The 71,047-nt window shown below is 47.1% G+C and overlaps 2 protein-coding genes across 4 annotated transcripts; one reads left to right on the top strand and one right to left on the bottom strand.

Annotated features, from left to right (window-relative positions):
• Positions 1–3,211: 3,211 nt before the first annotated feature.
• On the top strand, positions 3,212–24,290 carry TUBB (tubulin beta class I). The gene is given in 6 exon segments (XM_048489852.1): positions 3,212–3,413; positions 19,362–19,470; positions 21,377–21,487; positions 23,040–23,308; positions 23,310–23,378; positions 23,380–24,290. Coding segments are annotated over 6 exon segments (1,365 nt in total). The 5' UTR covers positions 3,212–3,356; the 3' UTR covers positions 24,130–24,290.
• An 11,494-nt stretch (positions 24,291–35,784) lies between these two features.
• On the bottom strand, positions 35,785–59,964 carry FLOT1 (flotillin 1). Of its 3 annotated transcripts, none has more exons than XM_048489854.1 (13): positions 59,815–59,964; positions 57,879–57,938; positions 54,671–54,746; positions 48,720–48,810; positions 47,347–47,490; positions 46,367–46,486; positions 43,725–43,820; positions 43,454–43,606; positions 42,139–42,320; positions 40,738–40,783; positions 40,505–40,642; positions 39,244–39,408; positions 35,785–37,628 (listed from the first exon to the last, which is right to left on the bottom strand). In XM_048489854.1, exons 2-13 carry the CDS (start codon positions 57,919–57,921, stop codon positions 37,593–37,595), a joined length of 1,290 nt encoding a protein of 429 aa, XP_048345811.1. In that variant the 5' UTR covers positions 57,922–57,938; positions 59,815–59,964; the 3' UTR covers positions 35,785–37,592. The 3 variants fall into 3 exon arrangements, with proteins under 3 accessions (XP_048345811.1, XP_048345813.1, XP_048345812.1); XM_048489856.1 differs by having other exon boundaries at positions 35,785–37,625; XM_048489855.1 differs by lacking the exon at positions 59,815–59,964 and adding an exon at positions 59,367–59,385.
• Between the last annotated feature and the right edge of the window lie 11,083 nt (positions 59,965–71,047).

The raw sequence follows: 71,047 nt of genomic DNA, 5'->3' as shown, positions 1-71,047 counted from the left end.
GCACAGACACCAGGCCCGCCAGCCAAGTCTCCCCTGCTCACCGTGGTGCATGCACGTCGTGCTCAGTGGCCAAGGCCAGCCTAGATATGTGTGTGGGGTGTGTGTGTGTGATTTTCTGCCCCCCACATAACGAACTCTGTGTGTGGTGCCCACAGAGAGGGCTCCGAGTGCCACCTCTGGCACCCGTGCCATAGGTTTGCCATCACTGCCCTAGTCCATCATGCAAGGAATGCTTACCTCAGGGCTCTTAGCTGTGCAGTGGAGCTGGAGTGTGGTCTCCTCACAGTTCTCTGTTTATATGCGAGGAGCCATTCTCTGCCTGCCCGGCAGCTGCTTGCTGAAGTCTCAGTGGGCCTCTGCTTTCCTAGCTCTCGTAACTCCTCCAATCGATATTGTAGCCCCTTCCAAAAAATAACTTCCACAAAAATTCCCTTCCACAAAAGAAAGAGACAAAGTAATTCCCTGAACCACACTACTGAAGAAGGGGAATAAGTCCTAGAACTGATCTCTCTCCACCCACACACACACACACACACGTGTTTTCAAACGGAATAAAAGAGAACAATTTCGCAGTACTTTTCTGTTTATATCGATCTTATCAATATAATAAATGTAAAAAACTGAAGTAATAACAATTCTGAAAAGAGAGAAGGGGAGAGCTGCTGGTGTGTGGAGGGAAGATGTCCAGGCAGAGGTGGGATCCAGCAGGTTCTCACAGGTTCCCGAGAGTTGGTTACTAATTATTTGTGTGTGCCAAGAGGGGGTTACTAATTGGTGATTTTGCCACATGATTTTTGCATTAGTTACGCCCCTCCTCCGCTCCTCAGCAGTAGCGCGCAGAACTTGAAGCAGTCTAGCAGGAGGTGCACCGGCGTGCGTGGCAGCCTGTGCCTGCATGCATTTGTTTCCCACCCAAGGACCGGCGCAGCAGCTGCGTCCTTGCCACAGCCCCGCCCACCAATGCCCCACCCCCAGAATGCCCGCCCCGCCCCCGTCGTGCCCCGCCCAACCCCATTGGCGCTACGCCACTGTTTGAATCCCACCACCATGGGAACCTGTTACTAAAATTTTTGGATCCCACCACTGTGTCCAGGGCACAGTTGTTCTCAGTGGCAAATCTCCCCTGCTCTTGCTGCAAAGAAAATTAAAATTATGCTTAAAGTGGTACCCTTTGGCTCAGGGAGAATGAAAATTGAAAGTGGGGCTCGGGAAAATACATTCACACAGAAATCTTGCTGCAACAGACATTTGCCCTTGCTACATAGCAGACACCTGGTGCATAATAATGCATCCCAGGGTCCAAGTCATGTTGGGCTTTGAAAGTCAAAACCAACACCTGGAATCGGACTTGGGAGCAGAACTGAACCCAATATAATTGCTGTAATATTGGAGTCACATTATGCCAGTACCTGTCCCCAAGAAGCTGCAGTCTTGGAACACTCTGTACACTCTAGAACAGGGGTCTGCAAACTATGGCTCTCCGCATGCTCATGGACTACAATTCCCATCCGCCCCTGCCAGCATGGCCAAATGGCAGGGCTGAGGGAATGTAGTGCAGAACATCTGGAGAGCCACAGTTTGCATACCCCTGCTCTAGAAGGGGCCCTTCTGCATTGTAGGAGTCGACCTTAGATCGACTTGAGTCCGACCCGAGTCCTCTGCACAGACGTGTCTGACTCGACTCACCCCGCTCTCGCCGTTGAATTTCTGAGCTCAACTGGGGGGTCGAGTATTGCGACTAGGCCCGGACTCGGGAGTTGCGCTCGAGCCGAAGCCCGGTAGTCACGGAATCTCCGTCGACTTCGGCTTCGGCCATCTAGCCAATCCACAGCTCAGTAATTAAGCCCCATGCACACAGAAGGGGAGACTAAGCGGTGACAAAAGCTTTGGGCATGCGTAGAACGGGGGACTCAGCAACCAATCGAAATGTAGCGCAGGGGAGGTGGTCCCGCCCTCTGAGCTTGGCTCCGGAGACACGAGTCAACTGCTGTCGCGAGGAGGAGCAGGAGGGACTCGAGGCTGAGGAATGCGATTGGCGCCGACTACTGAGAGTTGAACCTGGAGTCGCCTGGAGTTATTGTCCAGAAGGGGCCAAGGACAGCTCCAGACACGGGGCCTGTTCAAGCCCTGACGTAATGGTGCGCCTTTAGTGGCCTGGCTATCCCTGTTTGGCCTGACCTCAGACAAACTGAAAACGAAGCAGGATCGTCCACAGTAGCGTCTGAATGGCAGATAAGGTTGTCAGTGAGCCATTGTAATTTCTGGAGGTGGCACCTAAGATCTCCAGAAATTACAACGGCTCCCTGACAAGCAGCTCACCGCTCGCCTAGAGAAAATCGCTGCTTTGGAGTCCACCAGGCTGAGGTCCCTTGCATCTCCACAAACCCCGCCCTTCCCAGACTTCACCCCCAAATCTCCAGGACTTTTCTGATTGGAGTCTGCGACTCTAAGGGGAACAGCTACGGAAGACTGGGGTTTGCTATGTGGAGGGATGCTATGTGGAGGAAGGCAACCCACCTCTATTTATTTATCGCCTTGGATACCTCTTGGTTAGGGTTGCCACGTGTTGGTTGGGACTCTTGGCCCACTCCTCTTCTTAAGCTAGCAAAACAGAAGACGCATCATCTGCCCTCTGTCCCAAGTCGGGGTGCAGATTTCTAAAAAAGGAATGTCCCACACTAGAAAGTAAAGAAAGGAGGAGAAGTCGATCTATGGCTCCCAATCTTGATCCTCCTTGATCTGAGATTGCAAATGCCTTAACAGACCAGGTAATTGGGAAGCAACAGCCACAGAAGGCCATTGCTTTCACATCCTGCATGTGAGCTCCCAAAGGCACTTGATGCGAGTAGCAGAGAGCTGGACTAGATGGACTCTGGTCTGATCCAGCTGGCTTGTTATGTTATTAACCCAAAGAGTCTTGCAGTATGGAGGCGTCGAATTCTCTCTCCTATCGACATTACTGCACCCCACCCCACCCCATAGGGGTCTTCCTTGCTCTCCCCCTCCAATTCGTTACAACAGAAAGCGAATTGCAACTTTCAACCCCCACCCCCTGCCCATCCGCCACCCGCGCTCCATCCGCAGCCACACCCCGCGCGGGCCCCGCCTCCTTCCACCACGTGCCTGCGATTGCCGCCGTCCAATCAGCTCGGCGCTCGTGACCCCCGCCGGCCAATCGGCACGCAGGCCGCCCGCCGGTTTATAAAAGCTTTGTCTGGGGCTCGCCGGCCCCGCCAATCTCTTTGGAACCTTCGGCCGCCGCGTTCGAAGTCGAGAATCTCGAGCTCCTCCACGTTCCGCACTTGCAGGATTTGCGGCGCTGCTTTCGCGTAGCTTTTTTGCAACCGCCGGGCAAGATGAGGGAAATCGTGCATATCCAAGCTGGGCAGTGCGGTAATCAAATCGGGGCCAAGGTGAGGATGGCGCGTTCTGCCCACTCCCTCCTGTGAATGGCGCGGCGGGATGGCATCGCCCAAAACAGGAATCCTTAGGGAGGAGAGATGGGCCAAATCGTGCAATGCTTTTGCGATCGTGCCACGGTGGCAAAGCGGAAGTCACGGAGTTTTGCACAGGGCTGCAGTTAAAAATGGGAAAGATCGTGGCGCTCTTCCCCCTCTCCCCCTTTATGGCCTCATGCTGGGAGCTTTCGTGGTCAAGGGTGGGTGCCGTGGGTCGCCTCTAGACAATGCTGCTGTCGCCTCGTAATAAAGGCTCGGGCGGGAGCGCGCGTTTGCCTTTTTGCCTGCCCGTGGTTCAAATGTCTGGCTTGGAGACCCCCTGAAACATCCTCCCCTTTAAAAGGCGTCCTTTGAGACTTGGGGCTTTCCTTTCCTAGCCAGCTGCGATTCAAAATGAGCGACACCCACCCATGGCCAGCAAATGAGTCAGCCTGGAAAGCCATCTTTCCTCCTCCCCCCTCCTCCTCCTCCTCGTGGCGGGGCGAAGAAACGAGCCCGCCAGCAAATCCGGCTTCCTAACGGTGCGAGTCGGTTTTAGCGCCAAATCGGCAGCGGCGAGCGAAGGGGCGGGTTGAATTTTTTGGAAGGTAGCCGGAAGTACAGAACAAAGGCCGGCCGCCTTATCTTAAACCGGTTTCTGACAAGGGAGGGGGGATAGCGCAGGGGAGTAAGGCCCTACTGGAGAGCGAGATGGAAGTGGGAGGGGTCGCTGTCTCAGCTGCTCATTTCTGGGGGGCGGGAGTCAATAACCCGCATTGCACAGGCAGGAAAAAAGGGGGGGCGTGTGGGTCAGCTGCATTATCCAGCCCCAGATCTACGGGCGGGTCAGTACCCAGCGCCAAATCTACGACCCGTCCACCCGAATAAACCTCTGTCAAATTGCAGCGTTGTCTACGCAACCTTTCCCGTCCAGTGGCAAAATGCGCGCGATGCTGTTTGCCATCCACGCGGGAGTCCCCTCGCCTGCCTTCGGTTGCACGCGCCCCGCCCTGTTTCCCTTCCAACAGTAGCGATTTTGCAGGGGCTATTTTGTGGCACGCGACAGCGCCACCGCAAATACTCTCCCCCCCCCCCTCGAGGCGCTGTCGCGTGCAACAGAATAGTCCCTGCAAAAATCGCTACTGTTGGAAGGGAAAACCCGAGAATTTATTTTATATTTTGTATCTCCAGGGGACATTCCGTAACAAAATAAGGCCTGTTAAATTCTGCCTTCCCGTTGGGAAAGATTTCTCCCTCTCCCGTTAACTCGTGCCTTGTGGTGGTTCATGTAATTAATGTAGCATTGCTAAGCTGTCGTTGCCTATAGAAAAGGGACAGATCTTATTTGAAGAAGATTCGCCCGTGTGTGTTCGCTTTGTTTGTAAAAATAGGGGCGGAAATAGCCGCGCGTTGTTGCAACTGTGGCTTTAAATGTTGCCAATTAAAAAACGTGCGTTTTTCGGGAAACGATTTCCTCTCCTCCGGCAGAGATTTCCCGAGCCCTTTCTCTTCTGCTGAGCGGCTGCCTTTTCTGGCGCCAAAGATCCCTTCCCTACTCGCCCGCCCACCATCTTTTTCCCCCCTCTTCTTTGTCTGCTGGCAAGCGGCACATGGCTGCACGTTTCCCTCCGTCCCATCTTCCAGCTGCCTTTAAAGGTCTCGATCCGGCGGCTGCCCCACCCCCCCAATCCCAGCTCACGCTCTCCCTCCTTCCTCTAATCTTGGAAATTCTCTTACAAACAATCTTGGCTGGATTCCCTTCTAGTGGCTGCGCCACCATTAGTGGGCCTTTTGTGCCTGTAATGGCTGACTGGGTGGGACTCTTGGCGGAAGGGGTGGGGGGGAGAAAGGGGGGCTGCAGCTCTCGCCTGCTTGCCTTATGCGCCGGCGGAAAGAGGGCATGAGAAGCAGAGCCATCGGCTTTGTCTAGTCTGAAAATCAAGACTCCTCCTCAGCGCTTTTTTTGCCTCCTCAAAGAGCAAGGCTTGTTTGGAGGAAATGGGACGAACCCCGTTCTTTTGCAGCTGGTTTCTGATCCTGCTAAACCCTGCCGTTGCACGGGCACCTGGCTCACGCCTTACTTGGCTCCCATCCAGAGCTAACGGTTTTGTGTAGCGGCTGCAGCCAGCTGTTTGCTCTCTGGAAAAAGAAACCTTGTTAAAATGAATGGGTCTGCTGGCTCTTTTAAGGTGTGGCCGCGCAGCATGGCTGGGAGAGAGGCACCATGTTAACCAAGGCGCTTCTCAGCCCCTGGGATTCGCACCCAAGATGTTTTTGGCTCCGTGTAAGGATTGCTCTTCTATACTAGAAGCTCCACTTCTTCCACATCTGAACGTTGAATATAAAAAGCATGCCATATAGCAGGAAGTTTGAGGGGAAATCTTTAGAGTGTATAACTGGCACAAATCAGAAGCATAACAGGTCAAATGAGCAAGATGTCAGGCTATCGGGTTGGCAGACCTCCCCCAAACCTGCAAACTGATACAACAGAATCCAGAAGTTGGGAGAATTCCAAAGCTTGCGTGCATCCCAATATCACAGAGTCATTTTATCCATACTTGTCACCTTAAATCAGGGGTCCCCAAACTTTTTAAACAGGGGGCCAGTTCACTGTCCCTCAGACTGTTGGAGGGCCGGACTAAAAAAAACTATGAACAAATTCCTATGCACAAATGATTGTGAAATGTTTGATTTCACCTTTCAGCCTTTCTGTCATGGTCTATTTTTAGAATAGTGACCAAAGTACGTCAAGTACAGGGTGGGCTCCAAATATTGTTGGGGAGGCTGTGGAATACCTTCCCCTGTAAAAAAAAAAGCAGAACTTTCCCAATGAAGCATTCCATCTAACCCAGGATCAGGTATCTTCCTGGGTCCTTCCTCCCTAGCAGCCAGCGAGCGATTTGCCAGCCTGGCTGATGCCAATGGGAGTGAGGTGGAACAGAAAGCCTGAGAGCAACACATGGAGTAGCTGAGAGGGAAGGGCGGAGCAGGCATTGCCACATGTAAGGTTTCCAACTCTGAGTCAGAAAATTCATGGAGATTTGGGGATGCCATCATGGAACTGCAATCAACAGCCGTTGGGGCCGGTTCCTCCTCTCCCTCAAGCCCCTGCTGCACATGAATGGAGCCATCGCCGTCATGCCCGGCGGGCCGGATAAATGCCTTTAGGGGGCCACATTTGGCCCCCGGGCCGTAGTTTGGGGACCCCTGCCTTAAATGATTGGGGTGGTGGTGGTGGTGGGGGGGGGGTTGGAAGACCGGCCAACTTGAGAGAGCTTCAGACTCTAGATCTGTATATTAATACAGTAACAAACCTCAACCAAACCCCTGTGCTTTCCCTTCTAATAATGGAAGGACAGTGAGATTGGGCCAGAGTGAAATCTTAGCCTGGGCTTGGGGATCAGCTAAATAGTTTGACAGCACCGATGATACATCACAGCAGGACTTAAAACAATGCTGAGGTTTGATGTCTCACATCCTTTGTTTGCATTCAGATTTAGCTTCGGCATGACACAAGTCTATTAAGCAACTAGGAGAATATGAATATGGAGGACTTTGTATATTTTACAGGTCCAGTGGAGATAGTTGCATACAGTTTTCTGTTCCTTCTCCTTGTCTACCTAGCTTCTGTTTTTGGATATTGAATTGAATAGTCCCTTAAGCTTTGCTGTTTCGTTCTCTAAATTCAGAGTCTGGTTAAGGAACGAGGCACGAAGCTGATAAGACGGTAGAACCATCTGCTGGAAATTGTACTTTTTTCTAGGAGAAAGAAGGAAGATCTTTTAACTCTTGGGGAGAATCTGGGCTGCTCGAAAGAAGGCTCTGGATGTTTCTAGGTTACCCCACCCTCCTTCCCCTCCACATGACCTACATTGCAGTATATGCTTTAGTATGCAGGAGGGCGTAAGCTGCACATCTCTGCTGGCACCTGATGAATAAAGAGCATAGCTGAGCCAGAGGATTCTGCCTGCATGCTGTTGCATATTTCTGCAGTATGAGGGAGCCTCCCTTGCTTCAGAGCTCCCCTCGCTCGGGAATATGGCCAATCTCTGGAGTTTGGCCTGGTTTGCTGACTGCTGCTAGAGTCTGCAGTGGGAGGGAGCCAGCAGCAGGGAGGTCAGGCCAAGTTGTTCTCCCCCCCCCCTTTAAATTTATGGCTCTGCAGTGCCTTCGGGTGTGTTTGGCCAGCAAATAGCAGATCTGGACTGTCAGATTTTTCCCCCTCCCCTTGGCATACTTCACTAGGCGGTTTTTTCTCTCTCCAAAAAGCAGATCTCCAGAATGCAGTAAGCAGTTGCCAGAGACATTCTTGTGGTTCTGGAGAGGTTTCTTACGAATTTACGTTTAAATCAATGTTGGATCAGTCTAGCTGTTTTTGCAAAGGTATCGCTGCATCCCTTAGCAACCTCTGCCATCTCAGTTGGGTGGAATCGCAGACTACTGATCCTCTTGGTCGTTCAGGCAGATCAGTTTATGGCACAAGTCCTAGGTCTGCCACAACCCCCCAGACTTCACAATCCTTGAGCATAACATTGATAAATATGTTTCCTGGCATGGCACATTTTCCAGCGTGTGCTTATAAAGGCACCGTTTAAAATGACCTTGAACCTTTCAAATTTTGAGTTATGTGAAGTGTAGTTCTTGAAACCATTTCTACTTATTGTAAAGTGAGCTTTTTAAAGGAGCAGCAGTGGCGTAGGAGGTTAAGAGCTCGTGTATCTAATCTGGAGGAACTGGGTTTGATTCTCTGCTCTACCATCTGAGCTGTGGAGGCTTATCTGGGGAATTAGCCTGTACACTCCCACACACGCCAGCTGGGTGACCTTGGGCTAGTCACAGCTTTTCGGAGCTCTCTCAGCCCCACCTACCTCACAGGGTGTTTGTTGTGAGGGGGGAAGGGCAAGGAGATTGTAAGCCCCTTTGAGCCTCCTACAGGAGAGAAAGAGGGGATATAAATCCAAACTCTTCTTCTTAAAGAGACTGGGGCAAACCATAGCAATACAAAACATAGGTGTGGGTAGCTTTCTGTTTGAACAAAGTCAGTTTTCCTGATATGGTGTAATACTGACACTCCCCACCCCCACACAAAGACAAGGCCATATTATACTTCGGATCTGCAGTTATAACTGGTCCATTGATTCTGAGGATATAACAAGGGAACTATTCTAGACAGTGGCTAAAACTGGCTCCTTTGCTTATCTTCTCCCAAACAGTCCTATTTTTTTTCCCTTCCTGAAGGATTGTGGCCAGTTGCCTCAATAACAGTCTCATTTATTGAATTCACTGCAAATAGAGGGAATGATGACCACAAGCACAGATGGCTTTAAAAAGGGGTTTAGGCAGATTCATCTACCCATGGCTGCCAGCCAAAGAGTTCTCTATATTTAGAAACAGTAAATCTCTGATTGCCCTGAACTGCATAGCCCAGGCTAGCCAGATCTCAGATCTTGGAAGTTAACCAGGGTCGGCCCTGGTTGGTATTTGGATGGGAGACCACCAAGAAAGCCCAGGGTTTACTATGCAGAGGCAGACAACGGCAGATCAGCTCTGAACATAATGTATTGCCCAACAACTAACTTGACACACACAAACAACTTTCAATACAGTCAGGGACAGCGCAAGGCCTCACCCCCTTGCTCTGTTTCTTGGCCCCTCTGGATCATTTGGTTGGTCTGATCTAGCGTGGCTTATCTGTTGATCACACCCTGGTTGCTCTAGTCTTTGTTCATGCGAGTGTTGTCAGAGTGCAACTTTGTAAGTAGTACTTGACACTTTTTACTACATGACTAATGCCTCCTTGTAAAAGCCATTAGGATCTTTGGGATGTTCTCATAGTTCTTCACACTGGGCAGGGAATATAATTTCTGTTTGCTCTTGGTTCTCAGCATGGTACTTCCCCATGCACTCCAATCTTTCGCCTCATAGCCAGAGGTGGGATCCAGCAGGTTCTCACAGGTTCCTGAGAGTAGGTTACTAGTTATTTGTGTGTGCCGAGAGGGGGTTACTAATTGGTGATTTTGCCATGTGATTTTTGCCTTAGTTACGCCCCTCCTCTCAGCAGTAGCGTGCAGAACTGGAAGCAGTCTAGCAGGAGGTGCACCGGCGTGCGTGGCAGCCTGTGCCTGCGTGCATTCGTTTCCCACCCAAGGACCGGCGCAGCAGCTGCGTCCTTGCCACAGCCCCACCCAGGAATGCCCCGCCCCAGAATGCCCAGCCACGCCCCTGTCGTGCCCAGCCATGCCCCATTGGCGCTATGCCACAGTTTGAATCCCACCTCCGTGGGAACCAGTTACTAAAATTTTTGGATCCCACCACTGCTCATAGCCATTGTCTATGAGGCTGTAGCTTAAAACAGAGAATTTTATTTGCTTGTATAGTTTCTTCACCAATAGTGTGATGCTCTGTGCTGTCATTCACTGCGTGCCGATTTGCCTAACGGAGCATGTCTTTTAAATCTCTTCCCTTGGAGATTCATAGCTTTGATTCCCGAAACTCATATTGAAATGTTTTTTGTTAACTGAGGTGCGGCTGGAATATTATGGCATTTTGCAACCCTTAGCTTTGGTCAGTTGAATTAAACTGCGTTAGTGATTTTCTGCAAGTGGTTCTAAGGTACTTAATACGGACTTTTTATGGTAGGGTGAATCTATGTTGGGTGGGGGGCGGGGTCAGACCAGCAAGGATGCTCGTAATTTTAAGCCTTAATCCACCCTTCCAGCAAACCATGTGAATCACACGCACATATATGCATATGAGAGGATGGTTATCAGTTCATGTTGGGCTCTAGTGTTCAAAGCGCTTCACATACTTTATCTTGGTAATCCTTACAAACCAGCTCTGTAATCTAGGTCAGTATTCTAATCTCCCTTTATTGCGGAGAAATGGCTTGCCGAAGGCCACCTACAGTGTTTCTTGCAGAAGGCTGGAGCTCCCGGGTTCATACGGCTAAGCCTCTTAGCCACTGGTCTGTTATGTATTAGTTTGGAATGGCGGCAGCCCCTGGCTCTAGGCTCACATGTGCTATGGTAGAGGCTCGGTCACTTGAGCTTCAAACAGATGGGCCAAAAGGGGTCAGAAAGGTAACCCCCCAACAATCAGAGCTCATGGGTGTGCCATCTAGAATTGGTCTCTGGATTACCTGCTCTAGATCTCTAGTTCGATACAAGTTTTAAAGGGTCTTCTGATCGTATTTAGCAGCCCAATGGAGACCTAATATGGCTTAGGACAGTGATGGCGAACCTTTTCGAGACCGAGTGCCCAAATTGCAACCCAAAACCCACTTATTTATCTCAAAGTGCCAACGCAGCAATTTAACCTGAATGCTGAGGTTTTTTGTTTAGAAAAAGAACAGTTGGCTCCCTCTTCCTCCGCCCCACCCGCTCAAGCAGGGGTCAGCCTGCTCTAGTCTCCAGCAAGTCCTGCGCGCACCGCTCTGTGCCTCTCTAGTATCTCTGTCTCCTCTGCTCCCCTCCCCTCGGGCAGCAGTCACCCAGAGCACAGGCACCAGGCGCTCCAGCCAAGTCCTCCCTGCTTACCGGGGCGCACGCACATCATGCTCAGTGGGCCAGGCCAGCCCAGATGTGTGTGTGTGGGGGGGGTGATTTTCCGCCCCCCAAATGATGAACTCTGTGTGTGCGTGCCCACAGACAGGGGTCCGAGTGCCAACTCTGGCACCCGCGCCATAGGCTCGCCATCACTGGCTTAGGACATTATTCTTTCCTCTTGCCCATGAAAGGCTGGATAGGCACAGAGTTCCTGGCCCATGCCCCTCCGGCAAGTTTCCAGGGCGGAGTGTGGGTTCGAACTTGGCCTTCTAAGACTTTAGTCAAACACTGCCCCCTGTTTCATGCTGGATGGGTGAGAAGCGCCAGCAGGGATGATTTTGTCCAGAGACTGACTCCCGTGCACAGAAGGTGGGCACAGCTCCCTCTGCTCTGGGGAGAACGAATGTTCCAGTGTGAGCAACAGCAGCGCTTGGGGCCCAGCCGCTGATTTTGGGTTTAATTCATTCCTGACAAGAGGCGCAGAGTGGCAAGCTGCGGTACTGCAGCCCAAGCTCTGCTCAGAACCCGAGTTCTATCCCAGTGGAAGTCGGTTCAGGTATCAGGTTCAAGGTTGACTCAGCCTTCCAATTCTTCTGAGGTTGGTAAAATGTACCCAGCTAGTTCGGGTTAAAGTGTAGACAACCCAGCAAAGCAATAGTAAACCACCCTGCCTGATAAATGTCCTGATGGGACATCCCCACCACGGGCCATTAATAACTTGAGGCTATAACCGGGCTGCAGAGGGGGCTGTATTGCAGCTATGGAGAGGGTTGCTTTAAGGCAGTGATGGCGAACCTTTTCAAGACCGAGTGCCCAAATTGCAACTCAAAACCCACTTACTTATCGCAAAGTGGCAACACAGCAATGTAACCCAAATACTGATATTTTAGTTTAGAAAAAACAGTTGGCTTCAAGGCGTGCATTACTTGGGAGTAAGCTTGGTGGTAGTTGGTGGCTTTGCTTTGAAGCAACCGGGCAACTCTTTCAACGGGTGAATCATGACCCTAGGAGGGTTTACTCAGAAGCAAGCCCCATTGCCAGCAACTGAGCTTACTCCCAGGTAAAGGATCGCGCTTTAGTTCTTCGTATGAAGATCAGTGGGGTTTAACAGCGCTTAACAGGGTTACCTACACTGCTTCCCCAAAACTAGGTCTTAGGTTTAATGCTAATATTCAAGCCCAGAGACCCAGGCCAGCCTAGATGTGTGTGTGTGGGGGGGGTTGACTCTATTTGCACGTGCCCACAGAGAAGGCTCTGAGTTCCACCTCTGGCACCCGTGCCATAGGTTCGCCACCACTGCTTTAAGGTGTCAAACTCGTGACCCTCCAGATGTTATGGACTACAGTTCCCATCATCCCCTGCCAGCATCATGGAGGGCCGTGAGTTTTGACACCTGTGCGAGATGTATTGCGACTCTGTGGAGGAGTGCCTTAAAGTCTCTGCCTGGGACTGGACTCTTAGGAAAAAGCAGCTGATGTTCATAATCGGAAGGGGGATGCAGAGGCCCTAAATGGTGGTTTGGCATCAGATACCTTATTATGGGCCAGAGAAGGCGTGCGGCCTCTCCTCCCCACAGGAGCCCCATTGTGTCCTGGGCCTCCCTGCAGAATAGTGAAAGGGACCAACCCCGTGGCTGTTCTGCAAGAGAAAAAGATCACAGTGGAAACTGGACTTTGCTTTGAGCATCTGTTTAGCCAAGGGTCTTGCTTCCTCATCATTAGGCAACTGTGGATTCAGACAGGATGAGAGAGTGTCTTGGGTGTCTGCCTTATGGGGTGAAGTCCTTACTCTGGCTTTGGTTGCAAGTTGAAGGGGTTAAGTCTTCCTTCCAAGCAGCTGTCCTTTCTTCTTTTTTGAGGAGGGTCCCTTGGAGGGCATAAGAGCAGGCTGGACAGAGGGCTGCTTCAGGCCGTCCGTGGCCTTCCAGTCAACCATTACCCAGATCCAGAAAAATGCTTGGAATGTGTTGTTGCCTCACACTGCAGCTGCAGCTTAGGCGTTCCTTCTGCGGGGAAAATGGAGTCTTCTTGTCCTGTGGTGTGAGATGACTTCTTGGGGCAGCTTAAAGTGCCGGCTGGCTTGTTCATTCCAGGGTCCAGACAGATGGGTCCAGGAAGCAACCCCTTCCCTGCTGGGTTAATTTCTCCCAACTGCCTGTTGGTGTGAGGCATGGAATCGAGGACACCGGAGACTGTGTTACGTCAGCTTATTCTGAAGCAAATGCTATCCTCCCCCTTCCCGCTATTCAGTGGACTCTGGTCTCTTCGCCATCTCTTAGGGAAGGGATGACTCATCCTCTTAAACAGACAAGATGGATATACAAAGGAGGGGGGGGGGAGATGTCTGTTGATGCTGTGACTTCTAGGTCTGCAAGACACTGGTGATAACAAAGGACCCCCCCCCCCTCAAGGTTATATTTGCGCCTGATGTTAATCTTCTGCTGCAGCTGAAGAAAAATTATTTATTTTTGAGGTTTTTTATACCGCCCTAACCCCAAAGGGCTCTGGGCGGTGAACAACATAATTAAACAACATACAATTAAAACCCATTTAAAATAAATACAGCGGTCAGCATATAACAACAGCGTCAGCAACGAAATCCTTATTAAAAAACCTTCCCAAAGGTGGGGGGGAAAGGGGTCCCATAGATCAGTGGTGGCGAACCTATGGCACGGGTGCCAGAGGTGGCACTCAGAGCCCTCTCTGTGGGCACGCACAAACAGGGTAACCCCCCCCCCCCAATCTAGGCTGGCCTAAGCCATTGGGCTCAATTATTAGCATTAAACCTAAGATCTAATTTTGGGGAAGCAGTGTAGGTAACCCTGTTAAGCGCTGTTAAACCCCAGTGATTTTCATGCGAAGAACTAAAGCGCGATCCTTTACCTGGGAGTAAGCTTGGTTGCTGGCAACGGGGCCTGCTTCTGAGTAAACCCTCCGAGGGTCATGATTCACCCCGTTGGAAGAGTTGCATGGTTGCTTCAAAGCAAAGCCACCAACTACCACCAAGCTTACTCCTGAGTAACGCGCACCTCAGAGCCAACCATTTTTTTCTCAACGAAAACCTCAGTATTCAGGTTAAATTGCCGTGTTGGCACTTTGCGATAAATAAGTGGGTTTTGGGTTGCAATTTGGGCACTCGGTCTCGAAAAGGTTCACCATCACTGCCATAGATGGTAAAGGGACCCCCAGCACAGGAAACTAGAGGGGGGGGAGGGGGCATCAACCCAAGTTTTACCTAGTTGCTTAAGCAACCGAGAGCCTTTAAAACACAGTTTCTTCTTCGAGTTCCAAATGGGTGCTAGATGCTGGAAACGTCATTCCAAATGCCTTAAAGTCTTTCTGCTCCCAGTGGACACAGGTATGCCGGATCTTCATTTTCCTGCCCACTCACACACTATTGCCTGGTGGCCCCACTATGGGATTAGTATGGGCCTTCAAAAGTTTCTCTTCTGACCTTCAGTTTTACCATCTACCTTTTATTTTATTCATTTATGCCCTGTCTTTCTCCTCAGTGGGGCCCCAAGGTAGCTTGCTCCTCCCCTTTATTTTATCCTCACAACAACCTGAGAGGAAGTACGACAGGCCCGGGCTCACACAGTGAACGTCCATAGCACTAGTGGGGATTTGAACATGTGAATCGCTCCGGTTTGCCTATGGAGGGGTTGTACGATAAGGACAAGGGGTGGGAGAGAGAAGGTATGTGCCAGAATTCAGTCTCTGTTCAGGGTAGGAAGGAATACATCAAAAAGTCCTCTTCCTACCTCACCTGCTCAATACAAAACATGATGTATGGGGCCTTTCTTGGTAGCAAACTTGCAGATACTTCTCCCCACAAATCCAACCCCTGACTGATTAGTCACCTGTATCTAGTTCTTTTTTCTGTGATCCAGAATTGCCACAATCATATAAACCAATATCACTTTTAAATGTGGATTGCAAACTATTTGTGTATTCATAAGATGATACATGAAGGAGAGATAGGTTTTGTTTTCAAAAGATACATAAAAGACAATGCATGGTTTGTAATTGATGCTTTGGGATTTGTTAAAATGAAGAAAAAGAAAACAGTGTTTATCTTGGATGCAGAGAAAGCTTTTGCCAATATTTCACGGACATAACAGTAAAAACTTTAGAATATCTGAAATGTGGACCTAGATTTTTAGACGGGATGCGGAGAATATCAACCAGACAGACAGCTGGAATATTAATCAATGGCATTTTAACAGAAGTAGTTCAAATTGAAAAGGGAACGAGGCAAGCTTGTCCACTATCTCCGCTATTATTTATCTTGGTTTTGGAACTTTTGGCGACAAAGATCGGACAAGATCAAAGAATTATGAATTTAAAAATAGAAGGGGTAGCTCTGTTTTCTCATAAAGAGCTCTCTCCCAGTGACACCTCTCTGGTTCTATTCTGTCTAGATTTTTTGGAAAGTTTATAGAACATCTTATTTTAGGCAACATTCTAGTGTCATAAAGTCACAATAGTTATGGCGACCGCATAGGGTTTTAAAGGCAAGAGATGAAAAGAGATATTTTGCCATTGCCTGCTTCTCTGTGGACTTCCTCAGTTGTCTCCCATCCAAGTACTAACTAGGGCAAATTGGCCATGCTGGCAGGGACTGATGGGAATTGTAGTCCATGAACATGTGGAGAGCCACAGGTTGCGGACCCCTGGGCTAGCCTGAGCCGTCCGGATTAGAATTTAGTGGAATAGCTATAAGAACATAAGAACAAGCCAGCTGGATCAGACCAGAGTCCATCTAGTCTAGCTCTCTGCTACTCGCAGTGGCCCACCAGGTGCCTTTGGGAGCTCACATGCAGGATGTGAAAGCAATGACCTTCTGCAGCTGTTGCTCCCGATCACCTGGTCTGTTAAGGCATTTGCAATCTCAGATCAAAGAGGATCAAGATTGGTAGCCATAAATCGACTTCTCCTCCATAAATCTGTCCAAGTCCCTTTTAAAGCTATCCAGGTTAGTGGCCATCACCACCTCCTGTGGCAGCATATTCCAAACACCAATCACACGTTGCGTGAAGAAGTGTTTCCTTTTATTAGTCCTAATTCTTCCCCCCAGCATTTTCAATGGATGCCCCCTGGTTCTAGCTATATTAGGGTTTATTGTAAAGTTTAGAAATGTGCGGCTACTAATAGTAAGATTTTTTTTTAAAAAAACAAGCTTTTCCAGACAGTGGTATCACCTCCTAGGGATGTTTGCCTGTCCGCTTCCTTTGGTCTAATTGGACGCTACAAACTCCCCCACCCCCTTGAAATCACTTGCTCACAGAGGAAGTGTAATCCCCAATGAGGAATTGATCCACAGAGGGCCGGATGCAGGCGGCTTAACCTCAGCCCCTTGCCATCTGTTCAGCCCGTCTTCCAAGCAGCTGGTCTAAAAATGTCCAGGATGGTTGAGGCGAGGAGGCACGCTTCAGTCCTAGATGGGATCTCCACATGCCCCGTTCCCAGCTGGGCTAGTCTGTGTGTTTGTCTGTGTGTTCGGTTCCGGTTAGCAAATGCAGTAACTGTCCTAAGCATGTTGCCAATATCGACCTTTGAGAATCCCACTCAAGCCAAGGAGTGAGTTAATCCATAATGTCATTTCATGTCACCAATCCCTTATGAAACTGGCTAGGGTGGCCGCTCTTGATCCGGTGAATAGTAATAATGCACAGGTTTCCTAAAACCCCAATCAGCAGAATTACTTTATTGCCCCTGCTACTGTTTTGGAGCATTGCATAAAACTCACTGAGGAAACTTTTCTGCAAGGGCCAAGGCTGAACAAAAGGGGAAAACCTAAGCCTGTTACTTCCATAATCCCCTGCCTTTCCAGTCAAGTCTGCATGGTGGGAGCTCGTCCTCTGCTCTTAAGTGCAATACTGGGACGCTTGATCTTCCTGAATTTAACTGCCTGAATTTAACTGCCATTCAGGGAATCTTCATTCCATTGGCCTTTTGTTCCTTCCAAATAACTACTCTAATCTAGGTATAATTTTCCAATACATTTTTATTTTCTAAATGCTTCTGGGCAGGACTAATTAAGTGTCCTATTCATTTCCCTTTTTTTCACATGCAAACAATAAATCTTGCTATATTCTTCATTTTTTTTTAGATTTAGCCAACTGTAGCGTCTGGTGGGTGCTTATTTGTTTTAGTTTTATTTATATACAAGTTATCTCCCCGAGGAGAGCCAAAACGGCTTACATCTGTTTCCTTGTTCCCTTTTTTCCTGGCTACACCAACCCTGCGAGGCAGGTTAGAGTGAGTGACTGGCCCATCATAACCCTGCAAGCTTCATGGCAGGTTGCGGATTCAATCCCGGAACCTTCTGGTTTTTGCCTTCCACGCTTACTTGCTAGAACAGATCTTTTCATTCAAGAATTTGCATGTCTGTTTCCCCTAAAATACTAGTTGCCTGTCACAACAAGCAGCTGGTATTTTAGGAGGAGCCTTGCTTTCCTTGCAAGTGGGAGAAGGGAGGGTGTTCCGGGGCATAATGTTGATGCGCTTGGCACACTGCTGAAGTCTGGGGAAATGCTCAATTTCTGGTTTGTTCAACCTGCGCACCCCCCCCCTTTCCAGTCTTTTGCCACGTGTTGGTGCTTTGTGGTAGAGAAGCGTACCTAGAAAGGATTGCTAAAGGGAGAGATTGTCCAAAAAAAACAAAAAGGCACCTCTGCGTTGCAGAGACACCAAAACTATTCCAGCCTATCTTACAGCAAAAACGACTTTTAAATGTCCACAGGCTAGGACACGGTGTGTAACAGACTTCTCTCTGATATACTTCTGAAGATGCCAGCCACAGATGCAGGCGAAACGTTAGGAACAAGATCCACCAGACCACGGCCACACAGCCCGGAAAACCTACCAGAACCAAAAAAAGCACCATTTTTCTAGTAGATTCCAGGAGGCAGGGATATCTGGCACCCAGGCTAACCCTTTTCCTTGTACCTTAGAAGGAACGGTGGGAGTTTCCACAGAGAGTGATGGGCTACTGTGAGCCTGGTTGTTCCCTTGTTTAAGCTCCCACCTGAGTTCAAAGGAGGGATACTGAAAGCCGGTTCTCCTACATCCCATTTGAGGAAGTGCCTTCTGATGGGCCCCAGAGGGATATGATTGGGGTGGAAATTGGTACTCCGTGGATTTCTGGGAAGAGCGTGTGGTTTGCGTGGCACTACCCTAGGGGAATGCCAGCCAGCTGGCTTTCCGGGGAAACAAGGCAGTATTTGTATTAGCTGCTGAGTCAGCCCATCTGCCCTTTTAGGGTGGAAGCGGTGGCTGTCTTTTTAACAAAAAGTGCCCGTGACTACTCTAATCCGGGAATGTAGAGATGTCTCTTTCCAAACATATTTGGTTTTAGTCTGTTCGCTTGTATGCCTTTCTCAACATATACCTGAGCATTTTTCACATTTTTACCCCATCCTTCCTCCAAGATCATGGTTCTTCCTACGTATTTTTTGTCCTTTCCATAGGCTTATGAGGTAGGTTGGGATGAGAGGGGAATCCGGCCTAGGATTGCTGAGAAGACATCCTAGCAGAGTGGAAATATCCCCAGGGCTTGATCTGAGCTAGAATTGTACCCTAGAACCCATTTGAGCATGTGTAGCTTGTGCTTCCAGTGGCGTATCTACCTGGGGATGAGGGGTACCCTATGCCCCCGGGCGCCACTTACCTGGTCACGTGGGGGGAGCAAAATTGCCCCCCATGTGACCAGGAAGTGCAGCACAACTAGTAACTAGCCTGAGACAAGGAAGTCCTGCTGCCTTGTCGTCTCCCGGCCCTCGACCCCGCCCATGTTGGGGAAGGGCGGTCTATAAATTTAATAAAATAAATAAAATTAAAATAAACTTTACAATTAAGAAGAAGAAGAGTTTGGGTTTATATCCCCCCTTTCTCTCCTGCAGGAGACCCAAAGGGGCTTACAGTCTCCTTGCCCTTCCCACCTCACAACAAACACCCTGTGAGGTAGGTGGGGCTGAGAGAGCTCCGAGAAGCTGTGACTAGCCCAAGGTCACCCAGCTGGCGTGTGAGGGAGTGTACAGGCTAATCTGAATTATGATTCATTTAAAAAAAAAACCAGTAAATAGTGTCTGCTATTGGTGGCTGCTGCCCCATATATATCATTAGGATAATATGGGAACTATTCTAAAGCTGTTAGCATAAAAATTCTTAGAACCTGCCTGGGAGCTTAGAAATTGCTTTGCCTCTTAATGTTTGCTTCTTCTCATGAAGGCACGACTGAAAACTGTGGTGGATAATGTATGCAGGTATCATACCTTCTGCTTATGAGAAATCGTGGGTATGACAAACATGAAGTAGCCAACATTGTTGCTGAGGCGTTTTCTGACACTAACTCCCTTTAATTCTTCTGTTTCTCACAGTTTTGGGAGGTGATTAGTGATGAGCATGGAATTGACCCGACTGGAACTTACCATGGCGACAGTGATTTGCAGCTGGACCGTATCAGTGTTTACTACAATGAGGCCACTGGTAAGCTCTCCTTCTCTGCCTGGTCTGGAGTTGTTCACTCTTTCTCAATTGAGGCATGTTGGCCGTGTCCTTCCTATCTCTAATTCTGTTGCTGGCTCATGTCCACACCCTCGTCTGCTCTTTTTTCCTCTGCCGGGGGGGGGGGGGCAATCAGGAAAGGGCAGTTTGCCAAATAACTGCCAGTAATTGGGTGTGAGGATACAGTAAGCCTTGATGAACACAGCATCTGTGAAGATGTAACCTCTATCTGTGGGTTCTGTGGGGCAGAACTTGGAATGAGTTTGCAACAACAAATTTAAAAAACAAAATGGTTTACTTTCTTAACATATAACATTTAACATCACACGTCAAGGTCCTGTTCAGGTTGCATTTTCAAGTCCTTATATTTACAGTCTACTGATACTGCCAAGTCCAATTCTTCTTTGCAAGTGGGTTGGCTCCTGAAGACTCCAAGGGCTGGATGAACAGGATTCAACATGATGAAGGTTTCCAGGAGAACTCTCACCCATTACAAACATAAAAAACCCTGAAACAATAAACTCCAACATTTACAACATAGCAAAAATAAACAACTACCTTCCCACTAGTTCCCAACAACATTGCAGTTTCCTTAACAAGGTGTTAAGGGCTTATACAAACCAAGGTCCGAGTCTGGTAGCCTTGTCTCCTCCAAACTACATGAGCTCTGCAGCCTTCTGCTGCTTTGAGTCTCCACCCCTTTCTGGGTCAACCCATTCTGAGCATGGGGGTTACAAAGACGTGACTGAATGTGTGTAGGTTGTACCTGAAGAAACGTGGAGAGCCAGAGAGGTTCGGCAAGTTCTTTTCATTCTAGTCTGTACTCCGTTCTGATTCTTCCAACCTGATCGCTAAAGGTTTGTGTGAGGATAGTGGTATGTGTGGCCAATGGAAGGCGTGTCCTGTTCTCAAGGATAGATTTGGTGGGCTTTTACCACTCTGTTCTCATGGTTTGCCCTTATATACCTTTAGAAGAAGAAGAAGAGTTTGGATTTATATCCCCCCTTTCTCTCCTTAGGAGACTTAAAAGGGGCTTACAATCTCCTTGCCCTTCCCCCCTCACAACAAACACCCTGTGAGTTAGATGGCGCTGAGAGAGCTCAGAAGAACTGTGACTACCCAAGGTCACCCAGCTGGCATGTGTTGGAGTGCACAGGCTAATCTGAATTCCCCAGATAAGCCTCCACAGCTCAGGTGGCAGAGCGGGGAATCAAACCCGGTTCCTCCAGACCAGAATGCAAGTTTTCTTCCCTCTCCCACCTATAACCAGAACCTATATCTGCTGACATGCTTCCCCATTTAAAGCTCCTTAATCCTAATATTCTCTTTCAAAAACTTTTTTCCAAATTGTTAATTCAACTGGAAAACAAGCAACTGTGTACACATGTGGTTTGTGTACTTTGTTCTGGCTGTGTGCTCCTGATAAAAGAGCTTGCCTGCTGATTGAAATCCTCAAAGTGAATTTTTTTGCAACCCCATTGTTAGAGTAAGACCAGTAAAGCACAGTAAAGATCTGTGGGCGGAGCCGGATGGGGCTCTTGCCCGGCAGGCTTCTGCTTTGGCCATTGGAGATCCGGTTGGCTGTGCAGATTAAAATAACATTTCAGTACCAGCTGCCACCAGTGTTGGTTTTAGTCTCTCACACTTTCCCAGTGTGTTTTTAAAATCTCCCTGGCACTCGGACTTCCTCTGGGTATGTTTCTGCTTTCAGTGGCAGCCATTTTGTGGCCGGCTCCGCCATGTGTGGCAGCCATTTTGTGTTTGTATTGGAATTCCAAAAGTTCAAGAAGTTTGGAGACACCCCTGATTTGGAGGGATGCTGGGGACACTCTTAATGCTGAATCCGTGTGTCTGAATCAGATTTATATTAGCTGTTTCTCTTTTCTAGGTGGTAAATATGTCCCTCGTGCCATCTTGGTTGATTTGGAGCCCGGAACTATGGACTCTGTGAGGTCAGGGCCTTTTGGCCAGATCTTTCGACCAGACAATTTTGTATTTGGTAAGATTTATTTATTTATTTGGTTTTACGGCTAGTGGGAAAGGGTCCAAGGAAGAGAGCATCCAAGGGGTTTCATGACCAGGTAGTCCTAACATAAAGCGATGTGCAGCATTGTCCTTGCATTAGTGAAGATGGGGTAATCACTTCTGATATTCAGTCCTATTAGAGATGCTTAGATAGCACTTGTATTATTGAGAGTTTTGACTGGGTCAGTCTAAAATGGGTCACAGTGACTGAAATGCCACTGAATCCTGGTCACATAGAAGGTGTTCACCAGGGATCTTGGGTGATCTTTCACTTGTCTCTTTTAAAGCTCTTCAGGGGTGCAAAGCTGTACATTTCCACTTTGCCATTAGTGTCCCCGGGGCATGCCGGGATAGGAAGGAAAGACGGCATGTGAATAGCTGGTCTTCTGGGATCCCCACTGTGTAATTCCTGCCTTTGATGCCTTTTCTGGATTTCTTCCAAAGCAATTAAGTGCAAAATTAGCCTCTCCACATATAATCAATACACAAGCCAGCTGCTAGCTAATGCTGTTTGCTGTGTTCATCCCCTTGAACAAACAAATCAAAACAGTCTACCCCAAAGCCGCTAGAACAAAGTTAAAAATTGCAGTGCCTCCTGTTAGTACTCTGCAGTATCTCCTTTCCCATGTTGGATTGGAGAAGATGGAACAGCTTTTGGAGCTGTCTTGATTGCTTCACACACATGCGTTTGCCTGCCAGGTGGTGATCATATTCCTGGAGAATGGCCTACTTTCTGCTCTGAGAACCAGGTGTCTAGACGGCCACTTGTAGCCATGGGGCTGCTTCAGTTTGGTTCTTTGGTACTCGCTCACGCTTGTGGGGGAGCAACATAATGGTAGAAATTGACTACTAGCTTCAGTGAGAGCAGAAATGTCTCTTCTTCTGTCCTGCCCTTATTCTTTGTGCCTGTTGTGCATAAGAATGATCAAGTTTTGGGTGCTAGGAAACACCAGGCACTTTTTAGATCAGTATTTGAAATCTCGCAATGTAATAACTGGCATTAAGCCTGTCCTTGTCTCAGGCTAGTTACTAGTTGTGCTGCACTCTTTCCCCTCGCAACTGAGTTCAGTATTCTTTAGAAACACAATCTTTGGAGCTAATTTCCTCTGGACCGTGGCTTTAGGAGTATGAGATCCCACGGTGGCTCTTTAAGTGTGGCAGCTTCTGCCTTCAGTGTAGATCATGATGCCTAAGAGACTGGTTTCTTCTCTCTTGTAATGCAGTGGTACAGCTTTTCCCACCCTGGGCCATATTCCTAGAACTGTTATTTTCCCAATTGCATGAGTTAAACTGGGAAACAGACCAGGCCGCAGGGGTCTGCAACCTGTGGCTCTCCAGATGTCCATGGACTACAATTCCCATCAGCCCTGCCACTTGGCCATTCTGGCAGGGGCTGATGGGAACTGTAGTCCATGAACATCTGGAGATCCACAGGTTGCAGACCTCTGGGCCAGGGGATAGTATTGAAGATGTTATGAGGGAGGCCCTTTCTGCACGGAGCCAAAACTATGGCTTTTCCCACACAGGCCAAAGTGGAGCTGGTAATAACTGGGCCAAAGGTCACTATACTGAAGGAGCTGAGCTGGTGGATTCAGTCCTGGATGTAGTGAGGAAGGAAGCAGAGAGCTGTGATTGTCTGCAAGGCTTCCAGCTGACCCACTCTCTGGGTGGTGGGACCGGTTCTGGGATGGGCACCTTACTTATCAGCAAGATCCGTGAGGAGTACCCAGACCGTATCATGAACACCTTCAGCGTGGTGCCATCTCCCAAGGTCTCTGACACCGTGGTGGAGTGCTCCTACAAACGCCACACCCTCCTTGTGCGCAGTGCTGCACCAGCTAGTGGATAACACAGATGAGACTCTACCACTGCCATTGACATAACGCTGAGCCCTACTAATGCATACTTCCTAGCTTCCGCACCCTCAAGCTCACCACTCCCACCTACGGCGACCTGAACCACCTAGTCTCTGCCACCATGAGCGGCGTAACAACCTGCCTCCGCTTTCCTGGACAGCTCAACGCTGACCTCCGCAAGCTAGCCGTCAACATGGTCCCCTTCCCCCGTCTCCACTTCTTCATGCCCGGCTTTGCTCCCTTGACCAGCCGTGGCAGCCAACAGTATCGAGCCTTGACGGTCCCAGAGTTGACGCAGCAAGTCTTTGATGCGAAGAACATGATGGCAGCCTGCGATCCCCGCCACGGACGCTACCTCACCGTGGCAGCCGTCTTCCGGGGCCGCATGTCCATGAAAGAGGTGGACGAGCAGATGTTGAACGTGCAGAACAAGAACAGCAGCTACTTCGTAGAGTGGATCCCCAACAACGTCAAAACAGCCGTGTGTGACATCCCTCCCCGTGGTCTCAAAATGGCCGTCACATTCATCGGCAACAGCACAGCCATCCAGGAGCTCTTCAAACGTATCTCCGAGCAGTTCACCGCCATGTTCCGCCGTAAGGCCTTCCTCCACTGGTACACAGGTGAGGGCATGGACGAGATGGAGTTCACAGAAGCGGAGAGCAACATGAATGACCTCGTCTCTGAATACCAACAGTACCAGGATGCCACAGCCGAGGAAGAAGAGGACTTCGGTGAAGAGGCAGAAGAAGAAGCTTGAGGTTCATCTCCCACCATTAAAAAAAAATCAAAAGAAATCCGCACAAAATAAAAATTAAAAAAAAATTGCATCTCATGTTCTATTTCTTTCTCTTCCTCCTCAAGCCTAATCTGTCGATTCTTTTCTTGAAGCTTATCTTTTTCAGGATGCAGTCTCCATTTTAATCCTGGCTGGAGATGGTCTTCACACTCTTGTATGTTTTTCTCAGTGGTGGGATTAACTCACGGCTGAGAAAACAACATGGTGTCCCTTTAGAATGGCAAAATAGGGTCAGTGTAGAAAGAAGTATTGCCTCTACCAACACCCAAGTTTTCAGCTCTTGGTGTTCCACTTAAGTTATTTGAGACTCCGGGTGAAAGAAGAAACTAAACTTTCCCTTTTTTGTATTGTCGAAGGCTTTCACGGCCGGAATCACTGGGGTGCTGTGTGCTTTAGTTAGAGATGAAGCGAAAGAGCATTCTCTCCTGACGTTGTTGCCAGATTCAAGTTGCTGGCATCTTCTGAAGATGCCAGCCACAGATGCAGGCGAAACGTCAGGAGAGAATGCTGCTAGAACACGGCCATACAGCCCCCCAGTTTCCCTTTTTTATTCTGGTCTTCACTGCTACTACTCATCATACCTATGTGAGCTGCAATTTAGGAGCATCAGGATGGGGAGAGATGGACCCATACTTGACCTACTGAAGGTAACTGGATAGTCAGCTGCATTCAAAAGGCAATTATATTAAAATGGAGACAGTTCCTAAAATCAACATTGCTTTCTCTGGCTAGCAGAACTTCCTCTTCAAAACTGGGAGGATTTTATCTAGTTTTGATGACAGCTGTCGAGGCAGCAAGCATTTGGTTTCATATTGCATTTGCTGGTTCTAGATAGAGTGTAAAATGGGTGTGGAAGAGTTTAAAGGCAGTGTCGGGCATGGGGAACAGGTTCGTATTGCAATAAGTAGGTTATGTGAGTGCTTCCAGATACTGGTCTCTGAAGACACGTCTGCTGGAATAAGAAGCTAGCATTGAACAGACAAGTTAGAAGGGACTTCTCAAGTTTGGAGAATGGAAGTCCCTGGAACAATAGCCGCGCAGGGTCTTCAGGCTTGGATTTAATATTGCAACGGCCCTCTTCAGAAAACTGGGCATGCCTGTCAGTATACCCTAATTCAGTAGCGCTCAGCACTTTGGTGTCTGTGCTCTGGGATACTTATTTCCTATTTGCTGATGTCAAGTGAACAAAAGTCTGCAGACATTGGTGATTTTGTTGCATCTGATAGTATGAAATCCTGACTGAGTTCGAATGGCCGGGGAGTTTCTGTTTGGTTTCTGCTCTGCTGTGAATAAAGTTCCTTTTCCTGGGCAATTCTGGTATTTTCTTTCACTCACCCTCCCAAATCTATCCAGGCCACTCAAAAGGAATGGTGGACATTAACTTCTAGTTAATGACGTGTATCCTACCGCTCCACTGAGTGCGGCCTTCTTCCAGCAAGCAGAAGTCAGGATGTTTCTATTGAAGTTTCAGAGTTGCCCCTATAGTACATACAGCCGTGGAGAGGAAATAGTATAGCCATCTTGCTGTGAATAGCAAAATTGGATAAGGCCCAAGGGAAGGTAACAGGCAGGGTTAGGGTTAGGGACTGGTGGAAGGGCAGAGTGTGAGTGGTTATGGGGTATTAAAGGAAATGTTGTTCAGTGTTGTTTTTAGGGGGTAGCTGCAGATCCGGCTACCAAAGATTCAACTTCAGATATGGAAGCAAAGCTCTCACTCCCTTGGCGGTGAGGGTGCATTGGCTTGGGCCTCTTGTGAAGAACAAACACAGCGCAAGTTGCCTTTCAATATGCCTCCAAATAGCTGGTCTAGTCATGCCACAGAATTGTAACAGACTACCATGGGGGGTGAGGGCGTGCCATGTCGAAATGTGCTATCTGCTAGCTTTATATGCCGGGAGGAGTTTTTGAACTTCAGCCAGAGAGACTACTATAAGCTGCTCTCTGTATTTTGTTCTCCTTGCGATACTTCGCTAAGATACAGTATTAAAAAACATGTGACCTTTCCTACTGCCTCCTCTACCGCTTGCTCCATGCAGAGAGCAAGGATGAATTTGTTTCCATTCCCAGGTAGGGCCAGTGCTGGGAGCCACATAGAAAAGGATAACCATGGGGTTACACTGAGAAAGTTTCTTTGCCACATTTACACCTTCATCTTCTTTCCTTTTTTTTAACCTTTCTGTATGCTTTCTTATTCATTTTTTCATTTTTTTTGTTTTTAAGTCCCTGCTTTTTCATATTGAAAAGATGTCATGTGAACAAATAAAAAAATATGTTTTTATGTTCTCTTTGGGTGTTAAGTGTCATCAGTATCCATCCTTTAAAGGCTCCAATAGGTATGCATGCTATCCATTCTTTTAGGATACTACCTTTGTTGAGTTGAATGTGTAGTGAAGCCCCACTCCAAAACATCTACCCACAGCCACTTAATACAAAAAGCAGAATGGAGACAAATTAACCTAATTTCCAACATGATGCTAAGAAGAAGGAAGAGCTTGGACGAGATCCCCCTTTCTCTCCTGTAGGAGACTCCTCGGCGTGGGCTTATAATCTCCTTGTCTCTTCCCCTCACACAACAAACACCCTGTGAGGTAAGGGCCTGATAGAGCTCCGAGAAGCTGTGACTAGCCCAAGGTCACCCGGCTTGGATGGTATGGGAGTGCACAGGCTAATCTGAATTCCCCAGATAAGCCTCCACAGCTCAGGTGGCAGAGCTGGGAATCAAACCCGGTTCCTCCAGATTAGATACACGAGCTCTTAACCTCCTACGCCACTGCTGCTGCTCCTGCTACGCCACTCCTAAGTCCCTCCTGCTACCCTGTTTTCCCAAAAGTAAGCACGAGCCTAGCATGATTTTTGGAGGACGCTTGAAATATAAGCTCTACTCCAAAAATGAGCCCTAGTTACAGGTTCCCCAGCACAGCTGATCTGGTCATGGGGGGAGGGAACACAAACTCATGGGATAAAAATAAGACATTCCCTGAAAATAAGCCCTAATGCATCTTTTGGAGCAAAAATTAATATAAGACCCTGTCTTATTTTGGGGGAGACACGGTATGTAGGTGTAGGAAAGAAACTCCTGTTGGCCTGCTTACAAAGCTGTGGGTATTTTTATTGATTGGACCAGTTTTGTGAGGTAAGTAAAATTGAAAGTTGAGTGGAGGATGGTTTTAGCGGTTGCCTCGCACCAAACCTGGAAAAATAGTAGCCGCACGTTTAGAATCCGCAAGGGAAGTGATTGATCGTGACAACTTTAAAAACAATTGTTTGGTCAGGTTGGCCTCATGCCTTCCAGTCATCACTGAAGTTAAATCAGTTGCCATAGCTATAAATGGTCAACGTGTTCTGCTGAAATCATTCTTCTAAATGGCCCATCACAAAATGCAGTAGGTTGCTTAACAGCCGCCAGAACAATAAAAACTTTTGCCAAGGCTACAGCACAAAGAAAACCCTTTCCTGAGGGCTGACACAGTGCCTTCCCTTGTGTGGCCCAACACTGCGGACTCCCATCGTTCAAGTTGTATGTAAATCACATGTCCACAAAGTACATGAAGGAGTGAGCCAGAATGCACAACCCAAGGGAAGAGTGTCTGGACTTGTGCATAACCATAACAGTAGTGGCTGCTGACCCTCAGGTGGAGGGGCCAGAACCCCAAATAACCACACAACCCATCCTAGTAGATTTAGAATTGAGAAGAATATCTCTCCCCCCCCCCTTTTATTTGCTGCCATTAAATTGTACTTGAAACTTAGTGAATAGCTTTGCCAAAGTCTAGGGCAGGCCATGCTGGCAGGGGCTGATGGGAATTGTAGTCCATGAACATCTGGAGAGCCGCAGGTTGCAGACCCCTGGTCTAGGAAGGCCGATTTCGGTTTTTCATATGGTCTGGGGATCTGGCGCCTGTTACTAAATTTAAATAATCACAACTCCCTGCTTAAGAACATACAGAATAAGCCGCCAGCTGATTCGTGACTCCCAGAGTCCATCTTAGGTCCAGCCTCTCTGCTACTCCCAGGTGCCTTTGAGAGCTCACATGCAGGAGGTGAGAGCAATGGCCTTCTGCTGCTGTTGCTCCCGAGCACCTGGTCTGTTAAGGCATTTGCAATCTCAGATCAAAGAGGATCAAGATTGGTAGCCATAAATTGACTTCTCCATAAATCTATCCAAGCCCCTTTTAAGGCTGGGTGAATTTCTACCAGTTGCCAGCCAGATGATCAGTGATGCACCCTGAGGGCGCTGTGTGTGTTTTAATGCACGAGTTTTGAGACGGCTCTTGCTTGGGGAAAGGAAACCAAGCCTTTTGTCTCCTCCCCACCGCCATTTCCTGCCTAATGAGCAGAGGCTGCAGCAATGCGCGCGTGGGCGGGAAAGGCGGGAGCAGAGGCAGAAAAAACGCGGGCTTGCGGAGGGGGCTCCCGACGTGGCAACCTGGAGAGAGGCCGGCAGGAGGGAAGGCGGGAAGCCGCATGAAGAGAGGCGCAGGCGCAGAACCGCGCCCTGCTGAGAGACTGGGCGGGACCAAGGGGCTGTTCTAGTTTGCAACGCTTCTCCCATAGGAGAAATGGCGCGCTTTCCGGGCAAAATAAAATAAATCACGTGGGAATAGGGGGAGAAACTAATGGCCTTGTTGTCCTCCCTCACAAGCTGCACCCGCGTCTAGTAGCGTCTAGCACTCGCCCACTTTCCTCTGCCTAATGTGCTGGATGCGCGCAGCGACAAGTTCTCAAGCTGGCTCAAAAGAAACCATATAATGCTGTTTTGAAAAACCAACCAGTGGCTCAAAACAACCCGTTTCTTTCTGAGCCCTTCGGAAATCTTCAGCTTACTGAAGAGTCCTATGGAAATGGAAAGCTTGCACGCGCTGCTTCTTGTCCTTTTGACTGGGCATCGCATTAGTGGGGAAACAGGACTTGGGAGCAAGGGGAACTGAAGAAGCCGCGACCTACGCGACGCAGGCTAACCTACCTCTTGGCAGGATAGCTGTTGTTAGAATTTCCTCAAATCCAGGAGGGTATCCGGAAATTTCATACGTGTGCCCCCTGAACTCCACTGAGGGTATAAATTGAAATAAGTCGAACTATTTTTCTATGTAGTGGCATTTTGGGAACGGGGATGTTTCCCCGCACACCACCTCAACGAAAAGTGTGAGAGAGTGCTCTCAAAAGAGACAGGGAAATGCAGGGAAAAAATGGTATTTGTTGACTAGGAAATACACACAAAATTCCAGCATCGCTGGCCTCTACAAAGATGGGTATATTCACTGGGAATGACAGTGAATCAGAGAATCATTGTTACATATACACCTTTCCTATTCACCCCTTCCAGGAAACCTGGTTTTAAGCAATCCTCCAAATATGAAGAAGACTTCTGTGTTTTCAGCAGGTGCACACAAGAAATACTAAAGAGTGGTGGCGAACCTTTGGCGCTCCAGATGTTATGGACTACAATTCCCTTGTATTGTAGTCCATAATATCTGGAGTGTAGTCCACTTCAGATTTTGTACTCCATAACATCTGGAGTGCCAAAGGTTCGCCACCGAGTCCTGTTTCTGAGGACTATCTATTCTGCTCTTTTCTGGTGCAGCAACTGGAATGTCATAGCAGATGTTATTAACACAGCACTATCTGTGTACAGTTGCTTTCGAACACATTAAGTGCTGCTAAAATTTTTAAAAATGTTCACATACATCACCTGGTGGCAGTCACACACACCTCCCCCTTTCCTTACAACAAATCGGTTTAGTAGTGATTCTGGTTACACAAGAGGTACAAGTTTAAATTGAGTCAGTTTCCTATACGTAACTGGGAACCTAAACCAGTGTTTAAACCCAGTTTCGAATTCTGGTGTATATGCACAACTATTCCAGAATACCCATGTCCCTCCATTTTTGTCACAGGTCCCTAGGGGTACATCTTTAACCAAAATGTGTGAGAGCAAAGAAGGAAGAGTGAGGCGCCCATCAGTCTGGTTGCAAACTGAGTTGGTGGCTATTTTTACTTAACTTCAGACCAGAGCCCTTCGGGGATGGGCGGTATAAAAGTCCAATAAAATAAATAAATAAATAAACTTCATATCTCTGTCCCCAAAGAGCTTATAATTTAAAATAGTTCATGGTGAAAATACATTTGGGTGGGGGGGAGTTGGATGCAGACAAACATAGTTATATGTAGGGTGTTGGGTTTTCCGGGTTGTATGGCCGTGTAGCCCATGTTCCAGCAGCATTTTCTCCTGACATTTCGCCTGCATCTGTGGCTGACATCTTCAGAGGATCTGATGGTAGTAAAGCAAGTGGAGTATATATACCTGTGGAATGTCCAGGGGTGGGAGAAAGAACAAATTGCATGGGGTAAAAGTGTTAAGGGTGCGATTTGCAAGTGTAATTTTCATGTGTTAAGTGGAATCCACCCATTTTAGCATATGTATGTATGCTAAAGTAAGTACAGTTACACCTCACTAAGTACAGCTATGTGTACTTAATAAATGGACCTAAACTTAGCAAATACTGTAAAGCGCAGGAGTGCATTTGTTAATATTTCTGCCTTAACAGCCATTAAGCACTTCAGAAACCTGGTACAGACATATTTAAAACCACCCTTTGACATCAAGAAGAAGAGAAGAAGAAGAGTTTGGATTTATATCCCCCCTTTCTCTCCTGTAGGAGACTCAAAGGGGCTTACAATTGCCCTTCCCCCCTCACAACAAACACCCTGTGAGGTAGGTGGGGCTGAGAGAGCTCCGAGAAGCTGTGACTAGCCCAAGGTCACCCAGCTGGCGTGTGTGGGAGTGCACAGGCTAATCTGAATTCCCCAGATAAGCCTCCACAGCTCAGGCGGCAGAGCTGGGAATCAAACCCGGTTCCTCCAGATTAGATACACGAGCTCTTAACCTCCTACGCCACTGCTCCTACGCCAGAGCTAGAGAAGAAGTATAAAAGGGCTTTTAAATGGGGCAGTTTGGTTCAAAACCCTATTCTATATTATCTACTCAGCTGTGACAGGTTTTGAGGCTTTAAGGACTAGAAACCTGCCTTAAAAATACAAAAAACAGAAATTTGGAAAATAAATTGTACACCCAGCGTCAACGCAGTTTTGGTGACCTGCCCACAACCCAATTGGTCTCTGGGATGGCCAGTTCCACAGCCAAACCTAGCTTAATAATGGTAATAAACGGTTTTGAACTGTTCGAAACAGATCTTGCATGCTTCCTTCCCACCCTATAATTTCAGAGTTTGTGCTGGCACCGCGTAAAACCCAACGCCATTGCCTTTTGGCAAACTCAGCGCTGACTCGCGCTACTTCTACACGACTAGGGATTTCATTTCAGACTTTCCGTTATGCTTCCCTCATCTTGGACCCTTGGCCTGAGGCAGGCGCACTGAATCTGCTGACAATCTTAAAAGAATCCTCCGTTTGCGTTCTGAAACCCTGCTGGGTGGCTTCCAGTCCCTCATGGAATGCCAGAGAATTGCGTTCTTGAAGCTGCCATCTCCCAAGCGAGCAGCGGGCATTAGATGTTACTGACAACATAACAGTTCTTATAAAATTAAAAGCAGGCAATTTTCTGTGAGGGCTTTTTGACTGTCAAACGTACATTCTTGGCCACAGCTGGCTGCTGCTGAGTGACAGAGGATAGACCAGGGGTAGGGAACCTGCGGCTCTCCAGATAAAACTAGGAACTGATAATCTCTATCGAAGTTTCTGCCCGCATGGCCAACTGGCTACGCTGGTATTGGCTGATGGAAATCAGAAGTTCCTGAACATCCGGTGATTTGCAGGTTCCCTACCCCTGGGATAGACAAAGCTGGAGGAAAATGATGTGTGTAAGTATCAAGGAAGTTGTACAATGCAAACATTTGGCATTTGCTTTTAGACATTTGTACCGGCAAGTGCACTGCACCCCTTTTCTCGGCTGACTTCTGAATTAACCTTTGAAGTCCTAACCAGGCAGGGTCTAGTCTACTTCAGGTCCAGTTTGGGGGGTGGAGCCTGAATAACATGAGATTTGGGGAGGGATTTCAGTGGACTCCACGTTCCAAAGCCGCCATTTTCTCCAGGGGAAATTGATCTCTCTTACTGGGACATCTCTAGCTACCCCCTAGAGGATGCCAACCTTACTCAAGGACTGCTTTCTCCTGCAATAGCCCCCTCACAAAGCAGGGGTCTGCAACCTTTTTGAGACAGTGGCCATCTATGGAATTCAGACAGACACAATAAAACAAATGGGTACCACCTAAAAAATGGCTGCAGCAGGAGGCAATCACTCACAAAATGTCGGGGAGTGAGATCATGCATATCGCTAATAGTAACTCTTCAAAATTTCTGGAAGAAGGTCTGTTTAACTGCATGCCTTTTAAAATGAACGTATCGCTTAAAAATATTTTTTGTCCATGCAACACAGCTTACATAAGAACATAAGAATACGCCAGCTGGATCAGACAAGAGTCCATCTAGTCTAGCATTTTGCTACTCGCAGTGGCCTTTGGGAGCTCACGTGTAGGATGTGAAAGCAATGGCCTTCTGCTGCTGCTGCTCCTGAGCACCTGGACTGTTAAGGCACTTGCAATCTCAGATCAAAGAGCATCAAGATTGGTAGCCATAAATCGACTTCTCCTCCATAAATCTGTCCAAGCCCTTTTTAAAGCTATCCAGGTGAGTGGCCATCACCACCTCCTGTGGCAGCATATTCCAAACACCAATCACACGGTCGCGTGAAGAAGTGTTTCCTTTTATTAGTCCTAATTCTTCCCCCCAGCATTTTCAATGTATGCCCCTTGGTTCTAGTATTGTGAGAAAGAGAGAGAAAATTCTCTCTGTCGACATTTTCTACCCCATGCATAATTTTATAGACTTCAATCATATCTCCTCTCCAAACTAAAGAGTCCCAAATGCTGCAGCCTCATAAGGAAGGTGCTCCAATCCTTAAATCATCCTCGTTGCCCTTAAGCTTACTTTAAGTGACGCAGTGAAATTCCTTGTGCTGTGGTGTCAGCTGTTGCCAAAGCAACTTTTTTAAAATCTGCACAACCGATCAGATCTCCAACGGCCAATCAAAAGCCCTGCTAGCCAAAAGCCCCACCTGTCCCCAGTTACTTTCTAAAAATTCTTGGTAGGTATCACAGAACCCCTGCTCCATGTGACTCTGCTCCATGTGACATCAGGAGCATATGCAGTACACGAAGGGTACATCAATAGCACAATTGTGGAGCTCCCCTAGGGTGAAAAGCCTTATCTATCCCTGCTGGTAAACAACAGGCAACACTGGAATTCTTTTTAAAATATCTGAAAGGAGTGCTTTGTGGAGCTTATCTGCTGTTTTGATGTTGGCTGCTTCCTAGTAGCCTCTGACACAGCATGTCCATCTGGGTCTTAAGAGGGCGCCCTTCTTTGCCTGGGAGGAAACAGACCCATGAATCATACTCCAGAGGTCTAAAAGCTTCTCTGTTCCTGGCTGTGCTGAGCCAATGGCCCATCAGGCAAAATTGACTGCTCCTTGCAGCTGGCGTCTAGCCTCCAAACTGTAGCCACACACAAGCCTGGCTGCAGCCAGACCAACACGTCCCTCCAAGTACACCAGAGTCCTGCTGTAGAATCACAGCAAGGAAAGAAACTGGATGTGGTCGCCCCTGACCTCAGCAGCTGCTGGGTCCAGGAAAAGCAATTGACAATAGAAGAAGAAGAGTTTGGATTTATATCCCCCCTTTCTCTCCTGTAGGAGACTCAAAGGGGCTTACAATCTCCTTGCCCTTCCCCCCTCACAACAAACACCCTGTGAGATAGGTGGGGCTGAGAGAGCTCCAAGAAGCTGTGACTAGCCCAAGGTCACCCAGCTGGCGTGTGTGGGAGTGCACAGGCTAATCTGAATTCCCCAGATAAGAATCCACAGCTCAAGCGGCAGAGCTGGGAATCAAACCCGGTTCCTCCAGATCAGAGTGCACCTGCTCTTAGCCACTATGCCATGCTGCTATTAGACAATAGACTAAAAGTCAGTCTTGAAGATAGTTGAACAAACACAACCCTAATGGCCTACCCACATTTTCTGCAATCAACAGCATGGCAAGGGGTGGGCGAGGGGGCTTGTACATCTGTCCCATTTTCCTTCTCCTCTGTTCAGATGTACAAGCAACATGCTACCTAAGCCACCAATACACAGCAATGTGCTAATTCATAGCTGATTTGTCCATGTACATTTCATTTCTTCCATGGAAGATTCTTGGGAATGTCCGGACCATCAGCCTCTGGGTAGGCAAGCATAAGTGTGAAGATACTATCCAACAAGAGGGGTCTGAAGTTTTTCCAGAATTCTCAACTGAACCCCAGTCTACAAAAATAAACAGTCGCTCCAGAGTGAAGTTTATAGAATCACATCCCTACTGATTTCCTTCCTTTCCTTGAATTCCATCTTTCCCAGTACTTCCCCCCCCCCCCAAAAAAAAAATTCTCCAGGAGTTCCCCAAACCTGTATTGGCAACCTTTTAGCCTCATCACTTGATTTCCAAATTTAAGAGAGCTGGACATTAGTCTGTTCCAGTTAAAACAAACAGATCTACAGGCGCTGACAAGATTAACACAATTTTATTCCAGCATAAATTTGCATCTGAAGAGGGGACTCATGAATCCACAAAAGCTTGTGTGGGGAGAAAACATTGGTAAATTTTTAAAATGCCACTGGATTCTGGTTGATTTCTTAAGCGATGGCAGGAACGCGGTATCCATGGCCTCTCTCAGCTGCCAGAGGTATTAGTGAACCAGCTCTCTCTGTAGTCAATGCCTGTTCTGCTGCACTCAAATGACTGAGTGGACTCAATCGTTCTTCACAAATCTGGTCTGCCACACATTGGCCCTTTCTGCACATAACAATTGAAATGTTTCTGCAGAGTTCCATGCCGTTTTCCCCCCCCTTTGGTTTCAGAAATGTTTTATTTCCAGCCTGAACACATTTTTTTCCTGAAACCCCTTTTCTAATGATTCTTCTGTTTGAAATGTTTTCAAGCTGTCTTCTCTCGCTATGCGATCATTTTTAAAATGTTCTCTTTTCCGCTGCCATTTTCTATACCCCTGTGCCCTAGCTCAACTTCCCCCTCAGTGCCATTTTTTCCCCATCCTTCAGCTGTAACATCCAGTTCAGGGGTCTTGATGCTCATAAGCAGGGAAGGGAGGCAAATCCTTAACCACCTAACATTTGTCCCCGTCATCTGCCACTCAGAGGTATTGTGCCTCTAAACAAGGAGGATTTCTTTAGTAATGGCTAACACTGCTCTAAGTCAACATTATCTTTTCCCCATTCCCCCATGCTGTTTTTCTCTCTAATTACTAGGTGTGCAACAATATTCCTTCCAAAAATTTAATGGTTGCAAGAACTTTAGGTGGTCATTCCTTGCTCTATTCCAGGAAGCTGTCAAAATATTCAGAATTTCATCAGTTCCTAGATTCTTGGAGCTGCGTAAATAACAGAGAAACCATTCAAAATTACACATTTTACACGAATTGTTTCTGGATACACGACACGGACTTCCTTGGGTGAGAGCGCAGATTCTGGTGAACAAATCTAGTCTTGCAAATAAGCGGTGTGTGTTCTTTTGTTCTGATTTTTAGAAACAAAACTCCAAAAAAACAGCCACAAGCAGTAACATTGGCCTTTATTATAAGCTGCACAGCTCAGCAGCAAAATGGCGGAGGGGGCAGCAAATCCTCCCCCTTTGGTAAGGGTCCGACAAGGCACAGTGCTGAGGCTCCACAACACAGTAAGCAGGGTGAAGGCCCGGATATAAACATCTGACTTCCCCATCACAGGATACCAACTTTGGGTCCCTGCAAACAGATCCGGCGTGCTTTATTTACACAGTTAGCAGCGAGGGGGGGGGGAGGTCACAGTTTGAGACACAGAGGCAGAAGGAAATGGAACAGAAGGCTGGGGATTCAATGCCCAGACTGGATATCTGAATTGGTAGGGGACAGAATTGTAGGGGAGAATGTCAACACAACGGTCTTACAATCAGACCGCAGAGGCGGTTCTAGTATTTTCTTTTTCTGACTGAGGCCAAGTGACAACAGGGAGAGAATACTCACAACTGAGCGCAATTTTGCCCTGCGAATGGAAGGAGTTACTCATTGGAATGCTCTCCCCTGTTACACCACATGCATGCCGAAAACCAGAGGAAAAGTTTACACCAAGACCAGTGCTAGTTTTCCATGAACAGCATGCATACGTCCTTGTAGGACTTCCCCCACCGGAAACAGTAAAGCTCCCTGTGACTATCCCACGGGCTTCTTCCGATTGTATATTCCAGTTCTTCGGAAGCGCGTGTTTTGCTCCCAACCACGAGAATGTCGGTGGCAGTGTGCGATTGTTCCAGATGTTAAGACAGTTAATAAGGCACATCTAGACATTGACTGCTAAGTGGATACAAAAGCACACCCCGCGTACATCTCTGCCTCTGCAACGCTCACACACCAGAATTTCCCTCCCTCGTTGATCACCCTCCAGCCTGCCACACAACAAAGAAAATGTGGGACGGGCTCTTTTGCATACTTCTGCTATTCTGATTTCCTATGCTTCTGGATTTACACGCAGCGACGCCTCTGTAAACACACACTCCTTAAAAAAGAGATCTTACCAAGGAGAAAGGGAACATAAACGAAGGCAAAAGTCCTCTTTTTGGCCAAGTACAGCATCTTGGTGGGGCATAGCACCCAGAATTCATGGCACAAAACCAGGGGTTGGTTTGGCATGGGAGGATGTACATGGAAAAATGTAGATGGGTTGGTGTGGCTATGCACAAGTCCTTCATCAATTTTTTTTTAAATACAAAAACCAACCTCCTACAATTTCTTTGCACATTGGGCACACTGCCTTGGGAGTAACCCCCCCACCCACCAAAAAAAACAACATCGCCTCTTGGCACTTGGAAATTGTGGCAGCAAACAATCCAGCAACCTACTTCAAAGAACAAGCCCCTGTTTTTCATAAACATCCGAATTACGTTCTTGTGGCCTTCCCACGAATTCTAGAAGGCAGGCTCTTTCTTAAATCCTCATACAACTTTTAGGAAGTATATGGTGTCCAGAAGTGCCCGGCCAATGGAGTAGTAACAGGGCTCAACTGAGTGAAATGTGATCGGGAGTTGTGGCGGACTTAGTGGGAATGGGACCAAAATGACCATGCTTTACAAGATGCAGTGGGTGATAGGATATTCCTACAGTACACACTGGGGTGCTATAGAGACACAACTGGTGCACGAGACCTCAGTGGCGTTGAGGATTGTTGGCCAACATGCAGCGGTTCAGTCCTTAAAGGTCTGGCGATCTCTGGAGGGCGGGTGGGTGGGTCTCTTGACGGGGAAGACTCTATATATGAACACGTACAGACCAGGATCACAGGAGTTCATGCTCACCAAGGATCCCACCCACATCCTCCCAATCTTCAGCGTTTAGTTCATTCGACCTGGTTTCTTCTGGTTTATCTGCTGGCAAGACAAAAACAAAACACCAGAACAAGGCCATCAGCCCCAGGAACACAAGCGGAATGGTCATCTGCAGTTCTTCAGTGCGGTACATAGAGAGGGAAAACGAAGGAGGGAAAAGAAAAAAAGGGTTTCCAGAACACTCAAGCAGTCAAGGAAATGTGCTTCTTCATTTCCCTGGACTAGCCAAATAACCTCTCCTCCTCACAGTTTCACCTTGCTGCATTTGACTTGACAGGGTGGTAGTGGAGATGTAAAAGATCGGGGAGAAAAACTCCCAGGCAAATAACATTTTTTTAGGAAATCCTCAAAAAAAAAATGTTATTTTCCTGGGAGTTTTTCTCCCTGATCTTTTACATCTCCACTCAAAAGGTGTGCCGAGGGAGGGAGGGAGGGAGGGAGGGAGTGAGGAAGGAAGGAAGGGAATGAATGAGTGAGTGAGTGAGTGAGTGAGTGAGTGAGTGAGTGAGTGAGTGAGTGAGTGAGGGAGGGAGGGAGAGAGGAAGGAAGGAAGTGAGTGAGGGAGGGAGGAAGTGAGTGAGGAAGGAAGGAAGGAAGAGAGGAAAAAAGGAAGAGAGGAAGGAAGGAAAGAAGTGATTGAGTGAGTAGGGAAGGAAGAAAGGAAGAGAGGAAGGAAGAGAGGAAGGAAGTAAGGAAGAGAGGCAGGAAGAGAGGAAGGAAGAGAGGAAGTAAGTAAGTAAGTAAGTAAGTAAGTAAGGAAGGAAGGAAGGAAGGAAGGAAGGAAGGAAGGAAGGAAGGAAGGAAGAGAGGAAGGAAAGAAAGAAAGAAGTGATTGAGTGAGTAGGGAAGGAAGGGAGGGAGGGAGGGAGAGAAGAAGTAAGGAAGGGAGGGAGGGAGGGAGGGAGGGAGGGAGGGAGGGAGGAAGGAAGGAAGGAAGGAAGGAAGGAAGGAAGGAAGGAAGGAAGGAAGGAAGGAAGGAAGGAAGGAAGGAAGGAAGGAAGGAAGGAAGGAAGGAAGGAAGGAAGGAAGGAAGGAAGGAAGGGAGTCTTCACACCACAACTAATTACTTTCTGAAGAAGGCACAGCCATAGGATGCAGTCATGCCCACCAACTTAGATCGATCTAAAAAAGGGCCGAACAAAGTTATGGCGGATAGGGCTCTCAATGGCTATTAGCCATGCTGGCTCAAGGGAATGGCCATGTTCAGAGGCAGTACACTACTAAACGAATGATACTCATTTTTGGGGAGAAATGGGGGAGCAACAGAAAAGGAGAGGTATGTTTGCCTCTGCGTCCGTGTTTGCAGGCTTCTCGCAGATATCTGATTGGCTACTGTGAAAAGCACAATGCTGGACAAGAGGAGCATTTTTATGTTCTTGTTCTCATATTGTGTGCATGCACGTATCTACAAACAGATGCAGATTTGTGACTGAGGCCACACAGTCGGGGGCCTGACTGACATAAAAAAAGGTGAACCGGGGATTTCTCACTATATCGACTCCTCTGAGCTGGACACCTAAAGATGTAGTTGAAAAGGAGCGCGTTTGCTGTTTAGCACCTCTTTGGAATGTCCCTTCCATTGCTGTCTTTCTATCAATGACCAGGGCTCTGGACAAATTTATTTTCCCTCAGAGAATCCAGCAATTTTCCTTTGTACCTGAGAGATGCTAACGCCGGTGAGTTTCTCAACCGTGTCGGGAAGTTTGTTCATGATTTCTAGGACCTCCCCAGTGATCTTGGTAGCCCCCATGTCTCCACTCCCACTAGACACAATCTTGATCTTGTTCACTGAGGTCAAGGGCTTGCTGATCTCTTCAGCCATCTGCAGGAGAGAAATACACACAAGAGTGGGGGTGGGGGTGGGGGTGGAAAAGAACAGATACCAAGTAATTATATTCTAGGTGCTCAAATTTTGCAAAATCCAAGCTGCTACTCCTTAGCTTTTTCTTTTCTTTTTGCAGATCCTCCTATTGGCCTCTAAAAATATCCATAAGCAGAGTATAGAAAAGCTTAATTATCCGGGGGGTGGAGTTTGTTATCCTCTAATCCTCTTCCACATAGGCTTGACTTATTTTCATCTAATAGCGATTCCCCCAAAATGGTCCCATTGGCATCTATTCAAGACCCCCATTTGCTTCTTCAGCAAACATCTCTTCCATGATGGAAACAGCAAACCCCGCCTTTCCTCCACCTCGGTTGAGCAGGAGGTCTGCAGGGGACGCTTACTTGGAAATAGCAGCCCCCGTAATAGGAATGTGAGCAGAAGAGACATCAGCAATAACAGTATCTAAGGCAGTGGTGGTGAACCTATGGCACGGGTGCCAGAGGTGGCACTCAGAGCCCTCTCTGTAGGCATGCGTGCACAGAGTTCGTCATATGAAAATAGTGTAATTATTTCAGGGAGATTATTAGCATTAAACCTAAGACCTAGTTTTGGGGAAGCAGTGTAGGTAACCCTGTTAAGCACTGTTAAACCCTACTGATTTTCATGGGAAGAACGAAAGCACGATCCTTTACCTGGGAGTAAGCTCGGTTGCTGGCAATGGGGTTTGCTTCTGAGTAAACCCTCCTAGGTTCGTGATTCACCCATTTGAAGCATTGCACAGTTGCTTCAAAGCAAAGCCACCGACTACCACCAAGCTTACTCCCGAGTAGCGTGCGCCTCGGAGCCAACCTTTTTTTTTATGCTAAAACCTCAGTATTCAAGTTATTTTGCCATGTTGGCACTTTGTGATAAATAAGTAGGTTTTGGGTTGCAGTTTGGGCACTCGGTCTCGAAAAGGTTCGCCATCACTGATCTAAGGCAAGATTAAACCAAGTCCAAGAACCCATCTGAGAACTACACCTGCTTTTTCTTGCTAAGCTGAGTGCTATAGTTCTTGGTAGATTCAAGCAGCACAGGTGAGGAGAATGCTAACCTCCGGAATCTTCTCCAGAAGCATGTCGACCATGGCTGCATCTTGGTACTGCCGGAAAGCTTCTGCCTTCTTGGCCATCTGCTCAGCTTCAGCCTGGGCTTTGGCCTCGATAGCGTAGGCCCGAGCCTCACCCTTTACCTGGGGAGAGGAGGTTGGGATTGAAAAGGAGAATGAGTTCATTTATTTACTTTCTGTGTAGCCTGACCTTCTCTCTGCCACAGAGATGGACTCACCTTGACTGACTCTGCCTCAGCCTCGGCCTGCATGATCAGTTGAGACCTGACGGAGAAACACAAACAGGAGGGGTGACCACACACCCATGTCTTGCCCCTGACAATTAAAGGGGGGTAGCTGGAGGAAGAGGAGGGACCGTAGCACTCCAAGGATATAGTGCTGCCTGTTGTGTGTAAAGGATGATGCCCGACTGAAGAGGCAAGGGAGAAAGTATGGCTATTAGAGATAACGTTTAAGTTAAGTCCCAGCGTATGGCTTGGCTTACAACATCATCTAGTTTGGCCCTTCCAGCCTGGGACAAAGTAGATTTGCTTCTGAGAATTAAAAGGGTGGGGAGACAGAGAAATACTTGGGCCACTCAGCCATATGTGAGTAGGGCACACATGGAAAAGCTAAATCTCAGAGGTCAAGAAAAACCTGTTGGGCTGAAGCCCCAGTTCAAGGTAGCCCCACTTCAAGGATCAGCAGTGGCGTAGTGGCTAAGAGCAGGTGCACTCTGATCTGGAGGAACCAGGTTTGATTCCCAGCTCTGCCGCTTGAGTTGTGGAGGCTTATCTGGGGAATTCAGATTAGCCTGTACACTCCCACACATGCCAGCTGGGTGACCTTGGGCTAGTCACAGCTTCTCGGAGCTCTCTCAGCTCCACCTATCTCACAGGGTGTTTGTTGTGAGGGGGGAAGGGCAAGGAGATTGTCAGCCCCTTTGAGTCTCCTGCAGGAGAGAAAGGGGGGATATAAATCCAAACTCTTCTTCTTCTTCTAAGACAGCGGTAGATCTGCAGAGAATAAACTGATGAAAGAGACATTACAGTGGATGACCGTAAGGGCATAACACTGAAGGCCACGGATAAGAGGGGGGGGGGGATTCACACCTCAGGGAGGGGTGTGTGTGCGAGAGAGAAATCACACGACTGAACACTGCCTGAGGTAAAAAAAAACCATTCTTGTTCATGAAAAACATAAAAATAGTACACTTCCAACAGAAAGGATAACTTGTTTCACACTGCACAATTCAGAGATTTTTATTTTTCTGTGAAGGACACAGAAAGGTCCTGTGAAGGTATTCAATTCCCCACCACCACCGTATCAGCCTGAAGCAATCCAGCAGCAATGTATTGTCGAAGGATTTCACGGCCGGAATCACTGGGGTGCTGTGTGGTTTCTGGGCTGTATGGCCGTGTTCTAGCAGCATTCTCTCCTGACGTTTCGCCTGCATCTGTGGCTGGCATCTTCAGAGGATCTGAAGATGCCAGCCACAGATGCAGGCGAAACGTCAGGAGAGAATGCTGCTAGAACACGGCCATACAGCCCGGAAACCACACAGCACCCAAATCCAGCAACAGTTCTATCACCCGGAACCACTCCCCCTTTGTCACACAGATGGCCAGGTCTGCCCTCACCTTTCAGCTTCGGCCAGCTTCTCCAGCCGGAAGCGCTCGGCTTCGGCGGGTTTCTTGACCTTGGACTCCAGTTCCCGCTCCTTGCGGATGATCTCTTGCTCCTGGATTTGAATCTGCTGGGCCCGCTCCACCACCAGCACCTGCATCTTCTGCTCCTCAATCTTCTGCTTCGTCTTGGCTACCTACATAACACGGAGGACACAGAGAAGAGCTCAGGGGTCACCCAGCTGTAGGCAGGAAGAGTTCAGAGGCTGAACTCAGGAGGGTTGACACCGCTCAGAAATCTGGAACTCACAATGGTTGTGTCCGCAACTTTTTTCTTGCTTTGTTAGTCCGATCAGCTAAGGTGGGGTGTGAATATTTTAAATACATTAGGGTGGAAGGACAAAAGAATCTGGACAGTACAGAAATGGTTGGAATATATATGGGAAAGAATACAATTGGAAATTTTTGACATAATGTCAAGAAACCAAATATGGCAACTCACAGCCCCTCCCACATTTTCATTTGCCTCAACAAATGCTGGTTTCATCACCCTTGCGCGGTCCAAGCATCACTGTACCCAGGGAATATGTGAGAATGACACCAGGGAACAAGATACTCAAATTAACTCGTCAGCCAAATTAACGAATCAGGCAAATCCATGGCTAAAAACTAACTGTAGTTAAAAAATCAAAACCAGAACAGAGTTTCAGGCTTAGGTCTGAAGGACCCTAACTGGTGAACTGTGTAGCCTGTGTTCGGATGATGATGCTAATTAGGTAGTGTAATATATACTGTGGATTAAACCATGATTCAAACTGAATGTGAACCACAGCAGCAGTGGCATAGGAGGTTAAGAGCTCGTGTATCTAATCTGGAGGAACCGGGTTTGATTCCCAGCTCTGCCGCCTGAGCTGTGGAGGCTTATCTGGGGAATTCAGATTAGCCTGTGCACTTCCACACACGCCAGCTGGGTGACCTTGGGCTAGTCACAGCTTCTCGGAGCTCTCTCAGCCCCACCTATTTCACAGGGTGTTTGTTGTGAGGGGGGAAGGGCAAGGAGATTGTAAGCCCCTTTGAGTCTCCTACAGGAGAGAAAGGGGGGATATAAATCCAAAATCTTCTTTTTCTTCTTCTACACAAGATGGCCCGGGGTAGGCCTTTTATAATGCACAACCCAAGTCCTTCAACCCAAACCAAATTAAAATAACATCCTCACGGATATTTCGCCTAGTTGGATTTCTGCATGTTTCTGAAGCAGCCACCAGGCATACCTGGACGGGAAAAGATCTGAACACACTTGGCACTCACCGATCCGAGGAAGTTGCCTCACCTGGAGCTGATATGCCAAGTCAGATTCGGCTTTCCTTGTGTTCACCTCAATATCGTAGGTCGCTTTCTTCAGTTCGTAATCCCGCTGGGCCTTGGCCATTTCAATTTCACTCAGGTACTGAGCGGACAACTTCTCCTGCTTGGCTTTAGCTTCCTGTGAGGGGGGAGGGAGAGCAGAGGCTTTTCATGTAAAGTGTCCTAGGGTGAGAGACCAGTCAAAAGCCCTAAGCTGGCAGAAAAAGCGCATAGTTCTTTCAGAACTGTGGACTCACCTTGATGCCGGCATCTCTCTTGGCTTCGGCTTCTCCAATCCGGGCATCCTTCTGAACCTGGGCAGTTCGGGCTTTCCCCAGAGAGTGAAGATAATCCTACAATTGAGTGGGGAATTATGATCAGAAGTGCCTACACATGGCACCAAATAGAAACAACATCCAAAACTCAGCACCAAAAAAAGCAGTGGTTTGCTATTTAAGCTGTCTACAGTCTCACTGTCCAGATTCAAATGCTCCACTTGGCTTCCTACTAACATTTCCCACTTAATATAAATGTTAAAAATGTTAAAAATGTTATAAATGTAAAAATGTAAAAAATGTTTTAAAAGGCTAGAAATACATAGTAAGGTTTTGTAGAGTGTGTGCGGCCATTTGGGTTTGTGTTGTCAGCTCTGTTGAGAGACAAGTAAGAAAATTATTACTGCTAACATTTCCCACTATAATAATTAATGTTCTTGTTAAATCAATTTTGTAAAATTGTTACTTAATATAAAAGTTAAAAATGTTAAAAATGTTATAAATGTAAAAATGTTCAAAATGGCTAGAAATACTTAGTAAGGTTTTGTAGAGTGTATGCAGCCATTTGGGTTTGTGTGTCAGCTCTGTTGAGAGACAAGTAAGAAAATTATTGCTGCTAACATTTCCCACGATAATAATTAATGTTCTTGTTAAATCAATTTTGTAAAATTGTTACTTAATATAAAAGTTAAAAATGTTCAAAATGTTCAAAAAGGCTAGAAATAGTAAGGTTTTGTAGAGTGTATGCAGCCATTTGGGTTTGTGTGTTGAGAGACAAGTAAGAAAATTGTCTGTTGAGAGACAAGTAAGAAAATTATTACTGCTAACATTTCCCACTATAATAATTAATGTTCTTGTTAAATCAATTTTGTAAAATTGTTACTTAATATAAAAGTTAAAAATGTTAAAAGTGTTAAAAATGGCTAGAAATACTTAAATGGTGTTAGATATTACTAGAATCTAATGTACAAATTATACTATGTTGTTTACTTATTTGTAGAAAGACCTGTGCATGGCAAATGAATGAATAATTTTTCCTGAAAGATTTGCTTCTCCTGAGGAAGACTACAGTGAAAACGTACTTAAAAACGCGCGAGTCGTTTGGGCAGTACTTTCGATATGGAATATAATCATCCTAAAGATATTGAAAAAATGAACTTATTTTCGTTCAGTAGATTTTGAAGATATGGATTATATATCTCAAAAATGAACTTCTGTTGTTGAAAAAATATTTTACTTGTTTTTCAAAAAACTGGATGTACGATCATTGGATTTAGTAACCGGACAATTATAATATATATAAATACATTTATTGGATATATTGATCCTCCGTCTTTAGTGTGTGACGCGCTGTCTTGTTCCTCTACCAAATAGAAACAACATCCAAAACTCAGCACCAAAAATAGCAGTGGTTTGTCTACAGTCTCACTGTCCAGATACAAATGCTCCACTTGGCTTCCTGACTAACTTATCACTCAGATGACTGTACAATGTGTTTCACATAAAGATATTAGTAGACATATTCCTCCGCCATGGATTGTGAGTTGTCAGTTTGTTTCCGGGCCCAATTCGAGGTTTAGAGCCTGAAATGGCCTGGGGGCCCTGGAAGGAAGGCTGAAATACTGACCAATCAAAACTGAGCACCCAACTTAGTACACCAATTCTGACGTACTAAGAAATAACAAACAGATCTGTCCCCTCGAAGGGAAATCTTCATGGCCATTTTATGTGAGGGCAAGGAATTACATCCTGCGAGTTTTGGAATAGTTCACCAGGAAAATCAAATTTTGAAGCACTGATCTCAGATTGAAAGTTTACCCTCTGATTAATGAGTGTGGCTGACAAGAAGTCAAACTTCTTACAGGGCCCAAAGGGCTCCTGACGGCACGGACTTGCTGGGTTCCTGGTCCTGTCGCAGATCTGATCAAAAAACGTTACTGAGAAATGGAATCTTCTTCCGGTTCTTACTCAGCTAATGTGGTGGTTCACAGTGGAGAGACTCTTTCCTTCCAGCCGAAAAAAATCCCACAAATGAAGCTGACAGGACAAACCAATTATGCCTTTTAAATCTGGATCGTCTACAGCAGAGGTCTGCAACTTGCGGTTTTTCAGATGTTCATGGACTACAAATCCCACCAGCCCCTGCCAGCATGGCCAATTGGCTATGGTTATGGACTACAGCTCCCATCATCCCCTGCCAGCATGATGCTGGCAGGGGATGATGGGAACTGTAGTCTAGAACATCTGGAGGGCCGCAAGTTTGACACCTGTGGTCTACAACAACAGCAGCAATTGAATGTGCTCATTTCCCAAAGCCATTCTGACTCTGATTTACGTTGTCATCATGGGAAACGCTCCTTACTCCCGATGCTCGACACAAGAAGAACAGATTAAGGACAGCCTTAATGAGCGACAGCATTTGTTTATTAAAGAAGTTCTCCGCCTTCAACTGCCCACTATCCTGAGACAGACAAAGTGGCGCCTTCAGTGATTTTTGAAACACGCTTTATTTAAAACAATTAGTCGATTCGCCAGCTGAAAGGCAAACGAAGCAAATTATTTTAATCCCTTAAAATCCCATGATCCCACTGTCAGAAGACAGAATCTACTTCTGGGTACCTTACCTGATCATCGTGGATGTCTTTGAGGGTGTAGCTGACCACACTGATTCCCATGTTGACCAGATCGGAGGAAGCAACTTTGAAGACTTGCTCTGAGAACTTCTGCCGGTCTTTGTAAATTTCCTGCGGCGCGAACAGAGATAGAAGGAGACTGTTCCATCCGAAGCATCCAACTAGCCAGGAAGAGGGCCTCTGATACCAAGTTTCCCGGCCTTCTCATTCTCCTGGAATACGACCCGTTTATTTCAAAGCGATCTGACGTAACTGCCCTCAACATGCCAGATGGGATAGGGAACGTCGGGTGGCTCTGCTTTGAAGCAACCGTGCAACTCTTCCAACGGGTGAATCACAACCCTAGGAGGGTTTACTCAGAAGCCAGCCCCATTGCCAGCAACCGAGCTTGCTCCCAGGTAAAGGACTGCGCTTTAGTTCTTCGCATGAAAATCAGTGGGGTTTAACAGCTCTTAACAGGGTTACCGACACTGCTTCCCCAAAACTAGATCTTAGGTTTAATGCTAATAATCGATCCCAGCGGCCCAGGCCAGCCTATATGTGGGGGGGGAGGGGGGGAGACTCTGTGCGTGCCCACAGAGAGGGCTCTGAGTGCCACCTCTGGCACCCGTGCCATAGGTTCGCCACCACTGTTTTAAGCCAACCTGTGGTGACCTCATATTGTTCCCAGGGCAAAGACTGCTTGTGGTTTTCCACTGCCTGCCCCTAAACAGCAACCCTGGCCTCCCCATCCAAATGCAAACCGGAGCTGATGCCGCTTAGCTCCTGACACCTGGCGAGACTAGGTGAGCCTGGGATACCAGAGAAGAGCAGGCCACACAGAAACAGAACCCAGCTCGATAATTAGAACGACACAGGAAGATATCTTCCGGAATGCAGACGAGAGTCAAGGACGGATGCACCACCACAGCAAAAACTCATTCTGGTCAACAGGGGGCAGCAAAGAGGCACTCTCCCACCAGCAGCCTTACCTCCACTGTCATGTGGGCCATGATGGCTCTCTGATGCCCTTCTAGTGTCTCCAGGGCGATCTGGGCAATCTCAGCCTCTGTCTTGCCCAGGAACATTTGGCAAGCAGCAGACAGCATCTCCTTGTTCTGTCCCTGGATCTTCACCTGCGTTGGGAGAAGAGAGGAAGCTGAGGAAGAGAACGGACGCCCCCAGTTTCCTACCACCTTTCATAACCCCTCAGGTTTCAGGGACAGGGAAAGCATTCCTTTCAGAGCTTGTCTTCTTTTCCCCCAAGGCAACCATGGCAGGAGGCAAGAGCCACGGCAAAGGGCATCCTGTGTCTTGGGCCACAAACTTTAACTCATTCAACAGACACAGGATCAAGGCCAGGAGGTGGGTATAATGGTGGAAAGGCTAGAAGTTGCAGAAAAGAGAAGGAAGGAGCGGGAGGGAGGGAAAGAGAGAGAGAGAGAGAGAGAGAGAGAGAGGAAGAGAGAAAGGGAGGGAAAGAGGGAGGGAGGAAGAGAGAGAGAGAGGGTGGGTGGAAGAGAGAGAATGGGAGGGAGGGAGGGAGGGAGAGGAGGGGAAACAGGGAGGGAGAGAGGGAAAGTGAGAGAATGGGAGGGACGGAGGAAGAGAAAGGAAGAGAGGGGGAGGGAGGGAGAGAGAGGAAGGGAGGGAGGGGGAGGGAGGGTCGAAGAAAGAGAGGGAGGGTGGGTGGAAGAGAGGGAGAGAGAGAATGGGAGGGAGGGAGAGGGAGGAAGGGAAACAGGGAGGGAGGGAGAGAGGGAAAGCGAGAGAATGGGAGGGAGGGAAGGAGGGAGGAAGAGAGGGAGAGAGAGAGAATGGGAGGGAGGGAGGAAGGGAAAGAGGGAGGGAGGGAAAGAGGGTGGAAGAAAGAGAGGGAGGGTGGAAGAGAGGGAGAGAGAGAGGGAAAGCGAGAAAATGGGAAGGAGGGAGGAAGAGAGAGAATGGGAGGGAGGGAGGGAAAGAGGGAAGAAGGGAAAGAGGGAGGGAGGGTGGAAGAAAGAGAGGGAGGGTGGGTGGGTGGAAGAGAGGGTGAGAGAGAGAGAAAGAGAGGAAGGGAGAGACTAAGCTGAGGCAGATACCATTTTGTAACATGAGGCAGGGGGAAAAGACTCCTATTGGATGGAGGGTGGCACAGCAATGTTTTAAATAAATAAGCTTCAGCTACAGCTGATATTGTTGTGGAAACATGAAGGGGGAGGGAAGAAAATGGATAGATATGGTTGGAATCCTCGAAGGGAGAGGGACAATAAATGGGGCTGGGGCGGGGGGGAATCTGTGCTTGTTTCCATAAACCCTGCTTCCCTCCCCCAACCCATGGATATTTCCCATGATAACCCTCCATGGATCACTGGGAACCTGTTACCTGGGCAATGCCAGTGACAGAGATGGGGACACCATGCCGGGTGTAAACTTTTTCACTCTTCACATTGAGCGTCAGAGTATTCAGTGAAATCCTGAGTAAAATGGGAAAGGCCAGGAAGGGGTTAATGAAGAGAGTTTTGCGGGTACGTGTACCTCATAAATATGTCTGCAAAAGTTTGGACTTGGCTGTTTTTCAAATTTTAAATGCAAGCATTGTAGCTGTATCTAGCTGTTGCTTTAAAAAAAAAACCCCACGAATGTGTGTAACAGACTTCCCTCTGTGATACACCTCTGAAGATGCCAGCCGCAGATGCAGGCGAAACGTTAGGAACAAAATCCACCAGACCAAGGCCACACAGCCCAGAAAACCCACCAGAACCCCAAAAAAAGTACAATCGATAAAGTGAATGGGACCTTGGAGTATCTTCATGTTACCAACTTCGCACCCCCCCCCCTCCCCCCCGGTTTTCCTCTACAAAGACTGAATCCTTCTCAATTGCTTTTGGCACAAGGCCTGAGTATATTCTTAGCTCTACAGGACCTGAACAGGACACAGACAGACGGACAACTCCACGGTGGACACACAGAACGACCAGATACAGCACGGAGGAATGAATCCCAGGAAACAGACGCCCACCAAAAGTGACGAAACCCAGATGAGAACAGAACCTAGTCCCACAAAGAGTGATTTTAGCAACGCAGTAAATTTTCCAGAAATCTTAGCGCTGAGGTGAATTTGGGGGGCCCCTAAGAAAAAACCCTCAGAATTATAGGGGAAATGCCTTGGCAAACTAGAAAATATTTTACTGCTTCAGCAACATAACATACAGCAATTATATACAAGCACCTAAAATTTTACCATTTGGCATATTTGTAAAATATTCGTGCTTTAGTTTTCTATAAGCAAAACCCCAAATATACCTAATGAGAGAGAGAGAGAACGAACGCTGCTAACCACTGTGACCTGTGCTTATCTTAGCAATATGTAGCTTAGTTTTCACCATCTGAGAGGTACAGAGAAAGCTGAAAGTAGAAACATTAAGTTTGCAGTAAAACAAATACAACGTATGGTTTGGAGAGTCTCTGACAGACTCTGACAGACACAACCATAGTAGCAGCACGTTTGAATACTGAATTAAATTCATAACACTAAAAACAAACCGTGGATTCTTCAATAGAATACTACCATCACCCACATTATAACTAAATGGAGGTGGAAAGACGGATAAACGTGAAAAGGACCTTGGAGGACTACAGGGAAGGAAAGAGCAATGGAATGGAATCCAGGAAGGATGGACGGAATGGACCAACAGGATTTCTGGGAAATTTTCAAGAGTCAAAGTGCCCTTTGTTAGCTTTAACTCTTGCAAGTTTACACCCCAGAAATCTTGCTGACCTCTAAGATGTTCCTGGACTCAAATCTAGATCTTCTGCATCCGTCTTCTGAAACTACAGGATACACAAAAATGATCACCTAATGTAGTGGGGGTGAACCTATGGCACGGGTGCCAGAGGTGGCACTCAGAGCCCTCTTTGTGGGCACATGTGCATAGAGTTGATCATGTGGGGGGTGGAAAATTGCCCCCCCCCACACATCTAGGCTGGCCTAGGCCGCTGGGCATGACATGTAGGTAACCCTGTTAAGTGCTGTTAAACCCCACTGATTTTCAAGGAAAGAACTAAAGCGCAATCCTTTACCTGGGAGTAAGCTCGGTTGCTGGCAATGGGGCTTGCTTCTAAACCCTCCTAGGGCCGTGATTCACCCATTCGAAGCGTTGCACGATTGCTTCAAAGCAAAGCCACCGACTACCACCAAGCTTACTCCCAAGTAATGCGCGCCTTGGAGCCAACCGTTTTTTCTAAACTAAAAAACCTCAGCGTTCAGGTTAAATTGCCGGGTTGGCACTTTGCAATAAATAAGTGGGTTTTGGGTTGCAGTTTGGGCACTCGGTCTCAAAAAGGTTCGCCACCACTGAGTCCTAATGCTTTAGACTAGGGGTCAAATAACCGAATCAAGATTCTGTTAAGGATAGTCTTTTAGGGATTAGGAAGTTGCTTTCAGTCCCTCCCCCCCAACCACCAAGGACAATGTTTTTTCTGCTCCATTTCTCGCTCTACCACACCCTTTCGAGTTAGCCGGAAACTGCACATGTCATTTTAAAAGCTAGCGCATAACTGATTTAAAGGAGGGGTGATATTTTAAGCTCCGTTATCAGGCTTGTTTTGCCCAATATGATTTTTTTTTCACTGCCTTTGCTCACATTGCTGGCACCCTCGGTGATTTTTTTCCCCCTCCACTTTATTCCACTAATTTCTGCCTCCGGGGCTTGCTACAGACAATTCAGGTTCCCTCGGCGAGGTTTAGATTTTGCAAGACGTAAAAGAGAACTCTTGGGAGAATACATGAACGTTCCAGAGCAGCAATGGCAGACACAAAACAGAACTGCCCGTCTCTTCCTTCCCTCCTCTTTCCTTTTCTGCTGCAGCCTCCAGCAATTTAATCAGCTCTTCCAGACCATTCAGTGCACCAATTCTGCATATCTTCCACATCGGATTCACTTTGCCCTTTCTCCTATTCAGAAGCTTATAGAAAATTAAAAGGTCAACTACTGGATAGAGAGTTCTCTACCCTAATCACCACAGCCAAGAAAACATGCTCCCCCCTGTATTTTTCTCTCCCATTTGAACGGGGCCACTTGGCACACTACCTGTATTGCTTAATAAACCCTGCTTAAAGGAGAGCCATAATGCTTGCCAGGTTTAATGTTATGCCTTCTGCCTTGTTACATGGCAGATTTAATAAGCAACAAAAGGCTAAAATATTGTGCCCATGTAACGGTGGCTCAGTTGAATCTCTGGCCCACCAATTACTACACTGTCTCAGATTCAAGGATATCAGATCCAAGTATGTGAATCTTACTCCTTTACATTTACCCGATCTCCCCGATTTAATTAGATTACACTACTTGTTGGACAACCCTGATCCTTCTCTCTGTATGACAGTGGCAGACTTTCTCCAGGAAATTACTAAATGCCAGTAGATTTCCTTCAACCTAACATTTATTCCCTGTATTGTATATGCTTTTTAATCCATTTTTTATTATTGTTGTACTGTTGTCTATGCCAATAAAGGCTTGCTAATAAAAAATATATATCTTCTACATCATACATAACTGCCAGTGTGTTGTTTTCCAGCCACACCCAATTCAGAAACTGTCTCTCACCTACGCTCTGCCGACCTAGCCCCTCTGATGCACCCTACTCTAACCTCTGGGCTGGACTACTACAATGTGGGGCTGTGGGGCTGCCCTGGAAGACCAGCTAAAAACTTCAATGAGTACAGAATGCAGCAATTATCCAATTTAATTCAGGTGCTTAGAATGCCAGCTGTGAAGCCGTTTTACTGGCACCCACATATTTGGTGAATTGACTCTCCCTCTGCCAACTGTGTCCCTTGAAGCAATTATTTCCCCTGCCCCTTTCATGGCATGTTCCGCCTCTGCCCATTCATGAGCTTTTCTACTCACTCTGCCCCTACCCCACTCTGCAACAGACTATCAGAGGAAGTCCAGAAAATATCAACATGGCGGCCCCTTTCTCAGGCCTGTAAGACAATTCTCCTGTGGAAGGTTCTCTGGCAAGCAGCTATGCTTTAAACTAAAAGCATATAAGGTTCTTCTGGCACACGATCAATTTGATACTGCTTTCTCAGAAAGCTTTGAGGTTTTACTGTGTGGATTTTGCACAGCTGATTTGGGCTCATAGCCAAGTTTCTAAACCCCACCAGGCTTTCAAAAAGGAAATATATAAGTATTTTAAAGCAGGAAATAAAAATTTTAAAGCAGGAAAAAGCAAACAACTTTGCGTTCCACGTGAATTATTATGCTAGAACGATAATACTGAAAGGGCAGAGCAAATTCCAACCCTTCCTGGCCCTGATTGAGACTAGAGCAGGGATGGCAAACCTTTTGGGCTCAGGGTGCCAAAAATTCGGAAAATGGCTCTGCTGGCATGTCGCCCCACTCAAACAAAAGAGTCTTAACAAAAGGAGCAGCAGTGGCGTAGGAGGTTAAGAGCTCGTGTATCTAATCTGGAGGAACTGGGTTTGATTCCCAGCTCTGCCGCCTGAGCTGTGGAGGCTTATCTGGGGAATTCAGATTAGCCTGTGCACTCCCACACACGCCAGCTGGGTGACCTTGGGCTAGTCACAGCTTCTTGGAGCTCTCTCAGCCCCACCGACCTCACAGGGTGTTTGTTGCGAGGGGGGAAGGGCAAGGAGATTGTAAGCCCCTTTGAGTCTCCTGCAGGAGAGAAAGGGGGGATATGAAACCAAACTCTTCTTCTTCTTAACATATTTATTTATTTTTAAAATCATGAGTGGGATTATGTATCATATAAAGAAACCTTAAATAATTACACAAGTGACGCAAACAGGGAGAACAGTGGTTGTTGAGTGGTGGTGAACACTGGCGTGTCACCCAATATGTTGGGGCGTGTCCCCTTTGACACACATGCCATAGATCTGCCCTCATAGGGCTATAGCAGGAAAGAATGAAACTGGAAAGTTAAGAGTGAAAACAATAACCACAGATAAATATAACTCGTCCATACATATCCCATCTACTCTAAATACCGTATATATTCGTGTATAAGCCGACCCGGGTATAAGCCGAGGCACCTAATTTTACTGCCCAAATCTGGGAAAACTTATTGACTCGGGTATAAACCGAGGGTGGGAAGCCGGGAGGCAGAGGGAGCTCCTTATTTGGGCAGTGATTCCCTCTGATGTCACTGCCCAAATAAGGAACTCCCTCTGCCTGCTGGCTGGGCTTGGTCAAACCCAGCCAGCCAGAAGGCAGAGGGAGCTCCTTATTTGGGCAGTGACATCAGGGGGAGTCACTGACCAAATAAGGAGCTCCCTCTGCCTGCCGGCTAGCTGGGCTTTGTCAAACCCAGCGGGCAGGCAGAGGGAGTTCCTTATTTGGGCAGTGACTCCCCCTGATGTCACTGCCCAAATAAGGAGCTCCCTCTGCCTCCCAGGGTGCCTCCCTGCCAGCCAGGGTGAATTGGGGTTCCCCCTTCACCCTCCCAGGAGGGCAGCAACAAGCAGCTTCCAGGTGGCAGGGAGGTTGTCCCGGCCCCGCCCCCAGCCTCCTTGTGATGGATAGAAAATGGTGACTCACGTATAAGCCGAGGGGGCTTTTCTCAGCCTTTAAACAGGGCTGAAAATCTCGGCTTATACGCGACGGTATGTAATCCCTAGCTCAATAATAACAATGCCGTATATAGTAGAAACTGATAGCCTCCTTCTTCTTGTCTTTTTGAAAGAAAAAAACCACTTCAGCACATTTGAAGTTTAAATCCCCCTCCCTTCTGCTCCATTATAACCTCTGGGGTATCTTTCTGGGGCTCAGGGGGCAGGAGCTGTTCTTTAAGGTAGAGGCACCAAATTTGCAGCACAGCTGCTGGCGATTCTCCTTACAAAAACCATCTAGTCTGGTAAAGACTGGGCCAGGGGTCCAATTTTATGGGCCCCCGTTTTTCTAGCACAGCATCAGATGACATTTGAGTCTCCTGCAGGAGAGAAAGGGGAGATATAAATCCAAACTCCTCCTCCTCTTCCTACCTTATTTCCCACCCCTGCATTGGGGACCCAGGGTGGCTTACAACACCATCCCACAATTTTATCCTAACAAAATCCCTGTGATACAGTTTACGACAATAGAGAGTGACCCAAAGAACTTCCACGGCAGATGTGGGGACTGAAAACGGGTCTCCCAGATGCCAGTGTGACACTGTAAGGACTATACAACATTGTCCCAACAGCAGTATTGCTGTGGTGCTAGTGGAAGAGCTACTCAGGATTCAAGTTATTTCTGCTCACAACAAAAGCCTTCCGGGTTGTCAAGATCTTCGCTGGCTTTCCAAACATGCAGCCGCCAAAGGACTCACCTCTGAATCTGTTGGACACAAGGTATCACAAACACCCGTCCTCCAGCTATCATGACTGGGGGGCTGCGGCAGAAACCTGGGGGAAAAGAATGGAATTAATAAAGCATAAGCATTCATTGTCATTGTGCATGCACAACGAAATTTACAGCAGCATTCCTCGATGCACACAATTTCAGACTCATACCCCATCCTCACTTTCCCCTTCCTCCACCCATCCCTACACAGCCCCAAACACATCGACACGAAGCCGTGGAGTTCAGCATCGCCCCAGCTCTAGAGTAGAAGCTGTCTCTAAGTCTCTTTGTCCTAGTTTTGATAGACCTGTATCGTCTGCCGGATGGTAACAGTTCAAAAAGAGAGTGTGCTGGATGAGACGGGTCTCTCAGAATATCTTGGGCTTTCTTTAGGCTTCGGGAATTATAGAGTTCTTCCAAGGAGGGGAGAGGGCAGCCGATAATTCTCTGTGCAGTAGTGATCACCCTTTGGAGCGCCTTCCTATCTGCCACTGTGCAACTGGAGAACCATACACAGATGCAGTAGGTTAAGACACTCTCTTAAACCACACAAACACCTTTGCAATATTGCTTCCCACAGAGGTACAGGGCCAAACTGCATCCCTCGTTCCAACATGGAGACGCTGCTGCCATTTTAAAGGGATTTAAAGATGCTGCAAGAGCCCGATCAGGATTGAGCCTACAGCAGGAGTCTGCAACCTGTGGCTCTCCAGATGTCCATGGACTACAATTCCCATCAGCCCCTGCCAGCATGACCAATTGGAACTCTTTGTTTCTCCTCATACGTGCCTTCTGAAGTGCCAAAGCAGTTGTGTGAGGGGAGGAACAGCCATTTTGGAACTTGAAAAGGCATGTGGAGAAACAAAAGCTCCTCAGCCTGCCTTTGCGGCATTTTAAAATCCCTTTTAAGTGGTTGTGTCGTTCAGGGATTGGACCCACGCACAGAGGCAAACAAGTCAAACTAGGGAAGCATAATATAATTTGCCAAAATCCTGGGTGAGGGACAGACGAGATGGAAGAACAGAAAATGCATAACAGTCTTTTCCAGTCATTTCATGTTACCACACATATGGGGAGAACACAATACTCTGTTTCCCCGAATATAAGACATCCCCTGAAAATAAGACATAGTAGAGGTTTTGCTGAAGTGCTAAATATAAGGCAGTGGTGGCGAACCTTTGGCACTCCAGATGTTACGGACTACAATTCCCATCAGCCCCTGACAGCATGGCCAATTGGCCATGGGAATTGTAGTCCATAGTAGTCCATAGCTGATGGGAATTGTAGTCCATAACATCTGGAGTGCCAAAGGTTCGCCACCACTGATATAAGGCATCCCCCGAAAATAAGACGTAGCAAAGTTTTTGTTTGGAAGCAGGCCCAACAAACAGAACTCAGAAAAATAAGACATCCCCTGAAAATAAGACATAGCGCATCTTTGGGAGCAAAAATTAATATAAGACACTGTCTTATTTTCGGGGAAACACGGTATATACAACTGCCATTTTGTCTGAAAGGGGCGACACACATATTTTCAGCCTTGATACACACATATCAGGACTCTGATTGGCCAGGTCTCCGATTTGTGTGTACTAAAACTGAAAATACACAGGCTGTACTCTCCAGACAACTAGCCAATTGCACATAACAGGAGGATGGCATGCAGCATATCATAACTAACAAGAGCGAATACGAGTTACTATCAGAGAGCAAAGCCACCCAAAATTCCTCCCTGCAGTATGGCAAATATGACACTTTGCATCTCTCAGCTGTGACTGGATGCAAAGAAAGGGGGACTGCTTGTTTTGCTGAAGTTCTTTGCACCCACAAGATTATATTATGGGGCTTGTACAATACAATACAACACAACAATCTTTATTAGGCATATTAAAATAGGCTCCAGAGCATTACAGACATTTCTGAAGTACAAATTAAAAGTACATTCAAAACACAGACAGATAAACTGTATCTAGCATTGGACGTTACTTAGAAAATTCTGTCACTTGTCAAAGAAATTTTGCTACTTTTTCCCAAGAGCATGGCCTCTGTGTTATTTAACAAAGGCTCCACAACAGAGTTATCAGTCTCTTTCAGATTTGTCTAAGACCTGCCCAGGAGAGAAATTCCTAATACCCACATATCTCGGACAGTCAAGTACAATGTGAGCAAGAGTCTCCACTTGGTTTTTACAGTGTGGACAGACCCGATCCTGGAGAGGGATAGATACGTAGCGACCCTTTGTAATGGCCGATGGAAAAGTATTGCATCTGGCCTTTGTAATAATCCATCTCTGTTGGGGTTCAGTTAATAGTTCAAGATATTTGGCTATGTTACCCTGTTCTGGTACTATTCCAACAGAAAGGGGTGAGCATGATTTATGGGGCTTGTACATCCAAGCAGTACCTTCTCTGACATGAGACTGCATGTTTAAAGGGGGTAGATGTGCAACATCTAATCTGGGATCGGCTAGCTCAGATTCTGTTCGGAGCAGCATAGTGGAAAATAAATGCCTTTTCTAAAGGGGCCAAATCTGAGCTATCTTTGGGTCAAAGGTCGCCACCACACTCCAAGAAAAGAGGCAGACAAGACAGGAAGCTATTAGAAAGTCGAGTTCAGTTCCTGCTGGGGCAAAGTGTAGTTTCCAACAACCTGAGCAGGCAACTCTGACATCCTACAGTAAGATGGACAATCACTGGACAGAGGGATGCACTGTGCATTGCAGAGAATTTCACAGGACAGGAAATACTGGAGTCTTTTCCTTCCTGACTACACTTCTGCAACCTTCTAAAACTGATCAGCTCAGTTTGAAGAAGAAGAAGAGTTTGGATTTATATCCCCCCTTTCTCTCCTTCAGGAGACTCAAAGGGGCTTACAATCTCCTTGCCCTTTCCCCCTCACAACAAACACCCTGTGAGGTGGGTGGGGCTGAGAGAGCTCCGAGAAGCTGTGACTAGCCCAAGGTCACCCAGCTGGCGTGTGTGGGAGTGTACAGGCTAATCTGAATTCCCCAGAGAAGCCTCCACAGCTCAGGCGGCAGAGCTGGGGATCAAACCCAGTTCCTCCAGATTAGATATACGAGCTCTTAACCTCCTACTCCATTGATGTTCCTTGTTAGTTTGGAGCTATCTGTTTTACTGAGGCATCCCCCTTCCTAATATCAGCAGAAGGAAAAGAAGACTAAGAGTAACACATACCTGAGACAACCATGGCCTCATTGGGGCCACAAGTAAAGAACATGTTGGCGCCTGGAGATTCTGCAAAGGGGAAAGAAACATGGATATTAGAGCTTGCGCATCCACCTTCTCTCTTCTGCCCCATCAAACAACATTTTCCCCTCCTATTATAGTTTACCAATTTTTTAAAAATCTAGTTTCCTAACTTTAGTTGGTTTTTAAACCAGAACATCAGATCTCAGCAAAGAACACGAACTCAAGGATGAAGTGAAAATTGGCTTCGTTCTTAGTACAGATTTTTAACAATCCTGAGCACAGGGCTAGAACTTACGTATGTTGGGCCTGTGAGGGTAGAGCTTATGTGCCCAATCCCCCAACAGGCCAGCATGCCTGGCCTCGCTCACCCCCAAATTATGTAGCCCCCTCTATCCACCAACATCACATGTACAAAAATCTGCAGAGAACTGAGAATCCACTCTGTGTCTTGATGTATACTTACTACATGCAGATCAGTCAGCGATAGTAAACCTATGACATGTGTGTCAAAGGTGACATGCCACAATGTTGTGGTTGACACGTCACAACACTCGACAACAACTATTCTCCCTAGTTGCAGTGGTGGGATCCAAAAATTTTAGTAACAGGTTCCCATGGTGGTGGGATTCAAACTGTGGCGTAGCGCCAATGGGGCTGGGTGGGGCACGACGGGGGCGCGGCCGGGCATTCCGGGCGCGGGGCATTCCTGGGCGGGACTGTGGCAAGGACACAGCCGCTGCTCCAGTCCTTGGGTGGGAAACGAATGCACGCAGGCGCAGGCTGCCACGCACACCGGTGCACCTCCTGCTAGACTGATTCAAGTTCTGCGCGCTACTGCTGAGAGGAGGGGCGTAACTAAGGCCAAAATCACATGGCAAAATCACCCATTAGTAACCCCCTCTCGGCACACACAAATAATTAGTAACCCACTCTCGGGAACCTGTGGGAACCTGCTGGATCCCACCACTGCCTAGTTGAGTAATTTTGGTCATTATTAGACGTTTCTTTCTGCAATGCATAGCACCACACATGATTTGGACTGTACTTTTAAAAAATAAATATGTAAATCATTGTTTCTCTTTTTGTTCGGAGTGTGTGTGTGAGTGACACAAGAGCACATTAAAGTTAGGCATGTCCCGAATTTCTGACACACTGAGCCCAAAAGGTTTGCCATCACTGCCTTACACCATGTAGGATACAAGCTTCCTCCCACGAGAAAACAACTCCGAGCACCTCCCTCTGGCTGTACATTTCCTCTGGGCGTGAAAATAGCCCTGCAAACATGCCTTCCCCCCTGGCTAGATGCGAGATCTCTCGCCCTGCCTTCCCAAGAGCATCATTACCCTGCCTGTCACCTCTGCAGTGCGTGCAGAAATAGGGCCTCCAGGAAGCAACCGCATCACAGAGCTTTCTAGGGCGCCATGAGGACTAGTCGGTGGATGCAAGAGAAGGGCAGAAGGCCATTGCTCTCACCTCCTGCAGGTGAGCTCCCAAAGGCACCTGGTGGGCCACTGCGAGTAGCAGAGAGCTGGACTAGATGGACTCTGGTCTGATCCAGCTGGCTTGTTCTTATGTTCTTAAGGACAGGCTACAGAGGGCAGAGAAACCTGCAAAACAGGGGGCTGGTATTCCCCAAGAAAACGGGGGATCTCTTCTGGAAGGCCTGTTGGCAGCCAAGAAGCTGAATTCTACGGGGTAAACAGACATAGCAACGCTTTTTTTTCTTGATTTGCTAAGGACGCAAGGGCGAAGAGGTCGGTGTCCCCCCCCTCCCCCCCGCCAATCCACAAAGCATGCACCCCCCCCTCCCCTGCCCAATCCTGAAAGCATCCGTCCCCCGCATCCCGGGCAATGCTCAAAACATGCAACCACATTCCCCAGCACTCCTGCTGGCAAAAAACGCCTAAGCTTCCTCACTCACCCCTAGGGAGGGCACTTGAGGTTCTCGCTTTTAAAAGCCATGCGACACAATTGCAAGCCGCTTGGTTTCCTTCTTCCTGTTGCAAACAAACACGCCCTTCCTGGCTCTGATACCACCCTCACTTTCCCATCAGGCATCGGATACCTTTTCCCTCCCTCCCTCCCTCCCTCCCCCGCGAGGTGGGACAGTGTAAACAGCCGTTACATGGAGGATCTGCTGCCATCTGCTGGCTACTGAGAAATTGTGCAAACACACACACACACACACCCCAGTGACAGCTTTTGAGTTACTACTGGGGTTCAGTTGCTGGTTTTTAACGCGTGAAACCTCACCTGTGATTCCTCAACTGGCAGAAACCCAACACGTGTCAATTCCCCTCTTGCACAGACCTCCAGTGAAGGGAGGAAGGGAAACCTGAGCCTTGCTTTAGAGGCACCGATCCTGCCCACTAACAAGAAAAAGCAGGAGTCTTCTGGCACCTCAAAGTCTAAAAAACACAGTTTTTTTTCTTGCATAATAAAGTTTTGCTTTTCCCCCCAGTTTACTTCTTGGGAGGATTATTTATTGCACTCAATATTACGCTTTGACGACTAGGCAAACTCTGATATATTAACTAAATATAGAAGAAGAAGAAGAAGAAGAAGAAGAAGAAGAAGAAGAAGAAGAAGAAGAAGAAGAAGAAGAGTTTGGATTTATATCCCCCCTTTCTCTCCTGTAGGAGACTCAAAGGGGCTTACAATCTCCTTGCCCTTCCCCCCTCACAACAAACACCCTGTGAGGTGGGTGGGGCTGAGAGAGCTCTGAGAAGCTGCTGCTGTGGCTAGGCTCCAAGGTCACTCCAGCTGGGAGCGTGCTGTGTGGGAGTGCACAGGCTAATCTGAATTCCCCAGATAAGCCTCCACAACTCAAGCGGCAGAGCTGGGAATCAAACCCGGTTCCTCCGATCAGAGTGTACCTGCTCTTAGCCACTGCTCTTAGCCACTACGCCACTGCTGCTCCCAATAATATCTCCCCAACACCCCCCCTTCCATAGACCACCCCCCAAGTCTCCAGGAATTTCCAAACCCACCCAGAGTGAGCAAACCTACAGAAGACGCCTGGTTATTTTTGCAGCAATAGGCTAACACGGGTGCATCAACAGAATTCATGACAACAGCTTCTTCTGTTCCCTCAACTTTTCGGGGTGGGGTTGCCAATCACCAGGTTGGCAAATTTAGGGATGGAGCCCGTGGAGGGCAAGGATACCTCAGCAAAGTATTAATGCCATAGAGTCCATCCTTCAGCAACCATTTTCTGTGTATTGTCGAAGGCAACCATTTTCTCCTGGAGAACAGCTCTCTGTTGTAATTCTGGGAGATCTCTGGGCCTCAGCTGGAAGTTGGCAGCACTATCTGCTAAGGGGCATGCGTCCTTCCACCACACAGACCAGTTTGAATCTTTTGTTAAGGCTAAGCAGCTTTCCTTCAACTAAACTAGTTCTTCAGTTGGAGGAAAGCTTCTCAAACTGGAAGAAAGTTTGCCTAATGGCCCCTTCCGCACATGCAGAATAATGCCCTTTCAATCCACTTTCATTGCACTTTGCAGCTGGATTTCACGGTGCAGAATAGCAAAACCCACTTGCAAACAATTGTGAAAATGGATTGAAAGTAAATTATTCTGCATGTGCGGAAAGGGCCTAAGAATCTTCTTAGGGCCTGAGTGGTGAATCTTCTCCTGAAGAAACCTTTCTGTAGGACAACTGTGTCTTGAACTGCAGCACATTAATCTTATCCAAGAGAATACAATGAAGGCACAGAAAGTTGAACTTAAGGTTGCCAGCTGGCCTGAAGAAAAATCTCTTGTCCCATGAACGTAGGCTTGGTGTGTGGAAAAGGGCAGTTGAGGGTTTTCATGGAACGGAGCTAAAGGTCATAGGGACCATACCACTCTGATCTTGGCTCATTTTCACTGTCTCCCAATTTGTTCCCCGGGCCCAATTCGAGGTACTGGTGTTGACCTTTAAAGCCCTATGTGGTTTGGGGCCAGCATATCATAAGGACTATCTGCTAACATATGAAACCACTGCAACCACCTTTTGAAGCCTTGCTTTGGCGTCTCTTGCCTACTGATTTAGGTGGGTGACAACCTGAGGGAGCAGTAATTTCAGAGGTGGGATCCAGCAGGTTCTCACAGGTTCCCGAGAGTAGGTTACTAATTATTTGTGTGTGCTGAGAGGGGGTTACTGATTGGTGATTTTGCCTCGTGATTTTTGCCTTAGTTACGCCCCTCCTCTCAGCAGTAGTGTGCAGAACTTGAAGCAGTCTAGCAGGAGGTGCACCGGCGTGTGTGGCAGCCTGCGCCTGCGTGCATTCGTTTCCCACCCAAGGACCGGCGCAGCGGCTGCATCCTTGCCACAGCCCCCCGGCCTTGAGGGAATGCCCTCTTTTCCCCTGGAATGCCCGGCCACACCCCGTCGTGCCCCGCCCAGCCCCATTGGCGCCACGCCACAGTTTGAATCCCACCACCATGGGAACCTGTTACTAAAATTTTTGGATCCCACCACTGAGTAATTTAGTCCGGGCACCAAGACTAGAATTCCCTCTCCAAGGATATTTGTCTGTCCCTTTCTATCAGTCTTCCACCAGAAGGTTATTACCATTTTTTTTTGGGGGGGGGGGGGTCTGGCATTCCCTCAAGAACCCTCCTGTCATAGATATTTAATTGATGTGTATGTTGTAATTGATCTATGCCTGATATAATGTGTATATAATATCCGTCTGGGTTTTAATTTGTTTTGTGATGTGCTTTTTACTTAGATATGTAGGGCACCCTGAAGACTAGTCGGCGGGTGCAAGAGAAGGACAGGCTACAGGTTCGACGGCAGAGAAACCTGCAAAACAGGGGGCTGGTATTCCCCAATTACTATTGTTAGGCACAGGTCAAAACCCCTGCCCTCAAGGCAATAGCCGGTTATGAATAACCATCCCAAAGCTTCTTCAGGGTTCAGAAATTTATTGTTTTCTTTCAATTCTGCGCAGAAGAGGGAACTCTCCTTTGTCAAGCCGGACAGAGAGGAGGTTCGGAGTGCTGCCGTCTGTGTAACATAATTTATAGCTGTAAAAACAGACCTCCTTGTCTTTTGCTCATTGGCTTGAGTCAAGAAGACGTACAGACGTGGTCATTTCATCCCACCTCTTATACACCTTGCCCACTCCCATTTTTAGTGAATCTTAAGTCAAAAACACCTTACGTAAAAGGTTTCTATAACAACGACTGGTTTCTTTATTTGCTAAGGACGCAAGGGCGAAGAGGTCGGTGCCCCCCCCCCCCCATCCACAAAGGTTAATATATCAGGTTAATATATCAGGTTAATATATCAAGGTTAATATATCAAGGTTAATATATCAGAACTCTATAATTCCCGAAGCCTAAAAAAAGCCCAAAATATTCTGAGGGACCCGTCTCATCCAGCACACTCTCTTTTTGAACTGTTACCATCTGGTAGACGATACAGGACTATCAAATCTAGGACAAAGAGGCTTAGAGACAGCTTCTACTCTAGAGCTGTGGCTATGCTAAACTCCGTGGCTTCGTGTTGATGTGTTCGGGGCTGTGTAGGAATGGGTGGAGGAAGGGGAAAGTGAGGATGATGTATGAGTCTGAAATTGTATGAGTATGATGTATTGTATGAAATTGTATGAGTATGATGTATGAGTCTGAAATTGTGTGCATCGAGGAATGCTGCTGTAAATTTCGTTGTGCGTGCACAATGACAATAAAAATGCTTATGCTTATGCTTCTATACCAACTAAGATTTTACTTCATCTTTATCTGTATTTGTGAGCTTCTGCTAACTTCTTATCTCTACTGAGGGGCCCTGTTTCCCCAAATCAAAGCTCAGTGTCAGGCTGCTCTATGAGCTTCGTTTCTTCCAATGAAAGTAAGTGTTTGAAGTGCTTGGTGCCCCGTGAATTACACTCATATAACTTGTATGATTAAATACAATGGCTTAAAACATTATAAGCTTAGCATATTCATATCACTATCACCAACTCTGCTTTGTGATACCAGCCTTATGCACCAAAGCCAGGAGTTTCTCAATCAGCGCCTCATCCGTTCCACATTCTTCTTGTCTAAACATTAGCGCAGCCGCTGCAGCCAAACATTCCCCCTCGACATCCTGTCTCGTGGAGACTGGGTTATATCAACGTGCCAGACTTCCTAACGGGGCTTGCTCAAACACAGCCGAAAACATCCACCGCCACCCATGAAAATCTGGTGGCGCTTCCCAAAAGTTGTACCTTTAAGGCTGGATTACAGATCGCACGAAAGATCAGTGTCTGGATCCCCCAATGATTGGGTTTTACTTTAAAAAGCAGCTGTGAATGAAGGGGAGGGGCAATTTGGATCAGGGCTGTGATACTGGGGCGTTGTCAGGAGAGGAAGGTTAGCCTGCCTGCCTGTTTCTGTGTACATGATCCTCCACGTGCCTCTCATGGCTACCAAAAATGCAGAGGAATTTGTTGTGGTAACAAAGGATCTGCATAACTAACAGTTTCCCTCTCTATTAATGGGACTGGGCACTTTTCTCCAGGCCTGTTGGCACCCCGACTACCAGTCAGTGTGTCATTTGAGAAACATTCTGAACTGTTTATAAGGAAGATACCACTTGTGGTTTATTTACTGATTTGTTTAAGAAGTTTCCATGCTGCCCTTTCAGAGATCTGCTCCAGGCGTCTTTACAATTGGTCAAAATTAAACTATTGTAGGTAGGGCAGTGGCGTAGCAGCAGTGGCGTAGGAGGTTAAGAGCTCGTGTATCTAATCTGGAGGAACTGGGTTTGATTCCCAGCTCTGCCGCCTGAGCTGTGGAGGCTTATCTGGGGAGTTCAGATTAGCCTGGGCACTCCCACACACGCCAGCTGGGTGACCTTGGGCTAGTCACAGCTTCTCGGAGCTCTCTCAGCCCCACCTACCTCACAGGGTGTTTGTTGTGAGGGGGGACGGGAAAGGAGATTGTAAGCCCCTTTGAGTCTCCTGCAGGAGAGAAAGGGGGATATAAATCCAAACTCTTCTTCTTCTTCTTCTAGGGCAGTGATGGCGAACCTTTTCGAGACCGAGTGCCCAAATTGCAACCCAAAACCCACTTATTTATCGCAAAGTGCCGACATGGCAATTTAACCTGAATACTGAGGTTTTAGTTTACAAAACAAAATGGTTGGCTCCGAGGCGTGCATCACTCAGGAGTAAGCTTGGTGGTAGTCGGTGGCTTTGCTTTGAAGCAACCGTACAACTCTTCCAATAGGTGAATCACGACCGTAGGCGGGTTTTCTTAGAAGCAAGCACCATTGCTAGCAACTGAGCTTACCCCCAGGTAAACGATCGCGCTTTAGTTCTTCGCAGGAAAATCAGTGGGGTTTAACTGCGCTTAACAGGGTTACCTACACTGCTTCCCACACCTAGGTCTTAGGTTTAATGCTAATAATCGATCCCAGCGGCCCAGGCCAGCCTAGATGGGGGGGGGGGGGGCTCTGTTTGCACGTGCTCACAGAGAGGGCTCTGAGTGCCACCTCTGGCACCCGTGCCATAGGTTTGCCACCACCGAGGTAGGGGAAGGCCTACAAATGCTTTTGAGGGATCAGATGGTTCCTCTCTTGCTCATCTAGCGTAAAAGTGCTAAAAGTCTCCATTCTTCTCCCCTTCTGAGGAAAACGGTTGTAACAGAAGTGCTGCGATGGACTGGCCATATTACTTATGGGGAAATTTCCTGGGGGACTACAGCCCTAGAGGGCCCCGTAACTGGGACAAGACAGAGCCAAGCCCCATCAGTTCTGCCACGAACAGGTGCCACGGCTCAGATGTTCTGTCAGCACACCAACTGTCTTCTTCCTCATGGCTGCCAGTTTGTAGGAAAAAAGGATTGGTTCTATTGAGCCCTTTTTGGGAATGGGCGGCCTAGAAATCCATAAATAAATAAATGTTGTTTAAATTTTTGTATTTCCGTTTGTTCTTGGCTGACTACTTTTCCGTGTGTATATGTGTAAAGTTGGCAACTTGCAGCTGACTTATGGTGACCTTGTAGGTTTTCGAGACCACTGACAGAGATGGTTTGCCATTGCTACTTGTCTATACATCTCAGAAAAGAAGTGATTTGGTTGCTGAACCATAAACTTTTCAAAATCAGTTATTTGTCTTGTATTATTACCATGGCAAGTTAAAATTATTTTAAAAGCTCTTCATTTGACAGCAATCATACCATAATATTTGACCATTAAGTCAGTGGTGGGATCCAAAAATTTTAGTAACAGGTTCTCATGGTGGTAGGATTCAAACTGTGGCATAGCGCCAATGGGGCTGGGCGGGGCATGCGGGTAAAATGAATTCTGGGGCGGGGCATTCCTAAGGGCTGTGGGTAAGACGAAAGCCGCTGCGCCAGTCCTTGGGCGGGAAATGAATGCACACAGGCGCAGGCTGCCACGCACGCCGGTGCACCTCCTGCTAGCCTGCTTCAAGTTCTGCGCGCTACTGCTGAGAGGAGGGGCATAACTAAGGCAAAAATCACGTGGCAAAATCACCAATTAGTAACCCCCTCTCGGCACACACAAATAATTAGTAACCTACTGTCGGGAACCTGTGAGAACCTGCTGGATCCCACCTCTGGCTGCGTGGCACCTATCCACCTTGGTAAGTTGCCCCTCTGCAAGCCCATTTAGCCCTTGTACCGGCAGGGTGGGCATGCACACCATTATAGGGGTGTACCAATTCCAGTGGGGGATTTGCCCTCCCCTGGATTGGGCTGAAATTTTTTTTCCTAATGTTTCTCTTCAAGTTTCTCTTCAAGTTTCTTCAGTTGGTGTACATCTGTAATACTTTTTCACTTGTCTTTTTTATATAAGTAGGGGCACTAATGGCTGAGCTTCTACAAAATGCCTTGGCTGTCTCCCAAATAGCTAATTGACTATTAGAGTTATCTTTTATGCTGAAAAAATCCTTGTCTTTTTTTGAATTTTGAAGCCCCCGCGACAGTTTTGCCATCTTCAGCTTTGCCTGATTGCTGATTCCATCCATTTTGGGGCAATGCTGGCCCTCCTGGCCTTTGGGTTGGGCGCCATCTGTGCATGCATCTGTGCATGTATTTTTATCTGTAATTTTTGGAATTAGCATTAACGTATTTTATTGACTTACATGTTTTATCAAGATATTAGAGTGAGGATTCTTTATATTGTATTTGTCCTTGGCGACGTTTGTACACCGCCCAGAGCCCTTCGGGGGTTGGGTGGTTTATCAAGCCTAATTAGGCTTGATAAACCGCCCAACCCCCGAAGGGCTCTGGGCGGTGTACAATGAGTCACAAAACAAATACAATATAAAGTCTCATAAATACAATATAGTGATAAAACATTAAAATTCATTAAAATACATTTTAATACAAAAATAATTAATTAATTACTACTACTACTACTACTACTACTACTAATAATAATAATAATAATAATGAGTGAGAGCTTGATTCTTGCAGCCCAAGAACAAGCAATACGAACAAACGCCATCAAAACCAGAATTGAAAAGTCGACTACAGATCCCAAGTGCAGACTCTGCAAGGAAGCAGACGAAACAATAGATCACATACTTAGCTGCTGCAAGAAGATCACGCAGACGGACTACAAGCAGAGGCATAATACTGTTGTTCAGATGATTCATACTGGAACTTGTGCTGAAACCATCATCTGCCTGTGATGTTGAATCGGTGGAATCATACACCTGAAAAGTGTCACTTAAAAATGAACACGTAAAACTCCTCCGGGACTTCCGAATTCAGACTGACCAAGTCTTGGAACACAATACTCATGACCTCACGAGTGTGGAAAAAAAGAAAGTGTGGATAGTTGATGTTGCAATTCCTCGTCACAGCAGAATTGATGAGTAGAAGCAACTGGAAAAACTTACACGACACGAGAGGATTTGTTGACGAAACTACCATGTTATTCTAAGTACAAACCAGTGCTGGTGGTCCCAGTGGTGATCGGTACAATGCAGTGCCTAAAGATCTTGAATGGCACTTAGCAACAATTCATGCTGACAAAATCACCATTATGTCAGCTGCAAAAGGCCACCTCACTCGGCTCTGCAGTAATTTATTATCGAAGCATCGCACAGTCCTAGATGCTTGGGAAGTGTCCGACGTGTGATGTAATACAAAATCCAGCATATTGATCTTGTTTGCTGTGTATAACTGTTTTTGTATCAATATAATAATAATAATAATAATAATAATAATAATAATAATAATAATAATAATAATAATAATAATAATAATAATAATTTTGGGTGGTGTAAGTCCATTGGCCCCAATGGAGGGTTTTCCAGAGGCGGGGAGGGTTTTTGCTGCTTTCTCCCTCCCCGCACCTCCAGAAAGTCCCCTGAAGGTGGCAGTGTGACACAGTATCAGTGCTGTCCCCGGCCACCTCCCCCATCTGGATTGGGCTGTCTCAGCCAAATCTTTTCACTACTGTTCTTTATTAGGTTCACATTTCCCTTATCACTTCTACAAGATCTGTCCAAGTTAGGGTTCATAACTAATAGTAAAGTCTCCGCCTAACGTAAGTACACCATCATCTACAAAGAAATCTAGAACACTAACCAATTCATTATAGAAAATTTTCAGTTTAGTATTTGGAGCGTAAACATTAAGTAGTTATTTTTTGTTTCTTGAAAGTACTTTTTATAGCTCCATATTTACCCGCAACATCAACAAATGTGACTAATTTTGAATCTTATAAGATCAATATAATTAGCCCCCACCCTTCTTTATTATTGGGGCCAGAAACTACATATTCTTGACCTAATTTAGGACAATGCAAAAGATAATTACGACATTTCTTAATGTAAGTCTCTCGAATAAAGTTTATATTTGCTTTTTATTTTCTTAATCATCAAAACCCAACATATTTTTGAAAGTTCATTGAGTCCACTTACATTTGTAGAAACGATCTTTATGTGTTTCATCTTAATCTCTAATATAAATGTTAACACTTAACAATTGATTACATATAACCAGGGGTGGGATCCAAAAATTTTAATAACAGGTTCCGATGGTAGTGGGATTCAAACAGTGGCGCCGCTGCAAACACGCACCTCCAGTCCCTATTGGGCGGGGGGGGGGGGGTTGCTTTAGTAACCCCTTCTCGGCACTCAGAAAAAATTAGTAACCACTTCTAGAGAAGTGGTGAGAACTGGTTGGATCCCACCTCTGCATATAACTGATGAAAAATGGTTCACTATTGCCTCCGCTTCCTTAGTTGTTCTAACAATTGGAGTTTTGCCTTTCTGTTTAAAAGTCAGTTTAAATGGAAATCTCCAACTATGTACAATGCGGTTATTCTTCAACCCATCTATCAAAAACCTTAGATTATACCTGTTTTGGAGAGTAAGTGGTGACATATCTTGGAATACTTGGATTGTTTCATCATATATTGCTGCTCAATTTTTTTTAAAAAAATAATGCTTGAAAATAAAGTTGAATAGATTAGAACGGAAACTGTCTTCAATCTTATTATATCCTCAAGCTACAGGAAATCAGAAAGCCTACTTGATGTCATAATAACCCCAGCGATAGCGTGAGGATGTGGGAAACTCAACTTCTCTCTTTCCTCCTCCTCTGCCAGTTATGACCTGCTTTCTCTGATCACACTCATTATGTGGTTAAACAACAACGGATGTGGACTCTTTGGTTCCCTCTTTGCTTTCAGGCCAGTGTCCCCTTTGCTTGGCTAGCTGACAAGAGGGTTTCCACATCCAGGAAATTAACATGTTGGGCAATTAAAAGTACCTTTTCTTTCCCTCTGGCGGATGAAAAAGAAGTTACAACTGATCTTCTGTAGCCATTGAAGCCTCCAGTAATAATGTTTGTGTATTATAAGATCCTTCCTATTCACTTCTGACCTATTTATGTGTCATATTGGGACACACCCATGTTGCTGAGGCACTGGACAGAGAAAAGCTAAGAAGCAGCCTTCATGCCAATTTTATTGGTCCCTTGGCAGCCCTACCAAATTTTAACTGTTTAGATCAGTGATGGCGAACCTATGGCACGGGTGCCAAAGGTGGCACTCGGAGCCCTCTCTGTGGGCACGCACACACAGATTTCGTCATGTGGGGGTGGAAAATCACACCCCCACACACACACCCATCTAGTCTGGCCTGGGCCACTGAGTATGACGTGTGCGCACCACAATAAGCAGGGAGGACTCGGCTGGCGGGCCTGGTGCCTGTGCTCCAGTTGGCTGCTGCCCGGGGGGGGGGGCGCAGAGCAGACAGAGATGCTAGAGAGGCACAGAGCGGTGTGCGTGGGACTTGCTGGATCCTACAGCAGTCTGGCCCCTGCTTGAGCGGGTAGGGAGGAGGAAGAGAAAGCCAACCGTTTTTTTCTAAACCAGGGGTAGGGAACCTGCAGCTCGAAAGCCGCATGCGGCTCTTCTGCCCTTGCACTGTGGCTCCACGAGCTGAGCAGCCGGCCCCATCCTTGCCTGCCCTGCAGGCAGCAGGGCGGACGCATCCAAGCGCTTCTCAGAATGAGCGGAGTAAAAGGTTTAAAACCCCCAATATATATAGTATTATCTTTATTTTAAATGGCAAAAATTATTTGCGGCTCCAAGTGTTTTCTTTTCACGTGGAAAATGGGTCCAAATGGCTCTTTGAGTGTTAAAGGTTCCCTACCCATAAGAACATAAGAACATAAGAACTAGCCTGCTGGATCAGACCAGAGTCCATCTAGTCCAGCATTCTGCTACTCGCAGTGGTCCACCAAGTGCCTTTGGGAGCTCACATGCAGGATGTGAAAGCAATGGCCTTCTGCTGCTGCTGCTCCCGAGCACCTGGTCTGCTAAGGCATTTGCAATCTGAGATCAAGGAGGATCAAGATTGGTAGCCATAGATCGACTTCTCCTCCATAAATCTGTCCAAGCCCTTTTTAAAGCTATCCAGGTTAGTGGCCATCACCACCTCCTGTGGCAGCATATTCCAAACACCAATCACATGTTGCGTGAAGAAGTGTTTCCTTTTATTAGTCCTAATTCTTCCCCCCGGCATTTTCAATGAATGCCCCCTGGTTCTAGTATTGTGAGAAAGAGAGAAAAATTTCTCTCTGTCAACATTTTCTACCCCATGCATAATTTTATAGACTTCAATCCTATCCCCACTCAGACGTCTCCTCTCCAAACTAAAGAGTCCCAAACGCTGCAGCCTCTCCTCATAAG

Source organism: Sphaerodactylus townsendi, linkage group LG03 (assembly GCF_021028975.2).
Source record: "Sphaerodactylus townsendi isolate TG3544 linkage group LG03, MPM_Stown_v2.3, whole genome shotgun sequence".
Classification (NCBI taxonomy): Eukaryota; Metazoa; Chordata; class Lepidosauria; order Squamata; family Sphaerodactylidae; genus Sphaerodactylus; species Sphaerodactylus townsendi.
The sequence above is the reverse complement of the archived record's forward strand: the minus strand, read 5'-3'. Positions and strand labels throughout refer to the sequence as shown.

Coding starts and splice junctions, on each gene's coding strand:
- FLOT1 (XM_048489854.1), bottom strand. CDS start 57,921: ATGTTCTTTACTTGTGGCCCCAATGAGGCCATGGTTGTCTCAG. Junction 39,409..40,504: donor TTCTGGAGAAGATTCCGGAG/GTTAGCATTCTC, acceptor TCTCTCCTGCAG/ATGGCTGAAGAGATCAGCAA. Junction 37,629..39,243: donor CCGGCGTTAGCATCTCTCAG/GTACAAAGGAAA, acceptor TTGTCTTGCCAG/CAGATAAACCAGAAGAAACC.